Below are 72,089 nucleotides of genomic sequence, written 5' to 3' on the forward strand. Positions count from 1 at the left end.
CTTTATTTTTCTTTTTAGTATTAAGTGTAACAGTGATTTATATACTGATTTTGGATGTTTATATACATTCTAATGACAATAATTTATGGGTGTGCATGCAACTGATATACCCGTACCAAAATGAAAAATTCAATTTGAACCAAATTTTATTCTTTAATTATAGTGGAACGGAAGCAACTTGTACCATAAGCTTTTATGGCCAAAGACAACACCCAACTTTTTAACAACCTGCAATACAAGATTTGTGATTCCTGATTTAAAGATCATGCTAAAGTTATAACCCTGGTGTGTTGACTGTTGACCAATCTAATAATATCTTATAACTCAAAATCAAGAAAATATTTTCAGCCTTAAAATTAAAATAGAGGAAACAATAAATGAGTATTTTGATTTCTAACTTTGCTTTGAGCAAGACTGTTTTACTTGAAATAATGATAATAATAAAAATCAATTTTGGAAGTTGCAAAAAATGTAGACTTTTATAATCAACTGATTTTTATACCATTTTATGGCAAGAAATTGACTAAAGTAATATGATTGCAAGTGGCCATGACACACTAGAAGAGCTTCTTGAAGTGATAGCATGGGGTCAACTTGGAATTCATGATAGGCTGGTAAAAGGTCTAATATACCTTTTTTCCGAATTCACAAAATCATTTTATGTCAAAAGGTAACATAATTTTTTAGCAGTAAGGTAGTTAGAATTTTGAAAGGGCTGGAGTAGTTTTGTTTTGAGCCACATACAAATGCCCTAGCAGGCTCTTTAGATTACTATAACCAAAGGTAGTGCATCTTTCATGTCAAAGTGGTTATGTCTATTTTGCCTCTTTTAATGCACAATTTAATGCACAAAATGGATGGGTTTGATAACGTGTGTGGGTCAAAGCTCAAAACCCACGATTCTTTTATTTGAGTTCAACTTTGTAAAAAAAAAGTTTGTTCTTTTTAATAGATTAATTTTGTGATTGAACCTTTCTCAATGCATCCATACAAGTATGATGAGATGTCTTTATTCCTGCTTTCATTTATATTATATTACTATAAAAATTATTACTACTAACTGTTTATATTTGTATTTATCTTTGTGGCATGTCTTTGTGATTACTTTTAATGGGCCCAAACATATGCTTAATGAACTGTTCTTTATGTATCTTGGGGAATGTTTGTGAAAGGAAATAAGTAATGTAAGTGATGCTACTGATTTACTAATTTCAATGTCGAATGATTCTTTAACTTATGATCCAGATTTTGCTGCAAATATTTTTTCCGAACCTATTCATGCAGTGCTAAGTTGTGTGTCTCACTGGTGCATATAACTGGACACATCCCGAACATATGCCTCTCTCATATCCATACATGTGTGGACTTTTATCGAAACCGATCGGGCCGGGTTGGTTGGTCGACACATCAATGGTTTTCTTTTTAATAGAATTGTTGTTTCAATCAGGTCAAAATAAGGAAGTTTAACACACAAGAGAGTAGATTTAATGGTCCAAACGGGTTGAAAGTCTTTTAACAATAATAATTGGTTTTTGGTGATTGCAGGACATTGCTATGGCAGCCTCTGGGCCAATGAAGCAATCACAATTGGTTCTTCCGTTGCACTTGCATGCTTCTTGGATTTTCTTCTATTTTTACGCTTCTGTTCATTTTAATTATAAATTTCGCGAAATAAATGTTTCCATTAGTGCGGCTATGAAATAAATTTGTCATTTCTTCTCATGTTAAATTAACTTCAAGGGTTTTTTTTATTCTTTTCTAAGTGTAGTATGCCGCCATATTATCATTTTCTGGTTGTGTATAAAAAAAAGTTTCTTATTTAGAAAACCCGGATATGTATGAGTTCAAAAGTAGATGCATTTCATGTTACAAAATATCATGAGAGGATCGATGGTGAGAGTGTAAGATTGTAAAACAAATACTAAGCCCAAGAGTAATATTACCCGCCTCAAAGCGCGGGCTTTTATGTTACTTTTATTTTACTTATATTTTTCTCTTCTCTTCCCTCATTTTCTTTCTTTTAATGAAACTCGGGAACACCTATTTTATATTTTTTTTCTTTTTCTTTTCTTAAATAAAACTTGAGAACATAACATATTTTTTTCATTCCTGATTTGTACTTGTTACTTTTAAATGCCAGTATTATTTACGAAATTGTTAACATTTAACTAAATTGTTCTTGTAGGGTCGAACACGTGGCATGTGTGGCAATTTCCCATCGGTGTGAGCCATTATGATTTATTTGTCTATATTTTCTTTAGGTGTTAGAATTGTTGAATTATCAAGTGAATATCAACAACCAAAACACACCGATCGTTGAACAACTTTGTTCGACTCTTTTTCTATTAAGAAAAAAACTTACAGAAGATAGATAAAAAATAAGAATACATGGTATTTGGATCCTAATCCAATGCAAACTACCCTTTATTTGAATCCTAATCCAATGCAAGCTTCCTACTACCGACTCAACTAAAACTTAACTCTCAAGAGAATATATTTCACTTTAGCCCTTGAGTATTAGATCTCCTCTAAACCACCCCTTCGAGATCAACCGAACCGCCCTTTGATGTTGTAATTTTTATCACTCCCTCTCAACATCAACTTCCATCTTCACTTTCCTGCAAAACTCGATTAACTTTGGTCCTGACAAACTTTTAGTAAACATGTCTGCCACTTGATCTTGAGTATTAACATACTCCATGTTCACTTCTTTCTTCAACACTTTCTCTCTCACAAATGGTAATGAACCTCGATGTGTTTCGTTCTCGCGTGAAAGGTTGGATTCTCAGCCAACTTAATTGATGGCATATTATCACAAAACAAAATTACTTCATCATTTTTCAACTCCTGGTTCAAATCTTTTATTAATAACCTTAGCCACACCAATTCTTAAGTAGCCATAGCAGCCGCTCGGTATTCCGCCTCGGTAGTAGACAACGACACGGTCGGTTGTCTTTTGCTACACCAAACAATAGCACTACCGCCCAACATAAACAGATAACCGGTTGTGGACCTATGCGTATCTAAGTCCCCGACGTAGTCCACTTCGCAATAACCATCAAGTTCAAGTTTCGTGTGCTTCTTGAATTCAATACCATAATTTAGAGTAGACTTTATATACCTCTGAACTTGTCTTGCAACTTCCAAATGCGGTTTTCGCGGCTTCTGCATATACCGGCTTAAGACGCCTACAACAAATGCTAGATCCGGTCTCGTTAGTGTAAGATAAATTAAACTACCAATTATCTTCCGGTACATAGTAGCATCTCCAACTCTTTTCCTTTATCTGTACACAACTTTACTATTGTGTCCATAGGAATATTTGAAGGTTTACAATCAAGCATACCAAACTTGACTAGCAAGTCTTAACAGTAGCGTTTTTGATTAAGAACAAACCCGTCAACTTTGTAATCAATCTCCAAGCCTAGAAAATGGCTTAATCTACCGAGATCTTTCATACAAAACCGAGTACAGAGATTTTCTTTTAATTGTTTAATCGCTTCTTCGTCGTCTCCGGTTAAAATTAAGTCGTCGACATACACGAGGACGACTACCACCTTGGTTCCCATCGATTTGACAAACAAACTTGCATCAGCAGATGCCATGCCAAAACCATTATGAACTAGAAACTCGCTTATTTTCCCGAACCACGCCCTCGACGACTGCTTCAACCCGTATAAAGCTTTCTTTAGTTTACACACGTGGTTAGGATATTCTTTGCTCTCAAACCCCTTCGGTTGTTCCATGTGAATCACATGATCCAAGTCACCATATAAGAAAGCGTTACTAACATCCATTTGCCAAAGGTTCCATGACTTACTTGCTGCAATGGCTAAAATGACTCGTACTGTGCTCAACTTTGCTACCGGTCTAAACGTATCATCATAGTCGATTCCGACTTGTTGAGAAAAACCACGAGCTACCAACCTTGCCTTATACCGATCGATTGTTCCGTCGGCTTTTCGCTTCAACTTAAACACCCATTTATTTGTAACAGCCTTTACATCACTTGGTTTTGGTATGAGTTCCCAAGTTTCGTTTCGGTTTAGTACTCGAATTGCATCTTCCATGGCTTCGACCCATTTATCTTTTCCACTTGCTTCTTCATACGTTTCTGGTTCGACATCATCATCCACGACAATAGCTACGTTAGCAACATACTTTGGGTTGGGTCTTCTGTCTCTTCCCGTCCGTCTCGGTTCCTGTTTCGGGTCACCGGTTTGGTTTAACGTTTGGTGATGATGAACCCCGGTTCGCCATGGGCTTAGATTCTGTTCCGGATGTGCTTCGGCTTCCTTGATTTGGGATTCCTCTTCATTAAAATTGAGGAATACATTAGACGCTTTCGAGCTTATCGGTTAAGTGTTTAGAATCTGATAGAGCTTCTTTATCACTCGACCGCCATGATGAATTTTCATCAAACACGACGTGTCTCGACACGTAACATTTTCCGGTGTTCGGATCACAACACCGCCACCCCTTTTTCTCTTGATCATACCATACAAAAATACATCTTGAAGCTCTCTTCTCCATCTTCATTCTAAGTTGGTTTGGTATGAACACGTAACACGCACACCCAAACACCTTTAAATGGCTTATGTTCGGTTTAATTTTAAACAACTTCTCATAGGGTGAAACAAACTCTTGATTTTGAGGTGATAACCTATTAATCACATAGGCTGCCGTCTTCATGGCTTCGGCCCAAAAACGCCCAGGCACATTTTTGTCATGCATGATACTTCTGCACGTCTCGGCTAGGTGTCGGTTCTTTCTTTCCGATACACCGTTCTGTTCGGGTGTATTGGAGCAGGTGAGTTGCCTCTTGATCTTGTGATCCCTCAGATACTGACAAAAATCAGTAGCTAGGTATTCGCCTCCATTGTCTGACCGAAGGCACCTAATGGTTTGGCCCGTTACCGTCTCTGCCTCACTTTTGAACACTTTGAACTTCTCAAAAGCTTGAGATTTCTCTTTCATGATATCATCCAAACATAACGTGAATAATCATTAATAATTGTTATCATAAACCGCGTACCTGAGATTGATGGATGCTTAACGGGCCCAAATACATCGGAGTGGACCAGTTCCAACGGGTATGAGGCTTGAAAGTTTGATTCCTCGAATGGTTGCTGTTTTGCCTTTCCATACTGACACCCCGCACAAACGACTTCTTTGTTTACTTCTATTTGTGGTAGCCCAACAACTAATTTCCTTTTCATCATCAGCTCGAGTTTGTCGTACCCCACATGACCCAACCAGTTGTGCCAAAGATCAACATTCTGGGTTTGTTTTGTTCGCTCCACATAAGCAGTTTCGGCAGACAAAACATACACGGTGTCGTTTCTTTTACCTTGTAAAACTGGGACAGACTTCGTTTCAAATTTATCAAAAATTCAGACGTCATTCGGTCCAAACAAAACGTACTTCCCGGAGGCTGTAATTTGCGGAACCGAGAAAAGGTTCTTTCTCATTCCGGGAACATGAAAAACGTCTTCCATAACAAACTCCCTCTCGTTCGGTGCCTGCGGAAGTTTTACATCTCCCACGTGTGCTATATGATGCCTTGAATCATCAGCGATTACCACCACTTGACTACCCCTATATTTTTCCGGGTTTATGATTCAATTTTTATCTTCGGTCATATGGTTCGAGCAACCGGAGTCAACAATCTATTCACCGAATGAGTTTGCTTTAGTTTCGGTGGTGGCTGTTAACGCGTACTCATCTTGGACTAATGCGACATGAGCGTGGACATCCCAAGGCTCTTCTTCCTTTGCCTTAGCCACGTTTCCTTCATCTGTTGGTTGGCGGCAATACTTGGCTATAAAAGTTCGTTTTCTAGCTACTGGAGCTTCGTGTCGTTTCTTTTAGAGAACAATGACGCGAAGGTATCCCAAGCTTGTTTCGGGGTCGCTAGGTCACGGATATGAGCGAGCAGATTCTCTTCAATCGTTGTCTTGAGAAGGTACATGGCTCGACCGACCTTAACCCGCCACTTGTGAATAGCACCATTGGTGTCGATCCTTGGCTCAACAACATCTGCCCCGTTCATCACCTCTCACAAATCTTGTCCTTGCAAATAGGACATCATGCAGGTAGACCAAACATTATAGTTTTGATCATTCAGTTTCTTCATTCCATTAACTAACTGCAACTCTGCCATCTTGTTCGGTTATCTTCTGCGATCGGTACTCTCTTGACTTCGATTGGTATCAACCTGCGAACGAGATAGGTGTACTACGAGAACCGAGTCTTTGATCGACAAGGCTCTGATACCACTTGTTGAATTATCAAGCGAATATCAAGAACCACAACACACCGATGGTTGAACAACTTTGTTTGACTCTTTTTCTATTAAGAAGAAAACTAACAGAAGATAGATAAAAATATAAGAATACATGGAGGGTTTATATAATACCTTTTATTTGAATCCTAATCCAATGCAAACTTCCTACTGCCAACTCAACTAAAACTTAACCCTCAAGAGAATATATTTCACTTTAGCCCTTGAGTATTAGATCTCCTCCAAATCACCCCTTCAAGATCAACCAAACTGCCCTTTGATGTTGTAATTATTATCAAGAATACGCCTCATTGCCTCCACACATGGGTAAAACTAGATTCCAACAAATTAATTAATAATTTTGTTTAGGTAAACACCATTTCTTTTCTAAATCTTACACTGGATTGTTCTGTCATAGCAGAGAATAAAAATCTATTTTCTTAAATATCACAAACGTGTTTGGGCGTATCAGATGTTGATTGAAGGGGTGTTGGGTTAATCTTGATCGGTCAACAGGTTCAGGTCGGTTAGTTAGAACAGGTCGGCAGGGTTTTAATTTCAGTTTAATGTTTTTAGTATTTAATTACATATATGTTTGTTTGTGTGTTTGTTTAACAAGTTTTAGTTAGTGGGTTAGATAATGGACTTGTTATCCCAGTCTTTAGGATGAAGTTTAGGTGGGTTTAGGGTCACTTTGTTAGTGTTATTAAATAGTTGGTGTTTTATTCATTGTACATACGTGTATTCATTCAATCAATAGAAAGATTTATCAGCCGTTGTGATCAAAACCGGTGTTATTTGTATGTGCATAATGTCAATTGGGGCCTGAAACAACAACGAGAAGTCCAAAATTAAAAGTTGATTAACTAAGAGCAATATTGTCACAAAAACGTGGAACTTGATTTTATACTCAAGAACAGACAATTATAATAGAAAACTCAAGTAATTAAAATTGATAAAACTAGAATAAATGTATACAAACTACTCAAAACAAACTACATATAATAGTAGATAACTCTCATCGGAGTCATTACCGACAAATACAATGGACGAGAAGAACAACTTGATTGTGGAATTGTGCATTTATTGCAGCCTCTAGACTCTAGAGTGTCAGTTATATATAGCCGTCTAAATGAGTAGAATCAGAAACTTAATCAATGCAATCTTGAAATAAAGGAACGTTGGAGATGACCGTTAAGACCGTGTGGAATGTACCATTTTGGTGCCAAACGTTGTGTACAAAACGGTGGGGAAAGGGGGGGGGGGGGGGTAGAAAACAATGATTGTTGAGATATTTTACCACTACACCATTTTTTGCAAAATGTGTCATTGCTGACTGGGACGCTACGTGTCTCAAAATGACCCATGGTAGAGTGTTATGACTACACATGATCCAACCTTGAGATCTTCGGTCCTGGATGTAGGAGGCGCTTTTTAGCTAGCAACTGAGAAGAGAACCGAGATTCAAGAAGCAACACGAAGGCCCATAAACAGATGATGTTAGACAACCATAAGGCCCATTACTTAAGAGGCCCGACATGCAAATCTTAGAGAAAATTAATTAAGAAAAAAAAAAGATTATAAAATTGTAACAACAAATCTATGATTTGGTGAGGAAGCCAATGTTGTGAACACAGGTCGGTCAAGTCTAATTTCCGTAACATGCACGTAAGAGATGGCATATATTTGCCAAGAAGCCACAAGGAATGAACAAATTTGAAATCTGTCCTAATACATACCTATCAACAAGTCAAGTTCATCTCTAGTATCAGACATTTGTCACAACCAAAAATACACACACATATCTATATATACTGAAAGTTTAACCCATCTTTTATTCAACATCAAAACACCAATGAAGTCACTCTTTATTATTATTCTTTTTACATTTTTCATCTCAACAATTCACACTTTTGCTTCAAAACAAGAAGCTGATTCTATACTCAACTGGAAAACCAGCCTCACAAACCCATTATTATCCTCATGGTCATTTCAACCTACTTCCAACCGAATCACGACCACCGCACCATGCACCTGGTACGGTGTTCACTGCAACGATCACGGGCACGTGATCAAACTCAACCTGTCTAGTTCTAGATTAAACGGTACACTTCTAAAGTTCGCGTTTTCATCTTTCACTAGTCTAACACATCTAGACCTCAGAATAAACAATGTTTCCAGGCCCATCCTGGTTGAAATCAGGTACCTTTCTAAACTTGTGTTCCTTGATCTCTCGGGTAATCATTTCTCTGGAAAGATTCCGTGAGAGATGGGAACATTAATGGGCCTGCAGACCCTTTTGTTGAATGATAATAATCTAGGAGGTCATATTCCTGTTTCTTTTGGAAATCTAGGAAATTTAATGATGGTTAACATATCATTTAACTTTCTAACGGGCTCAATCCCATCTAGTTTAGGAAATCTTAGTAAACTCTGTGAGTTGTACTTGTTCCTGAACAATCTAACGGGCCCGATCCCACCATCATTAGGAAACTTGGGCTCGTTAAGGGTTTTATCTTTATACATGAACCAACTTTCGGGCCAGATTCCTAATGAACTAGGAAACGTGAAGGAATTGATTATTATGCAATTGGGCCATAATCTGCTCACGGGTCCCATCCCGGGTTCACTCAGGAACCTGAGCAGGTTAAAGATATTAGATGCTCATTATAACACTCTTTCGGGTGTTATCCCGAAAGAACTAGGAAAACTAGAGTTTTTGATTCAGTTAGCATTTAGTCACAACGAGCTAAGCGGTAAGATCTCGGTTTAGGTTGGGAATCTAACCAAACTAGAGAAGTTGTACCTTAATGATAACCGGTTTGACGGTTCTATTCCTGAAGAGTTGGGAAACTTGAAGTCTGTAGTTGAGATGTACTTGCTCATAAACGGGCTAACGGGCCCAATCCCTGATTCACTTGGTAAACTTACAAAGTTGGAGCACTTTATGCTTCATGATAATGAACTTTTAGGTTATATTCCTGAAACTGTAACCAAGTGTGAAAGATTAAGATACTTGACTTTGGGTAATAATTCGTTAACGGGCCCGGTCCCTGAATCAGTCTGCAAGTTGAGATCCTTGGAGATTCTTGACCTTGGGATTAACCAGTTTACAGGCCCAATTCCACAATGCGCGGGTCATTTCAGCCCGAAGCTCAAAGTGTTGGATTGGCGGTTGAATTGGTTCAATGGAAGCATTCCCGTAACATTCTTGAAGCAAAACGATTTAAGGAGCATAAACATGAACGGCAATCATTTCGAAGGTTTGATTCCTAGGAGTTTGATCAATTGCAGGAATCTTGAAGTTCTAGATCTGGGGAACAACATGCTAACCGGTGGATTCCCGCATTGGATCGACACAATTCCTGAATTGCAAGTTCTTGTCTTGCGTGGTAATAAACTCAACGGCCCATTACACGCATCCACCACGAAAAGCCCGTTTCCAAAGCTGCGGATTCTTGATCTGTCTAGCAACGAGCTTACGGGCCATTTGCCGGCAAACTACTTCAAGAACCTTAAAGCAATGATGAGCAGAAATAGCTCGGCATCAGGAGATCTATACATGGATATACACATCTTGTATGATGACACATTGGTTCTAGTGGTCAAAGGGTTAAGCTTGGAGCTACAAAGAATATTAGTTGTCTACACGACTTGAAGGGGTATGCACCCGCCTTAACATCAAGCGGGGCGGGTCAACCCACAAGATATAGACAAGAGGCTTGAAATCAGGATGTCATGAATACACAAAGCCAAAACCTATGCGCAAACGCATGAAACATCTGCGCGTGGCGCATATCACATACGCGCAAGCGCATGAAACATCTGTGAGAATAAAGAGAAGACCTTGCGCATCCCCGGGATAGGCGCATAAAGGCCGCGCGTAAGCGACACACAACAAATGAGACAATAGTCTAATCCAAATCAGGATAAGGACAACCATGATTGTACTCATCAGGCAACCTTCCAGAAGGTATCTTTTAAGGAATAAAGAATGTGCTGATGTTGACAGCTGCCAATGAAGAATGGACAACTCAGCAAAGCCCATGTGCCATCACGTGATGGCACATGGGTCAGGTGAAAGACCTTGGTCAGAGAATAATCAATGAAAAAGCACCAGGTGTCCTAAATACACGTGGCGCGAAGCAACAGGAGGAGGCCAAAAAGGCCCCAATTGGGTCTGAGCCAAATCATTGGAAACCCTAATACTATAAATACCACACCACCTCCACAGTTGGAGGCAGGCAAGAAAATATACTCTAAGTCCTTTACTCATTTTCACATCTTGATTATCTTCTCCTACAATACCTGATTCTCACACCGGAGGGTTACCCCAAAGAGGACCCCTCTGTCCCTTTCTGAGGGGTAAGCTCACGGTGCTGTTCGTTTTGTAGGTGGAAGAACTCGTATCTCGGAAAACCATCGGTGATATAGCACACTCGTACCCGAGGAACGTTGATCGTATACAAGTAAGTCGATACACGCTTCTTCATTGGCGCCATCACCTGTTACAACGGCAACAAAACTACTATTTCATCAATTTTTTTTCTTCACCATGGTTTCCGGTGTTCGAAACAATGATCAAGTTCTGGAGGATAATGAGCTTGAGGATGTTAATGAGGGACATCAGGTTCTGAGGGCGCCGCGTGACACTGCGCGCACCACCAGTAACCATCCCTTCAACACAACACCTCATAGTCAAACTGAAACTCCCCCAGACGATCTCACGTTCCAAAATCTGACTGGTGCAAAACAAAAAGGACCAATGGGCCCGGAAGTTGAAACCAATGACCCTAAAGAATGGCTCATAAACGAACAACGGCGTTTAATGGACAAATACAATGAGTTGGTAAAACACAAAAAGTTAGCCGATTTAACACAAAGGCTCGCATTTGATAAACAAACCATTCAGGGAACAACAAAAAAGACGCGCGCGCTGGAAGACGGTCATTCTGTTCACACCGAACAAGCTGATATTAGTGATGAGGAAGAGGTGCACAGCATGAAGAAGACGCGAGATACTCATTGCAGGAGGTTCACAGCTTCGCGCACACATGCACATAGCACCTGGAGCCAAAGCTGATATGGATTTATACACACCATACAACCCGTAAGCGAAAGAGCAAGTGGACGTAACCACACCATATAGGCCAGCCATCTTGGTAAAACATTCAAAATTCGCTGAGCGCATTGCGAAGGCTCCCATTCAACACAAAACCAAGATGCCAAGTGGTTTAGGCAAGTACGATGGTACAACAGATCCAGATGATTTCTTACAAGGTTTTTATAACACTGGAAACTTAGAAAGCTGGACGATGCCAACATGGTGTCACATGTTTGCTCGCTGCCTCACGGGCGCAGCGCGTGTCTGGTTCGAAAGCTTGCCGACAGGACAAATCGATGGGTTCGAAAAGCTATTGGAAAAGTTCCAGGCTCACTTTGTACAGCTGCGCAGACAGACGCGCGACCCCGATGACATCATGCACTGCGTACGCAGGAATGATGAAACCATTGAAGACTACATAACTCGTTTCAATCAGGAATCTCTTGCAATTGGAGGCATCACTGAACAACTCTTGCGCGTGGCCTTTATACAAGGTGCGCGCAGTGATCAACTCCGCAGAGCTCTCGTGAGCAGAGAAGGCATGCCAACCACTTGGGCTAAGCTTATGGAAGCATCGCGAGTCTTCGCGCGAAATGAAAAACAAATTGCCCAAGACAGAGCAAGAGATAAAGGGCATCAAACAGAAGCACCACGCAACAATGAAAAGAGGCGCAAACAAAACTCCGTATGGTCCAGGTTGCAACAAACCAATTATTCTCCTACAGAAAAGCAAGCGCAACAAAGTTCACCCCAACCCCAAAAAGACATTCTTAATCGCGGAGAAGGTGACAAGAAGGAAGGCGGCAGAGAGCCTAACAGACCTCTACCAAGAATATGGACTCCCATCACCAAAACGCCTTCGCAAGTGTTAAGCACAGAGAATGTCCAGTTTAAAAACCCCAGGCCATTACTCCATAAGAAACCACCGAACAGTGGCAAATATTGTGAGTTTCACAAATCCACAGGGCACAACACTGATGCATGCCATCATTTGAAGGATGCGATCGAAAAAGATGTGAAATCAGGCAAGTTGGCTCACCTGGTAAAAAATCCAAGACCAGAGAATGAACAACCAGACGGAGCCTCAGCCAGTAAAAAATTCAAAAGAATCTGTGTAGCTGAAGGAAGAAGGCAAGGGCAAAGATCGAGGAAGAGAAGCGCGCAAATCCAAGGGGATTGGCGCGAGCAACAAGTAATCTTTCCAAGAATCAGAGGAGGCCCGTCTATCAGCAGCCCTCTAGTCATCACTGCACACATCGCTCATTATGAGGTGTCAAGAGTCCTGGTGGACACCGGTAGTGAGTCAGACATCATGTATGAGCAATGTTTCAGGAAGTTGGATCCAGCAGACCAAGCAAGGCTTGAAGTTGTGAGTGCACCAATCTCGGGTGTCTCAAACGAAATTATTCACCCCTAAGTCAGATACAATTCGAACTAACTATGGGGGATGAGAAGCACAAGCGAGCTGAAATTGTCAACTTCCTGGTCTTGCCCACCACTTCATGCCATAGTATGATCTTGGGCAGAGGAACGATTGCCCAATTCAACGCCATACCGTCACCAGCGCATGGCGCGTTGGGGTTCCCAACACCAATAGGAGTAACATTTGTGTACCGAGATCATTTATGGGCAGTAATAAGTATACCTCGAGAGGGGAGAATGAAGCTTCCAGTGGTAAACAACGCGCCAGAGGAAAGGATTCTCAACCCAAAATTCCTAGAACAAACAATCACAATCGGAGCTACGATATCAGATGACACAAGAGTGAGAATGAAAAGATTGCTCACAACGTATATGTCAGTCTTCGCGTGGCAACATTCTGATATGACTGGGGTTCCGCGAGACCTGGCACAGCACTCTCTCAACACATTCAAGTCCGTGGAGCCAATTGCTCAAAATAAAAGAGTCATGGGAGACGAGAAGACAAAGACCATGAATGAGCAAGTAGAGGATCTACTGCGCGCGAATATCATTCGCCCAATACGATATCAAACATGGGTAGCCAATCCTGTGATGGTAAAGAAGAGCAATGGGTCATGGAGAATGTGCATTGATTTCAAGGACCTCAACAAGGCGTGTCCAAAAGATTGTTACCCCCTCCCAAACATTGACATGAAGGTAGACTCTGTGGTGCCGTTTAAGCTCAAATGTTTCCTGGATGCCTATAAGGGCTATCACCAAATTCAAATGGCACCACAGGATGAAGACAAGACTGCTTTCAGAACTGACAAGGGTGTTTTCTGTTACACAAAAATGCCCTTTGGTTTGAAGAATGCAGGAGCCACTTACCAAAGACTCATGGATACAATTTTCAACGAGCAGATTGGGAAAAACTTAGAAGTCTACGTGGATGATTTGGTGATTAAAAGCAGGGAGGAAAAACAAATGCTCAAAGACATCGAAGAAACCCTTCGGCGCCTAAAGGAAGTAAACATGAAGCTCAACCCGAGCAAATGCACATTCGGTGTTGAAGAAGGGAAATTTCTCGGCGTAATGGTCACCAAGGATGGTTTCAAGGTGAACCCAGAGAAGGTGGAGGCTATCCTCGGCATGCCCTCACCATCCACCATGAAGGAAGTTCAAAAGTTGAATGGTAGATTGGTATCAATTAACAGGTTCCTAGCAAACCATGCAAGCAAATCTACCCCATTCATTAACACACTGAGAAATTGCTTAAAGAAAAGCCAATTCAAGTGGACGCCTGAGGCCGAGCAAGCTTTCAGTGAGATAAAAGAATGTCTGATAAATCTGCCTGCGCTTACAGCTCCACTACCTGGTGAAACTTTAACGTTGTACCTGTCAGCAGGAGAGCGGGCCATTGGCGCAGTATTATTGGTGGATCGCAAGGGAATCCAAACACCAATTTATTATGTAAGTTGGGTGCTGACAGATCCTGAGACGCGCTACACCATCATAGAAAAGTTAGTTTTATCACTAACGCATGCGTCGCGCAAGCTTCACAGATATTTCAATGGTCATCCTATTGAAGTCCTGACTGATTACAACATCCAGCAAGTCTTGCGACGTCCCGCGCTCTCAGGAAGGATGACAAAATGGGCGCTGGAATTAGGGGAGCACACGATCACCTATAAGCCTCGTCCAGCAATCAAGGGACAAGTCTTAGCTGATTTCATCGCAGAAATCCCTGAAGGAAAAGTCGAAGAGGCTCAGCGCGAAGTAGACCCTCCGCAAGCCAATAATGAAGAAAACGTTTAGAGATTATTCACTGATGGAGCTTCAAACAACGAAGGGTCCGGCGCAGGCCTCAAACTGGTGGATCCAGAAAATCATGAGTATACTTACGCAATCAGGTTGGATTTCAAGAGCACCAACAATGAAGCTGAGTATGAAGCCCTGCTGGCTGGTTTGCGCATCGCGCACAAGTTCGGAGTTAAAAAGCTTGAGGCTCATGTAGATTCATACCTGGTAGAAGCACAAGTCAATGGCCTTTATGATGCCAAGGAGAACACCATGCCTCTGTATCTAGAGCAGGCGAAGAAACTCACCGAACAATTTGACTTTTTCAGAATCATACACATTCCGCGCAGTGAAAATAAGTCTGCCGACGCGCTAAGCAAGATGGCATCAACCAGCTTCGATCATTTTGGCAAAGATGTCAGGGTGGAAGTAATGAGCAACCCGTCAGTGGGAGCGAAGTCTGTTCTTGTAATTCATATAACACCTTCATCATGGATAACTCCAATAATGGAATTCTTGAATGAGGGAAAGGTACCAGACGATCGCGCACAGGCGAGGAAGATAAGACACAAGTCGCAGAACTACGAAATGCTCGATGGTACGTTATATCGACGCTCTTATTTTGGACCACTCATGAAATGCCTAGACGCTGAGGAAGCAAGCTATGTGATCAGAGAGATACACGAAGGAATCTGTGGAATACATGCTGGCCCGCGCATGGTGGTCGCCAAGGCAATGAACGCAGGTTACTATTGGCCAGGCATGTACTTGGACGCGTTAAAAGAGATCAAAAAATGCAAAGCGTGTCAGAGCTATGCGCCAAATACCATGCGGCCAAAGAACAACTTGATTCCGGTAACCTCTGCATGGCCTTTCCACAAGTGGGCAATCGATATTGTGGGTCCCTTACCACAAGCGCCAGGGCGAGTAAAGTTTTTGGTAGTGGCAGTAGACTATTTCACAAAATGGGTTGAAGCCAAGCCACTGGCAAAAATTACAGCCAAGGCAATGAAGCAATTTATTTGGAGTCACATCATATGCCGTTTTGGCCTCCCCATGGAAATCGTGAGCGACAATGGCAAACAATTCACTGACAGGAAGATATCCAGTTGGTTCAAGGAATTGCACATCAATCAGGTCTTCACTTCAGTATACCACCCTCAAGGGAATGATCAAGTGGAACGCGCGAACCAAAGCTTGCTGAACGGGCTGAAGAAAAGGTTGGAGGGAGAGTCCCATGCATGGGTCGAGGAGTTACCTAATGTCCTGTGGGCACACAGGACATTAAGCAAAACCAGCAATGGCGAGTCCCGGTTCAGCCTAACCTATGGAACGGAGGCTATGATTCCAGCAGAGATTGGATGCCCATCCTATCATGATGAGTAAGACGGATAACGAGCAAGAAAGGAGGTTGGATCTCAATTTGCTTGAGGGACGTAGAGAGGCGGCTATCATCAGTGAAGCCAAATACAAGAAAAAGCTAGAAAAATACTACAATCAGTGCGTGAAAGAATGCCACTTCAAGAAGAATGATTTTGTCCTTCGGAACAATAAAGCTAGTCGCGCAATACCCCCGGGAAAGATGTCTCCCAACTGGGAGGGACCTTATCAAGTCTCGGAAGAATTGGGAAAAGGCGCATACGCTTTAAAAGATTTAAATGGAAAGAAGATCCCGCGCACATGGAACGCAGCACAACTTAGAAAATGTTTCATGTAAAAGTTGTCAAGTTTGTAATCAAGGCTTTTTAAGCCATTATGAATAATGATACGCTCTATGCGTTCTATTACCTTTTGCATACATGTTTCACACTTCCCTTTATTAATTTTGAGCAATATGACAACATTGTATTGACATCAAACTAAAAATAAAACGAAGTAAAACATACATGCGCGAGCTTCAAGCTCAGACGCGTTAACGAGTTTTAACTCTAAAACGTCAGGGCCTTAGCCCAATAATATGAGTCTTAGCTCAAATTACTCATAGCTCCATCCTACGTATTGCGCAGCTGGACCATAAAAATACCTAAGCACAACTAAGGCAAAGCACATGCCAAAGCATAGTTGTTAAGGTCTCAGGTCGGGGCCGCGCATGGGATTATAATGGATATAAGCAGAGTAACACATAGTGACACGTAAAGGCTAAAAAAACTCACTCATAATTCCCTATAATAAATGCACGATAACGTCGCGCAAAAGAGGAATAATAAAGTGCCAAGGCACGTGTCAGCATATTCAGAATATCGCAAAAAAAAAAAACTTGAAATATGACAACTGTTAAGGATTAAGTAAAAATAATTTCCTTACAACCTTGTTCAAGTTTCAATGTGTAAGCATACCTTATATTCAACAAGCACACACATGCAATATAAAGAGATGAATTGGGAATGCACAAGATGCGAATAAGGGAAAAACAAAATATCATTCCGAAACATAGAAGTTTACAAATTTACAAATGATGAGGTAAAAACTACAAACACAAAAAAAAAAAACAAAAAAAAAAGAAAAAAACAAGAAGGGCTTTTCAAGTCTCTATGTTAATATCAGCCTCTTCATCCTCCTCATCATTATTTCCTCCCTCAGCATCTGGCGTAACTTGCTCCTCGTCATCTCCAAACGTACCATAATCAAGCTGTTCGTCTTGAATATTGTCGTCTTCTGTCATGATAGCGTCAGGAGTAGGTCCTTTGGCCACGCCAGAGCCGCTGGCAGAGGTAGCGTTGCCCGCGCCATCATCATTGCCACCAGTCCCTTCACATTCATCAAGTAATTTCTTTAAAGCGCCAAGATCGGGCTGGTCAGCAAGTTCGGCTATCTGCAAGTCACAAGGAACAGTATAAGTACCAAAGATTATGAAAATAAGTCAAGTAAACTCAGTAAGGTTAAAATACCTGCTCAAGGATGGGAATTGGAGTATTCAAGTACTTCTCCCCCACCTCAGCCATGTCAGCGCAGACAGCATCGAGCTGATAAGGGTAGTCGGATGGATTCTTCTTTAGCATGCCATATTCATAACCATCCTTAAACCCCTCAGCCCGACCCACCAAGCGCGACGCCGTATTACAGTCCATCACAAGGGTCTGAAACTCGTCTGAGTATTTCATGGCATAAGCGCAACGAGTCACACCCTGTGAAATCAGCCATTGACGGTCCTGCGCGAGGGAAGAAACAGACGTTTCAAGAGCAGGGATTTGAGAGTTTAATAACTTAACAGTTTCCTTGACTTGTTCTAGCTCTTCTTTGTCAGACGCTGCTGCCGCCAAGGCTTCATTCTTTTCCGATCGCGCAGCATCGAGCTCTTTCTTCAGGCGCGCAACCTCAGTCTCCAATAAAGATTTTTCAGTATTAACCTGCGCAATAGTTTGGTCACGCGTCTCCACTGCCAACTCCAGGTCACGCGCTTGACGCGCGTACTTGGCCGCATCTGCCTCTGCCATTTGCAGTTTCTCCCGCGCAGCTTGCAGCTCAAGCCCGCGCTTCACAAAAGCAGCGTTGGAACTTGCCCGGTTCTTGCTAAGTTATGCTTGGAGTTTCTCAGCTTTCTCTCGGGCATCAGAAAGATTCCAAGCAGAAATCTTAGCCTCTTGCTTGGCCTCCACAAGGGCATCATGTACCTTTATATAATCATTGCGAAGCTCTTGGGAGGCAGCAAAAAACGCAGACCCAGCAAAAAGGTGGTCATTAAGCAAATCCACGCGAGCGCGGTCCTCTTGAAACCTCCTTTCAGCTGGAGGAACAGAGTGAGCCCAAAAGTCTTCACATACGCCCAAGGATTGGAATGAGCTCTCTTCAGTGATACTCCAGCTCGGGCGGTATATGTGATCGGCTCCCTACAAACACAAAGCAACGCAAAGAAACGTTTTAGTTATCTAAACACTAACTTGGAAGTCTGCACAGCGGAGCAAAATAAACTTATACATGAGGAGAACCGGCAGAAAGATTAGCGCCAGCTGATGAGCTCCTGCCTGCCCCATGAGAAAAAGGCAGCGCCACGAAATCTCGTGGCGCTATAGGGCTTACGCGGCCACCATCAGAATTTTCAAAATTAACCTCCTCATCATCCTCTATAACAGGTCTCTTCTCCTGCGACTTGGAAGAATCAAAAATAGTCTCACGAGGAGGGCTGCGCGCAGGAGGAGGTGAGGGAGGTCTTGACGCTGTTAGAACAGCGCAAAAAATAGTCTCCTGCTCCTTAGTGATCCCAATGAGGGGAGATTCAGTACTTGTTGGAGCAGGAGCAGAACTAACGGCGCCATCGCTAGCAGTGCCACCAGCAGCTTGTGTGCCAGCTATAATTCCTATGAAAAAACCAACAAGGAGAAATGATTCATGACTTGAACCAAAGGAAAAAATCAGACAATCAAAACGCAATAAATACCTTGGCGCACCGCAGTCCGCGAATTAAGCATCGCCGTGAAGTCCATTTTCCCCCTTTTTGAGGGTAAAACAGAGGACTTCAAAACAACCTTCGGCATAGCCTTGGCACCTTGCTGCGCCTGAGGTTGAGCCACCAACGTTGCCGGCTCTACTAACATTTGATTGAACAAAGCTTCATTAATAACTCTATCGGAATCACGCTCATAAAACCACAAAATATAAACAAAGTATGCCTGTTGGAGAAGACGAAACAGCAGGCGCAGCACCGCTTCCCTTGTCCGCCGCGCGCAGAGATGAGGTGGCAGCACCATACCTCGTGTGGACTGGAGGAGTGCCCACACCTTGAGGCAAAGAAGACGAGGAAAACTTGGAAGTAAAACCCTTGGTTTTCTCAAGTCCCTTCACTTGAGTAGGAGGAAGATTCTGGGCAACAGATGCATCATCTTTTTTCTGTTTTTTACTGGCCCCTGCGCCAGTTTTGCCTTTAGCCTTGAGCTTGAGTTTTTGCGCTTCAGCTTCTTCCTCCTCCCCTTCCTCTTCCACAGGCTCCAACCCATAATTAGCGAGCGCATCTACAATACGCGCAACAGAAATGTTAAAACCAAATTTGGTATTCTAAGGGCCTAAACACAAATACAAGGGCTTACCAGGCGCATCGCTGTCAAAGCAAAATTCTAAGTCGACAGGGATGAACATATCATCGAACCGATCAGGGAAAGCAACTTCCCCAGCGTTCAGGGCGACAGAGCCACCTTCTGTATGCTCGTCATAGGCGGCGTGGATGTATTCCTTGCTTTCTGCATAAAACAAGACAAGTGATATCAGCAAAACGAATTATACTCGCGCAAAATTAATGCAATGAACATACAACCCACCTGAGCCATCAACATGGATGACAGGCTCAGTCTCGCTGTCAGTCCACCTCTTGCTCATACCAACCCCCACCAACGCTTCCTCGCAAATATTCTTGGCGGGGGATGGTTCAACAGTTAATTTTTTAACCCACGCGCCAGATGGATTCTTAAGAACGTCATCATCCGCGGGCGCGGAAGTAATCGCGCGCATGGTCATACGAATGGGAATAACACCAGCCTTGATATAAAAGAATTTTTCAGCCCAGTCATGAAGGCTTTTGAAGGTAACAGTGCAGCACTTAACCTTCTGACTGCGCGGTGTGAATGAGAACCAAGAATCTTGGATTTTCGGCTTATAAAAAAATTGAAAGCGCCGAGGGGTGGGCTCCTCGCGCTGAGCTTTGCACATGAACTCAAAATGAGTCATGCGCACTAATCCACAGGGATGGACTTGAGATATATGAATCCCGTAAAATTGGAGGAGCGCACCTATAAACCTCGTCATCGGAAGACGAAGATTACAGCGGGTGAAAAAGTGAGAATATAAAGAGATATAGCCGGCGGGAGGATCCGCCGCCGTCTGCCCGGCTGCCGGGAGCAGACAACCATACTCAGGGAGAAAACCCTGTGAAGCAATGAGACTATTAAGCTCAGGCTGTTTCAACTTGCAGGGGGATCTCGTCCCATCTTTTCGCCGTTTTATTCTTTCCCCCCTCCTCCGACGAAGCCTCGGCAACCCGAATACCCTTGCCGGTTTTCTTCAAAGTAGACATAACCACTGATTTTACACGGCCTTTACTAGGGGAAATTGTGGTGTCTGGGTTATCAGACATACAATTGCGAATCGAACAATATGGTTACTTTAAGCACGAAATCAGGGACGAAGACGAAAGCTCTTAATCGGAATGTAAATGATAAGCAAAAGCTCTGAAAATGACAGTGGAGATGAAGAAAAAACCGTTCAAAAGGTTTGGTTTTATAGGCCCAGGGGAGAGAAAGAGAAACAAGTAATAATCAGATCTACGTTCACGCGCCCCCACTCGCAGGCGTAGGCCAACATAAGCGCGACACGTGTTCCTGACACTGCATGAGGAGACGTGAAAGGCCACTGTAGCACCTCGAGCACACGAAAGGTCTGACACATAACGTCTCTATTTCTGATGCATGTCAACACCAACCAACCACGCGCATTGACGATTCGTTTTAACCAAAGGGATGGAATTTCGCGCAACGCGCGTACAAGAAAAGAAAAAGAAAAAACAAGCCCTATTGAAAAAGCAAACTATTAAGTCTAATATCTATCTTACCTCGCTCGCGCGAGACAAGACACACATTAGACTGGGGGGCTTGAAGGGGTATGCACCCGCCTTAACATCGAGCGGGGCGGGTCAACCCACAAGATATAGACAAGAGGCTTGAAATCAGGATGTCATGAAGATACAAAGCCAAAACCTATGCGCAAGCGCATGAAACATCTGCGCGTGGCGCATATCACATACGCGCAAGCGTGTGAAACATCTGTGAGAATAAAGAGAAGACTTTGCGCATCCCCGGGATAGGCGCATAAAGGCCGCGCGTAAGCGACACACAACAAATGAGACAATAGTCTAATCTAAATCAGGATAAGGACAACCATGATTGTACTCATCAGGCAACCTTCCAGAAGGTATCTTTTAAGGAATAAAGAATGTGCTGATGTTGACAGCTGCCAATGAAGGATGGACAACTCAGCAAAGCCCATGTGCCACCACGTGATGGCACATGGGTCAGGTGAAAGACCTTGGTCAGAGAATAATCAATGAAAAAGCACCAGGTGTCCTAAATACACGTGGCGCGAAGCAACAGGAGGAGGCCAAAAAGGCCCCAATTGGGTCTGAGCCAAATCATTGGAAACCCTAATACTATAAATACCACACCACCTCCACAGTTGGAGGCAGGCAAGAAAATATACTCTAAGTCCTTTACTCATTTTCACATCTTGATTATCTTCTCCTACAATACCTGATTCTCACACCGGAGGGTTACCCCAAAGAGGACCCCTCTGTCCCTTTCTGAGGGGTAAGCTCACGGTGCTGTTCGTTTTGTAGGTGGAAGAACTCGTATCTCGGAAAACCATCGGTGATATAGCACACTCGTACCCGAGGAACGTTGATCGTATACAAGTAAGTCGATATACGCTTCTTCACGACTATAGACCTTTCGGTTAATAAATTCCAAGGGGAGATTCCTGACACGATTGGAGAGCTGAGATCGCTTCGGTTTCTTAATCTATCACATAACAGTCTCACGGGTGAGATCCCGACACATATGAGAATAATTTATAGCCATATAAAAAAATCCCTTCAAAAAATAGTTTTAAAAAATTAAATAAAAAAATCATAACTCAAAATTTAATAAAAAAACAAAAAAAAAGTAAAAACACAAATTTAAATGTTTCCATCGTCTTCCTCGTTCTAGAAAAAAAACAATGTTAAGGGAAAAAAGATCATTGTGTCTTTTTGTTATCATTGTGTTTTCTGTTTATTTTCGTCAATGATTATGTATTTTTTACTTGACATTGTGTCTTTTTTTCTTGTATTGTGTTACATTGCTCAACACTGTGTTATATTTTGTTTAACATTGTGTTGTATTTTGTGATTTATTATGTCTTTTTTAGTTATAATTGTGTCTTCTGTTCATTTTCGTCATTGTGTCTTTTGTCTCTACATTGTGTCTTTTCGGTTTTTTTTTAACGAGAATGGCAATGGAAATTTTTTTGTTTTTTTAATTTTTTTTTCTTTTTTCTTTATATTTTGATTTATGATTTTTTATTAATTTTTTGGAATTTTTTTGAAGGGTTTTTTGTGTGGCCATAAATCCTTCTCACACTTCTCATTTTTGTCTCCCTTTCTATTTTAACCTTTCCCTACTATTAATCTTTACATGAAATGCCTTACATTATCATGCAAAGTTAGCTAATCATTGTAGTTAGACGTAGGGCTGTTCAAAAAGCTCGATGCTCGAAGCTCGGGCTTGTGGTTCGCTCTAAAAAAGCTTGAATAAAACTAGCTATAAAAAGTTGATTTGTAACATCCTGAGCTGATTTGGATCATTTTTGTAACCGAACCAAAATCGACCGTAGCTCGGCTCGAGTCATGGCTCGGCTCGTTGGCTCGATCTTAAGCTCGTTTAACTTCAAAATCAAGCTAGAGTCTAACTAAGTTGCCCCGTTTAATTTCGAGCCCAAGCTCGAAACCACCCTTGCTCAACTCGGACTCGGCTCGTGAACAGCCCTAGTTAGACGGGAGGCTTTTACACAGAAAAAAAATATGTTTAAGAGAAAAAGAATTAAATAAATCAATCATTTTCTCAATTTCAAAAAAGCTGTAAAATAAAAGAAAATCTTAAACCTAAACGCTAGTTTATTTATTTTAAATTACAAAATAAAACATTGACGAATACATGAATTTTGGAAGGTGGGGGGGTATGAGTCGGTCAAAATGGGTCGTTAAAAAAACACAAATGATGATAAAATAATAGTAAACCGTTAAATATGACTCCAAATCAACTAATTTAGGCATAGGAATAGAGAGAGGTCTCGGAATAGTATCAGACGGACTTTTACTTAACGTTGACGCTTTTCATTTTAGAAAACCAAATACTTTTTCATAACTCCTATTCCTTCTAACTTATGAATAACGAATAACAATTAATATAAACAAGAAGCTAACATAAACAAACAATTAACAGAAAAAAACAATAAGTTAACAACAAAAAAATATAAACAAATAACTAAAAAAAAAAGTTAAAAGTACTTTAAAGAGTTAAATCAATTAAAAAAAAGAAAAAGAAAAAAGCGATTTGCAACCTACAATAGACATGAAGTAGGCTGTAGGACCGGTAATTTAGGTCTTCAGTGGTGGTGTTATAGCAGGGAGCAGTGTAGTACCGAATAGAAGAGGCGATAATGAGAATTGAGAGATTTATTTGGCATTTGAAGAGCCTACCGATGAATTGGGCTTAGGCAAAGAGATTTGGGAGGGAAAATGTCTCATGTTAACCTGATCCGGTTGGTGGCCCAAAGCATGTTGTCTCAAGACAAGAAGCATGTCTAGGGGACAAAGAGCTAAAGAGAGATCGGAACGAAAGAAGAAAGGAAGGACCGTAGGAAATGTGTAATTAAAGTATACCCCCTGGGTATATTGTATAACCCTTTCTCCATATATAAGGGAAAGGAAGATCATGTGTCATTCATTCAACACATGTACAAAACATACTACTCCAATAATAATAATTACACATTGATCTCCATTCTTGTAAGTGTCGTTAGGAACACTACATCACCCAGTTGGGAAAGGTTCCAACATTTGCGCCATCCATGGGACCTCTTGATCACGGGTCTCACTTAAACCTTTTGAAAGAATGGCTGATCAAAACCCTTACGTAACTTCACTGTTGTTCCCTTCAAGTTCCGGGAAAAGCAGCTGTGACAATCGTCAATTTCAGGTTAACTCCGTTAACTCAACTCCGTCAATTCAAACTTAAGATCACTGAATCTATAACGCACACCTCATTACATTTAAACTAGGGTTTAAATGACGCTTAACACTTACTACATGTGTAGTCTTTCGGGAATTGCACCGAAACGCAAACGAGTTGACGCAAACGATTGGTGAATAAACGAAAAACGTCAAAACAATAATTATGTGATAATTAGGTGTTAGACTTATGTGTTATGTGATAATATTGGTTAAAACACTAACTCAAGATGTAAACAAGTTAGTTTAAGCTAGAAAACTAATACTTAGAAGTGGAGGGGCCAAGGTGTAACATATTATTATTTATAATATGTTAACCCTAACTCTTTCCTCCTCCCCACACAATCCGATCGCCCCCCCCCCCCCCCTTGGCTCCCTTGGCTGCCGTCGACATACACACACATACATACAATCAATTTCAAGCTTTTGATTGAAGATTAAGGTGCTAGGAAGGTATAAACGACTATCCTATGCATCCTTTATACTTAATCTTGACTTTTATTGGGTTAATTACAAACCCTAGATTCCGATTTTTACATGTTATTGTGTTCATATGAGTTTGTTTGATTTGATGATGTATTGATGATGAATTGATAACTAGAATTGATATTGCTACATGTTAATTGTTGTGTCTTTGATTTGAGTTCAAACAAAAACCCTAATCATGTATGTAATGTGTAATTGATGTGCATGGATAGTGATTATGGAGTCTAGAGTGTTATATGAATGAATTATGGTTCATAGATAGTTAATATGTTGAGTTTGAATGCAAACAGTTTCTGGACAGATTGTGTTATTGATGTTTAATTGACTGTAACGGGGTGTAAAGGTGAAAATTGGTTGAGATTATTGATACTACAGTAAACTAGGTTGAGTCTAGTTTCTAAAGAATATAAATTTGCAATTTTTGGACGTGTAAAAGTTAACTTTTATGATTTTACAAAAACGTTGTGCAAAGCTGAGTTGTTAGACCTGCTGTTAGGTTGTTTTGTAAATATTATATCTCATGAACTACGAGACCAATTGGGTTGGTTCCACTTCTGGAAGTTGACTTATTGAGTTAGGAACCTAACCCAAGTGGTCTTGCGTTTATTGGATTTTTCGTTTAACGGGAATTTCAAATAACATTCTGTTGCGCATGAATTTGACTGTTATGAGTTTGCTGTAATGTTTTGATCATTATGAGAAATCTATGTGGAATAAAAATAAAATAAAATATGTTCTGGAAACCTAACACATATATGCTTTTGTGAAGATTTTTGGTAAATTAATTGAGATGCTATGATAGGTGGAATAGTACAATCTTTCAAGTAGAATTTCTGTCTCGGTAAAACTAGCTGCTGAATTTTGTGAAAATGCATGAAACATGATACTTGCTATATAATTGTTATGTTTTGACCAAATTGCCCTTACGGGGAGTAATTGCTAGTGATGTACATTATAAATACATAACACGTAAATAATTGCTCACACATGTAACGTATCACAAATACACTTGTTCAAGTCACACACGATTCACAAGAGTAAACACGAAACATGTTGTGTGCATAGGTATTATGTGCCGGGTCTAGAGACTCGATAAATTTCCGACACATAGAAAAATCTCTTTGTTGTTTTAGAACGCTAGAGAGAGTTTTTCTGTGACGCGCAGCTTGGTGAATTATTTTGGGAATACTTCGCAAACAGTGAGTTTCACTTTCCCCTTTTTAAACTGTTTTCAAACGCTTTTCAATTGGGGGAGATAACATACTCCGAAAACGCATTTATGATTTTGTTAATATAGATTATATATCACTTGTAAAGACTAAGTGGCAAACGCAATAACTAAAGTCCTTCATTCACATCGAACCGTTTAATATTGGATAATAGCGAGTCATTGTTGAGTAGTACTACTGGGTTTGACAAACCCCATCCAACGCTAAACTCGACTGGTGGTCGAGTGGGTGTAATCTTGGCTAAACAAATACCATGATCGGGATAGACCTGGTGGCAAGGCAAATGATAAACAGTCAGCTTCGGTGTCGAACACTTAGTGATACTTGTTTGATAGGCTAGCTACCTATAGATATATAATTGACATAACACTATCTGATAACGCAAAACGCTGTAACGCAAAACGCTGAACGCAAACGCTAAACGCTTTATTTTATATAAACTTGTGAACTCACCAACCTTGTGTTGACACTTTTAGTATGTTATTCTCAGGTAGCCGAGGCGGGCGCGCGGTTTAGGATCATGCATTGCTTGAAACACTTTTAATAATGCAAACTTATTTTAAACTGTTATCATTGGGTTTTAAGTCGTCCTGCGTGACGCAACATTGGTTTCTATGGTTTTTACGCTTCCGCATTTAATTACTCGTAAACGTTTTCATGGTTTTGAAACTTTGTTTTATGGTTTGATTATAACTAATGAATCTGATCCTGTTAGTTCACACCCTCCGACGGTAAAACTCCGTTAGTGGATTTTGAGGGTGTGACAGCAGCATAGTCGACTAACCAGGGGAAACAAGCACGGCGCCAAAACAAGGAAAATCAGCAAGACGCTGATGGCCTAGTGTTGATTGAAGACGAAAAAGAGAAAGACGAGGCTGAAAAGAATAACCTTGAAGATGATGGGAACGAGAAGGAGGGGTGGAAAATGACCATTAAGTTAAAAAAAGCACACAAGGATGCTTTGAAAGCATTCCTTTATGAACAAGAGAAAATGGAGAGGCTAGCAGCTTTTTGAGCTTGAATCTCATTCAAGACTCTTAGGCCGGAAAAAGATGTGGACGGCCAGGACCCCATTGACAAGGATCCTAACTTGTTAGAATCTTTAGTGACCCTCCTTTCTGTGGCCAAGTGGAAGGAGAAGATTCCTCGTGACCTCCTGGAAACCACATATAGACCCAAAGACACCTCTGATGTTTCCAAGTTCATCAAACGCATAGCGGAAGCCACGTTACCCCCGAATCTACGCTATCCGACAACGGTAGACAAATATGACGGAACACAAGATCCCGAGGACCATTTACATGCTTTCAAGGGGGCAGGACTTGTAGGTGGGTGGTCCATGCCCGTTTGGTGTCTCATGTTTCCCCACACCCTGACGAGAGGAGCTCGGGTCTGGTTCGACAGCCTAGAGCCTAGAAGCATAGACGATTACGAGGAGCTGAGAGAAAAGTTCCTAAGGAACTTCATCCAACAGTGAAAAGCCATAAAGAATCCCAATGAGATTCTGCACATTCAAAGAAGGGACGAAGAAAAGGTGGAGCATTTCATGGAGCGATATGTGGCAGAGAGTATGAATATTAACGGGGTACCGGAGGTAATGAAGATAAGTGGGTTCATTAACGGGGTAAGGTTCTCCCAGCTCATGGAGAAGCTGGGGGAGGATTTTCCTACTACATTTGACCAACTCATGGACCGGGTTAGGGCCTTTATGAGGGGGAAAGACATAGGTTCTAAACTAAGAGAATGGGAGGGCAAGAAGGGAGTCCTTAAAACAGGAAGTGGCGGAAGACATAATGGTGGGCCCATGACTACTCGGGAAGTCTTCTTTTGAAGGGACATGGTTTGCTCCCTATCGGCCACCCTCACATCCCCATTCCCCTACTTCCCCTTATTATCCCCTACGATTACCCGTGCACTCCCGTCAGGATGCTTCACGATACAAACCCTCTGCCGGTGAGAGGTCAACTTCCAGGGACAGGAGAGGTGTTAGCAGCAGACAAAACTAAGTACGCCTCAAAACCTGCTAACCCCTTCAAACAGCTTTATAAGCCCAACCCTCAAGGATATTGCAATTATCACAAAAGCTAGGGGCATGCCACAGAAAATTGTGTCCAGTTGAAAAGGTTATGGGAGGCCACGCTAAAAGCGGGGAAACTACCATTACCTTCCAAGGAGTCATCCTCAAAGGTCAAAGAAGAGGACGAAGACAAACATTTAGTAGATATGATCAGAGGAAAGGAAGATGATAAAGAAGAAAGGGACAAGGCACCCAAGGTCGGCAGGATAGATGTATTCCCATCAAACCTGTCGTGGATGAACGCACCTCTCTTGTTTTCTGGTTTAAGTAATGAAGATACCAGAGAGATGCCTTCGAACATATCAGCTAGTGTAGCAGGGCATCGAATAGCATGAGTGCACGTTAACGGGGTGGGGGGAGCGGTGTGGAAGTCATGTACGAACATTTCTTCACTAGACTTCAAAGGGAGGTAAGAAGCTAGCTGAAAGAGGATTTGTGCCCATTAATAGGGTTCTCCGGAGAAGTTGTAAAGCCTCTGGGTTCCTAACTCTCCCCTTCAATCTAAAAGACGGGGAGAAAATCAGAACCGTACGTCTGCGATTCTCTATAGTGCGAGCCACTTCCAAGTACAACATCGTACTTGGAAGGCCTGGAATGAGGGCTCTTAGAGCTATAGCCTCCACGACACACAATTGCATAAAATTTACTACTCCAAGGGGGATAGCTACCATCTGTTCGTAGACTGAGATAGTAGCTAGTGTGGGGACAGGAGATAGACCTAAGAAGGGACAAAAGGGTAGAGGAATGGGTTCTTAATGGGGAGTATCCGAAGTAGACAGTATATATAGAGATCCAGCTGTCCGACAAAGGGAAGGTGGGGCTAAAAGAGTTGTTGCTAAGAAACACTGATGTATTTGCATGGAAATATGAAGACATGATGGGAATACCCAGGGACCAAGTACATCATAGTCTTAAGGAGTTCCATTGGATGGAACCCGTCAAGCAAAAGAAGAAGACCCTAGGACCCGAGAAAAGTCAAGCTATCCTGGAGGAAACTTGGCAACTGTTACAAGTTGAATAATACGGGAGGTGAGATATCCTCAATGGATATCAAACCCTGTAATGATAGCCAAGTCAGATCACAGCTGGCGTATGTGTATTGACTTCAAGGACTTGAACAAGGCGTGCCCTAAGGACTCTTACCTTTTACCGGATGTAGAAAAGAAAAATGAGTCTTTGGTTCAGTTTACCCTAAGGTGTTTCTAGATGCATATAAGGGGAATCATTAGGTGCAGATGAATCCCAAAAATGAAGAGAAGACGGCTTTTTTACTATCGAAGGGACCTTTGGTTACACAAAGATGCCTTTCGGACTAAAAAACACTAGGGCACCCACCAATGGTTCATGGATGAGTTGTTCGAGGACCAAAAGGGAAGGAATGTGGAAATTTATGTTGAAAATTTGGTGGTTAAAAGTGAAGATGAAGAAGGGATGCTGAATGACATCAAGGAGATGTTTCAAACTTTAAACAGGGCCAACCTGAAACTGAACCAGGGGAAGTGCTCCTTTGGGTTGATGAAGGAAAGTTCCTAGGGGTATTAGTAATGAAAGAGGTGATTAAGGCTAATCCAGAGAAAGTAGAGGCCTTATTTCAAATGAAGCCCCAAAAAAAACATCAAGGAGGTGCAGAGGCTAAACGGGAGACTGGTAGCCCTTAATCTATTCCTTTCCAAATAGCAGAGAGGACCCTCCCGTTCATGGTAGTATCAAGAAGAAGCACTAAGAAAAGCAAGTTCTGCTGTGATAAGGAAGCTAACAAAGCCTTTCAGGATTTAAAGGCACACCTGTGCGAGCTCCCCACCATTGTAACCCCCAACCCAAAGAGGTGCTCATTTTGTTTCTCTCTCATATAGATAAGACCATTAGTTCCGTCTTGATGGTCAAAAGGGGGGAAGACCAGATACCCATTTATTTCGTCAGTCGCACATTGAAGGGGCTAGAAGAAAGATAACTCCCGATGGAAAAATTGGTTTTTGCTTTGATCTATACTACCAGAAAGTTACGGCGATACTTCCAAGCGCATGTCTTACATGTCCTAACTGATAAGCCCCTGCAACAGATATTATCGAAACCAGAGGTATCAGGTAGGTTGGCCAAGTGGGCAATCAAGCTAGGAGACCATACCATCAAGTACAAGACTCGAATCGCCTTCAAGGGGCAAGTTATGGCTGATTTCTTAACAGAATCCATGACTAAAGAAGAGAACCGGGAAAAAGAGCCAGAAAAAGTAACTCCTCGGGGGACGAGTAATAGGAACCCCTTTGGAACTTGTACACCGACGGGGCCTCCAACGAAGAAGGAAGTGGAGCGGGGCTTATTTTGGTCAGTCCCGAAGGTATTGAGCTCACTTATGCAGTACCATTAGACTTCCCCAGCACCAGTAATGAGGCAGAGTATGAGGCGTTGTTAGCTGGGCTAAGAATGGCACAAAGGGTGAAAGCGAAAAGGATCAAAGCTCATGTTGATTCATTGTTAGCAACAAATCAAGTCAAAGGGGATTATGAGGCCAAAGATCCCAAGATGGTGTAGTACATACGAAAGACACAAGAACTATTGCAAAACTTCGAGAAATCAGAAGTGATGAACATTCGCAGGAGCCTCAACAAAAAAGCAGATTCCCTAAGCAAAGTGGCTGCCATGGCCTTCGACCACCTAGATAAGGAGGTAAAAGTAGAAATTCTCCAGCACCCGTCGATAATGGAAACCACGGCTACCAACATAGAGGTCTCAGAAGGCAATTGGATGACCCCTTTCCTCCTGTACCTATAGAAAGGGGTGGTTGCGGACGATAAGCACGAAGCACGAAGGTTAAAGATCCGAGCTTTACAATATGAAATCATTAATGGGGCTTTAAATTGAAGGTCCTATTGAGGATCTTCCCTCAGATGCATTGACTTGACAGAGGCTGAGTAGGTAGTTCGGGAGATACATGAAGGAATATGTGGGATGCACATGGGGGAAAGATGGTAGCAGCTCGGGCCATGAGAGTGGGGTATTATTGGCCAGCCATGTGCTTGAGCTCTTTGAAATAAATATAAAAATGTGACCATTGTCAGACACATGCTCCGGTTATGCGAAAGCCCAAGTCAAACTTGATCCCGGTAAGCTCTTCTTGGTCGTTCCCGAAATGGGGGATAAACATAGTGGGCCCTTTCCCTGAGGGGGCAGAAAAGGCCAGGGTTTTGGTAGTTGCAATAGACTATTTAACCAAGTGGGTGGATGCACTTGGTAAAATAGTATCGTTAGGAACACTACATCACCCAGTCAGGAAAGGTTCCAACAACATTCAACAAGACTTTGTGGATACTAAGTGCAAAAATAGCATTTGAAAAAGTCTTCATCACCTCCATACTCCAAAGTCTCTAGTTTTATGCTTTAATACTTATAAAGTGAAATGGAAAACTGAGATTGGCGATCCAGTGGTAAAGATAAAGTCTCTTAGTCACCTTAAGGTTCTGAGTTAGAATTCCAAGAATTAAAAGTAATCGTCGTTCAAAAGAAAGAACCTGGTTTTATAATTAAACCAGAAATAAGATAAAATATCATTAACCTTGTCTCACAACCTTAGGGGGCTGAACACTTGTATCCAGTTCCGAATACGAATAAGTGCCATGTGTGGCTATTTTAATATTTTATGTATCTTGATTGGTAATAAAGTAACTGTACTAAAGAAATATATCCAATAATAATATGTTAAGATTTTGTGTTTATAGATGTTTGTTTGGTTTAGTGTTTATAGATGTTTGTCTGTTTTAGGGTCGAACAATTGAAACAATAGTTGTATTACCGGAGATGAACTTACTAGACTTAAATCACACATGAAAGTCATATGTTGAGGCTGCTGGACTTTCTAGTTTGTATTCTGTGTTGTCGTGAACGTAGAACCGAAGTGGAGGACTATGAGTAGTATATGCACCTACAAACGTACTCAGTTAGCTGTCACATCATATGTTATCTTTAGTTGGAAAACCTGTGTACTAGTGCACGAGTCTCAATTTAGTTATAACGTATATGGAAATTACTTTATAGTTACATGAAACCTATACAAGTATTGTCTGACAGTATTACCTTTTGTAGTCAAATAAAAAACTAACACCAGAAACTTAAAAAACCCGAACTCTTCTGGCTGCCCAACCTGCAGTCCCATAGTTTTCTCTTGGTTTTCTTTCAGTGATCCTAACAACCCATCTGGGCCTTCCACAATAAAACATAAGCCATCCGATACCCGACCCGATTAACATCCCAAATCCATATCCCATAACAACAGATTCCCAAGAAAGCCCGTTAAGAAAACTCGAATCTTCCTCTTCTTCAAGTGTTGGAGTTGATGGCCCGTTATCATCTTCACAGCCCGTTATCAACGGAAATCCACATAATCCACCGTTCCCTTGATATGAATCATTTCCAAACGTATTAAACTGTCCACCTCGCGGTATGGGTCCATGAAGCCGATTATTAGAGAAATTTACAACCGCAAGGAATGTCAAACTTGCTAACTGTCCAGGAATCTCGCCGGTCAACTTATTAGAAGAAAGATCTAAAGATTCAAGATATGCGAGATTCCTCAAGTGTGTCGGGATCTCACCGATGAGACTATTATGTGATAGATTAAAAAACCAAAGCGACCTCAGCTCTCCAATCGTGTCGGGAATCTCCCCTTGGAAGTTATTAACCGGAAGGTCTATAGTTGTGTAGACGATTAATATCCTCTGTAGCTCCAAGCTCCACCCTTTGATCACTAGGCTTACTGTGTCATCATACATGAAATGTCTATCCATGTAGAAATCAGCCGAAGCCCTGAAACGTCTATCCATGTAAAGATCTTCTGATGCAGAGCTATTAATGCTCATCATTGCTTTAAAGTTCTTGATGTAATTTGCTGGCAAACGGCCTGTTAGTCCATTGCTAGATAGATCAAGAATCCGCAGCTTTGGAAAGGGCTTTTTGTGTTGGTTGTGTGCAATGGACCATTGAGTTTATTACCACGCAAGACTAGAACTTGCAACTCGGGAATTGTATCAATCCAGTGTGGGAATCCGCCGGTCAGCATATTGTTCCCAAAACCTAGAACTTCAAGTTTCCTGCAATTGATCAAAATCCTGGGAATCGAACCTTCTAGTCGATTCCCGTTCATGTTTATGTTCCTTAAATCATTATTCTTCTTCAAGAATGTTGCGGGAATGCTTCCATGGAACCGGTTCAACCGCAAGTCCAACACTTTGAGCGTCGGGCTGAAATGACTCACGCATTGTGGAATCAGGCCAACAAACTAGTTAGTCCCAAGGTCAAGACTCTCCAAGTATCTCAACTTGCAGATTGATTCAGGGAGCGAGCCAGATAGCGAATTATTACTCAAAGTCAAGTATCTTAATCTTTCACACTTGGTTACAGTTTCAGGAAAATAACCTGAAAGTTCATTGTCATGAAGCACAAACTGCTCCAAGTTTCTAAGCTTACCAACCGAATTTGGGATCGAACCCGTTAGCCCATTTTTGAGCAAGAGAAACTCAACTAGAGACTTCAGGTTTCCCAACTCTTCAGGAATAGAACCGTTAAACTGGTTATCATTAAGGTACAACTTCTCTAGTTTGGTTAGATTCCCAACTGAAACCGGGATCTGACTACTTAGCTCATTGTGAGCGAATGATAACTTAATCAGAACCTTTAGTTTTCCAAGTTCTTGTGGAATAACACCCAAAAGAAAGTTATTATGAACATCTAATATCTTTAACCTGCTCAGGTTCCCGAGTGAGCCCGGGATGGAACCCGTGAGCAGATTATGGCCCAACTGTATAATAATCAATTCATTCATGTTTCCTAGTTCGTTAGGAATCCATCCCGAAAGTTTGTTCATGTATAAAGATAAAACCCTTAACGAACCCAAGTTTCCTAACGATGGTGGGATCGAGCCTGTTAGATTGTTCAGGAACAAATGCAATTCAGAAAGTTTACTAAGGTTTCCTAGGCTAGACGGGATTGAGCCCGTTAGAAAGTTGAAAGAGATATTGACCATCATTAGATTGCCTAGATTTCCTAAAGAAACAGGAATACGACCTTCTAGATTGTTATTACGCAACAAAAGAGTTTGGAGACCCGTTAACATTCCTATCTCTTGTGGAATCGTTCCAGAGAAATGATTGCGCGACAGATCAAGGAACACGAGGTTAGAAAGGTACTGGATTTCAACTGGGATGGGCCCAGAAAAATTGTTTATTTTAAGGTCTAGATGTGTTAGACTAGTGAAAGATGAAAACGCGAACTTTTGAAGTGTACCGTTTAATCTAGAACTAGAAATGAGTTTGATTATGGTTCCTAGATCATTGCAATGAACACCGTACCAGGCGCATGGTGCGATGGTTGTGTTTCGGTTTCTAAGTGACCATGAGGATAATAATGGGTTGTGTTGGTTTATGAGGCTGGTTTTCCATTTGAGCAGAGAATCAGCTTCTGGTATTGAAGCAAGAGTGTGAATTGTTGAATATATATTTAGTGTAAAGAGAATAAGGAGTAACTTCATTGGTGTTTTGATGTTGAATAGAATATGGTTTAAAGCTAGTTCAGTAATATATATATATGCACACACACAGGTAACATATTTCAAATTTGTTCATTCCTTGTGGCTTCTTGGAAATTATGTATCAAGACATTATATGAAAATGAGACTTGACTTGCCTTCCATCCACAGTCAAGTCAATACAATGTGTCAAAAACGTGTTGGTGAAATTTGAGACGATAGATTCTTATGAATAGTATTTTTACTGTGGACAGAACCTTAAGTCTTAAAAAAAATTATTAATTAATGATGATAAATAAATAATATCTTGTATAAGACCGGACCCGAGCCAAAACAAATTTTTTTCTTCATATCATATGCTACACAGGTTATTCGTTGCCTAATTTGATTCGTTTTGGTGTAGCTGTCGGAACCTAACAAATGTGTGGAGTCATATGCTCACGCCTAAAGAATTTACAGACTAATAAAATATAATGGCTCAAATCGATAGAAAATCGCGAAAAATGTAGTTAAATTTGTCGAAAACCCATGACCTAGTAGTTTAATGATATGTGTTTGCTCCTTCAAATGTGAAATGATGGGTTCAAATCCTTACAAGTGCAAAAGCTTTTGAGGATTTCAAGTGAAATTTTTGCTTTTCATAAAAAAATGTCGAAAACAAAACGGAACCATTTAAAACTAAACCAAATTACATATATTTGAAATTCGGGTTTTGAAATCTGAATTTCATTCATACTATATAAACTGAATATCAAATACTGGTTTCGACCGAAATAAACAGTTTACCGAATTAGTTAACACTTGGTTAAACAAACAAAAAACCGAACCTAATAACACCAGCTAGTTATTATTCGGAATACCTAAGGATTTTTGGTATGGTGGTATCAGCGAGTTAGATAAAGCTCTACCTTTCTAAATCTGATGGTTCAAATCCCATGAGTGACAAAAAAAAAATTGTTCTTAAAAAATTAATTCATCTACTATTAAAGACTTATTTACATGAGCGCTTTTTCTTGTGAGATAAGTCAAATAGACTTATTTGGCATTCAAGAAGAATTGGAGCGCCTTTGGGTGCTTTTGTTGTCAAACCGATAGAAAATTGGCAAAAATGTAGTTAAGCTTGTCGAAAACCCATGACTTAGTGGTGCAATGGTATAGTGGTTTTCTTCTCTATACGTGAGATCGCGAGTTCAAATTCTTGCCAGTGAAAGGTTTGGAGGATTTTGAGTGAAAATTTTGTTTTTCAAAAAAATTGTCGAAAACTAAATGGAACCGTTAACCACTAAACCAAATTACATATTTGGTATTCGGTTTCGAAAATCCGAATTTGGTTCACACAATATAAACCGAATATCAAATATTGGTTTCGAACGAAATAATCTAGAAAACCGAACTAATTAACACCTAGTTGAACAAACAAAAAACCGAACCAAATGACACTAGCTAGTTATTATATAGAAAACGTAAGGGCTTTTGGTTTGTTGGTATCAATGAGTTAGATAAAGCTCTACGTATTTAAATGTGATGGTTCTAATCCCACCATAAGTGACAAAAAAAATGTTCTTAAAAAAGTGATTCATCTGTTAAAAGACTTGTTTACAATAAGCGTTTTTTTCTTGTGAATTGTGAGACAAGTCAAATAGACAATTTGGCATTCAAATAGACTATTTTGGCCATATGCTTTGTTATAGAGTAAAATTGAAATGATAGATGTCATGTTGCAACTCGTACTGAGCACCTATTGGGTGCGTATGTTGGTCGACTATTTCACTTTAACTGGTTAAATACACAAACCTGAAATAAAATAAAATAAAATATATTGCTAGTGGTGTTTTGAGGGGGTAGGTTTTGGGTGCGTCTGTTGGTTGACTATTTCACTTTAACCTTGTCACAACTTCTGGGGGTGAATGCCTCACTCAAGAATCCCTATGAATTAGTTAGGTTTTTTTAGCAACGGTGGGGGTGTGTTTCGGTTTTTGGGGATTTTTTTTGTTTGTTAGGGTCATGTGAGATTTAAAGATTAAAGAACATAAAATATGCACAATAAGATTAGATGGATGGTTTAAGATTGAGTTCTCAGTTTCTTACTTTTTTCTGAGTTCTTCAATGAACTCACACTCAAGGGTGCTTCATATAAAATACAAATACAAAAAGTTGTTTTCTTTTTTTTTTTATGATGGATTTGGTAATCCGTCAATAAATTTTCCAAAAGTACAAAATTTTTTATTTTTATCTTTTGGATTCTGTCTCAACAACTTTTTGGTGAAATATGTAGGTAATCTATTAGAATGACCTCCATCACAAAAACCCCAGTTTTCTAGCAGTGAAGGTCAAGCATATGTCATTCAGTTTTGACGAGAGCAAATTAAAGGTGCACAAAAAAATTGGTTTTGTACCTGACCCAGTGGAACCGACCCGGAATAGGTTCCGGTTCGTACCTATTGTACCTAATACTCGGTTTGGGTTTTATTACACCCGGAAAACCCTACCCGGGCCTAAATATTACCCAGTTCCTACCCGGTTCGGGTTCCACCCGGTTTCGGTTCGTACCCGGAATAACTGGTTCCACCGGGTTTTTCCGATTAAAGGCTGCTGCTCAAAATATAGCCGGTTCCAATGGTAATATAGCCGTTGGAACTGGTTTTTGAGGTCCTAAACTATATAAAGGGGGTCTTTGATCAATTGTTTTACTAAAAAAAAGCTTCTCGGTTTACACTCGTTTTGACACTCCCGACTCACCTACATACACCTTCAATTTTTTTCACTTCCACCACCACTTGTTATTATGGCAAGCAAAAACAATGGCAAAAGAAAGGCGGCATCTACATCCGTTTTGTTGACTCGATTCGTGTTGAAGATGACCCCAAACTTGTACGGGTCATCCCGCATAACCGCAACGAAGAAGTATGGTGAAATTGGGATTTGGTTGAGTTGATCAATGGGGACCTAAGGCTAGTTGCAAATTTTGTGGCACTTTCTTAGAGCATGATTCGAACTCAACTTTAAAAAAACACATCGAAAAGAAATTTGCAAGGTGTTGAAAGAAGTTCCCGCATCGAACCAAGTCGAATTGGGTCGAGATGTGACAATATTTCATTACAACATGAGCAGTTCACGATAGGATGGCGAAGTTCGTGATTCAACAAGGTTTGCCGTTTAACCACTTTGACAACCCTCAATTGGCGGCCATGATTCGGGAGACTCTTCAACCTCGCTACAGCCTTGTAAGTCGTGCCACCCTTAGACATCATTGTCTAAAGTTGTGGGAACGTGCAAAAAAGATTTAATTGAGTTTTTTGCAACTATACAAACAGGTGTCAATTTCACCAGCGATGTTTGGTCTGCACCACATGGGCTACCGGAATCGTACCTTTGTGTCGCCGCTCATTGGGTCGACTCGGTTTCTTGGCAAATGATGAAACGCACCATCGAGTTTGAAAACTTTTCGTATCCACATAGCACCGAAAAATTGTTTGAAATTGTGGATGTGGTAATAACGACTTTTAACTTGAGGAAAAAATTATTTTCAATGTCGTTTGATGACGCAACAAACATACAAAGGCGGTTGAAAATTTTTATATAAAATATACACCACCTTGCTGTGAAAAGTTTTTTCATGCTCGATGTGTTGCCCACATTATCAATTTGGTTGTTCAAGAAGGTCTTGCCAATGAAACCCGTGGAAGCCGGTTTGAAATACTTTAGACATATGTTACAAGATGTTTTCAAAAGTGGGAAAAGAAGACATCTTGAATACAAAAATTATTGCAAGTCGGTTGAAAGAAAATATTCAGGGCCGAATTGGGACGTTCCAACCCATTGGAACTCAACTTGCCATATGCTCTCGTGTGCTTTTTCCCAACAAGAAACATTACAAGTGTTTCATAAATGTCTTGTGGATCAGCTTGAAGCCGATATGTTTCCCGAAGGTGCTTGGGTAAATATCGGTTATTTCTTAAAGTATCTTGATGTTTTCATAACCGCAACAACTAAATTGTCGGGGTTTAATTATCCTGCTAGTTTTTGGGTGTTGCAAGAATTATACATCTCTTTTAATTCAAAGAGTTTGAGAACAAGAATGATCTTTTCAAGAATATTGTTAATGTAACATTCGTTACTTTTTAAATTGAAAAACCCGAGCCATTTCGAATTTTTCGGTTTTGGTTTATTATATATATAATAATATTATTTAATAATTTTTGTTGCACATATTTACGTGACATTTGTAAATTTTGATTCGTATTTAAATTTGAATTTGTATTCGTTAACCCGACCTGTTGGGTCGTTTCAATGTATTTTTATTACTTCTCATTAATAAATTATTTCCAACGACTGAAGTTCATCGTTCTTTCGTTTTATATTACTTTAGTTCAATTATTAAAACCCCGAGAGTTAATATTCTTTACTTAGTCGATTTCCGAACTACACGGGTTATTTCATAAATACCTAAATATAATATTACAAAGTTAATTTATAACATTTAAATTCATCTCAAAGTTTAAGGGTTGAAATGAGAATATAACTTAAAATCATATTTACAAGGTGAATCAAAGTTGAGGGACTGCTAGTGTAAATTTAGATTCAAAATAATAATATAATAATAATAATAACAAAACCTAGCCGCCACCCCCTCCCCTACCCCGATTTTCTGGCAAAACCTCCGGCCGGCGATGGAACTCTGGCGACCTTAAAAACAAGTCAAAACGCCAACTTTAATATCAATTATCAATCATAACTAGCATTTTACTGACGCGTTGCGCCAGGACAGGTCAGTAAAATGGGAGGTGGTAAACCCAAGCGTTGTCGGTCCAAAACAATGAGGCGGTAAGTCAACACGAATTCGATCGATTTCGATTACGTGTGTTATTGTATCAGAAGTAAAACAAAAAAATAAATAAAAGTTGAGGTGGACCAATGAGGTGGCGTCAGTCGATAAAACTGAATCATTGGTAAACCCGAACGCTCTCAATCCCAGGTATTGAGCCGGTCAGTCTATGCAAATTTGGTCAGTTTTCATCATATTCGTTACGGTGCCGGAACTAAAGAAAAATCGGCATTCAGTCAATTTCGTTACGTATGTGGTGTTATTGGAACTAACAAAACGCGGTGATTTTACACGAATTTGATTGGTTTCTGTCACGATCATACGACATAATAACTAAAACAAAACAATAAAAATTAAGATTACAACCAATAAGGTGGCGTAAAGTGGCCCATCGGGGCTTTGCGGCACCAAAGTTTCATATTGTTATATATAATAATAACATTCTCCACCAACATAAACCAATAATAAATCATATTAACGGGCAATAACAACATATAATGACGACATTTAATCTCCAACGGCCAGAAAACGAGTAAAAACCCATTAACGCTCAATTAAACTCCAACGGCACAAATTTTACTATAAATAGATTAGGATTCATCGTGTTAACTCGCTCATACTAATCAATTAAGCTAAAAATCCCTCAAAACTAATTTCCCGTCCAGACGTCTGATTCCAGCCAAGTCACGTTCAACATCAATCAAGTCCAATTCCAGGTAATTAATATAGGGCTTTTGTTTGTTTATATCGGTTTAACAAGGCCCCTAACTAAAATCGATCGTACATAGAACGAAGTTGGCTAATTGAAATATAGGGTTTACTATGAAGAAGATGAACTGCTAAACCTATTTATATATTTCTGTTTTCATTTCTATAATGAATGATGGCTTAGTGCAGCCGGTTAAGTGATGTTTATATGGGAATGGGTACCCGGGTTCGAAACTCCTGGTCAGTTTATATTTTTTTGGAATATTTTTCAGCTACTACTATTATATATATATATATATGTATATGTATATATATGTATGTATATATAAATGAAATGAAAAGCTAAAAAATGGGATTTATTTCTATTATGAAATATTTATTTCTATTCTGAAATGTTGATGTAGTATGTAGTAAGGATTAACTCAACTGAGTATTCAATCTTTTCTTGTCTAATGAAAGAACTGAGTTTTAGATGTATATAGAGGGAAAGCCGTGTGCAATTGAAAATGCAAGCACGGCTTGGGGAGGGATTTTTACTGATTTAACAAAGAAATTATCTACTCCATCCGACTAGTTCTGGGTATATATATATATATTTATACAGTTAATAAATCAATTAAAAATCATAATAAATTAAATAAAATCATTTTAAATTAAATAAAAATTTTTATAAAATAATTAAATTAAAACTCACCATTTCCCATATAAAAACCGACATCCAAACTCGTTAAACCATTAATTTTCGTTCGTTCGTTAAACTAATTCATTAAACTTTAATTATTTAAGTTTATTATGTTAAACCATTAAAAATTAGTTTTAAATTGTAAACTTTAATCCGTGCCTTGCAAATGTCATAATTATATTATTTACGTTAAGTTATTAATTAAATTATATTAAACCGTTAAATTTATGTTAAAACATAAACTATTATTAAAATAATTAAATGCCTTAAAATTAGTAAAGTTATAATAAAATCATATATTTTCCCATCAAATTATACAAATAATTAACTCTTGTTATTCCGTCAGCTAGCCTTTAAATTTTCGTATGTATTTTATTTATAGTTCGAGATGTTCGGTTGCTTCGATTTCGTTATTGTGCTTTCGGTTTATATTTCAAATTATCTTCGATTTCGAGGTGAGTTTCTCACACCCCCTTTTTAGTGGTTTTATATTTTTGGGGGTAGCATATGTATCTTATTACAAATTCAAAGTATTACGATTTCGCTTACAGACTACAATTCACTATAAGGACTTGTGTGTTACTTGATTACCTGCTCGGATTTACTTGCACGTTGTAGCCTCAAGAAGTATGATCATACTTGCACGTTGTAGCCTCGATTTACTTTGTTATTTCAATTTCATGGTATATAACCGATTTTCCATAAATATAATCGTTTAGTGGAAGTTGGAGACTATGAGCATGTTTATACACATCCTGAGCTTATTTTGGTTACACGAATGGTTTGGTCATATTGTTCTATTTCCGCTCAACGTTTTGTTCAGATCATTTTGTTATTCATAATCCCAATGTTTTACCAATTCGAGATCAATATTTTAATTCGATCTTGAAATTTCAATTTTTTGTTCCCAATGTTTTACCAATTCGAGATCATTATTTTAATTCGATCTCGAAATTTCGATTATTTTGTTCTCAATGTTTACCAATTTGAATCAATGTTTTACTCTGATCTCAAAGTTGTAATTATTTATTTCTATTAATCTCAAATATTGTGTTGATATTCTCTTTATTAAAAATTTTCACTTGTTTAACGAGTCATTACTGAATCTGAACTTACTTGATTCTTTTATTAAAGTTTCGTTATTATTCTCGGACCCAATGCTTATCGACTTACGTGTTTACATTTTGTAGCTCAATGCTACGTTTACTTAACATACAAATTCGATTTGACAAGTCGTTGGGATATGTGAATACTCGAGTTTCAATTTGTTTTCTGTGTTTATATTCGTTGAAATTTATAAAAGTTATTCTAGTACATAAATTGTTGAATTTCAACCCGTTTTCTTAATTTGTAAATTCAATTATTATTATAATTTGAAAAATTCGAAAGGTCATGGTGATACATGAATAGTCGAGTTTCAATTCGTTTTCTTTATTTTTGTATATTCATTATTTCTTATACTTTGAATTGAAAATACGAAAATTCATGGTGATACATGAATAGTCGAGTTTCAATTCGTTTTTTTTTTATTATAGTTTTAATTGAAAATTTGAAAAGTTATGATGGTACATAAACACTCGATTTTCAATTCAATTTCATTATTCATATTAGGTTTGTATTAATTCCATGTTTTTATTTCAAAATTTGATTTGAGAATTTACAAGATCAGTACTGATTCATGAGCACTTCGATTTCGATTCCAAATTTTGTTTCATTTGATTGTACTTATTTATTTATTTCCATATTTATAGATGGATTCCGATTTTAGGAATCTCTCATGTAACGTTTTTTGGTTTTGATATGAATTTCATATTTACGTCCAATGTCACGCGAATTGTTCACACTTCATGTCTTCTCGTCCTTCTCGACGCTGCCCTCGAAACACAAACCACAAAACGACAACCCAAACCATCAAACAATTGACCATCGCAAATCCCGACCATGGCAAACCAAGATTCATTACCAACCACAACAATATATTCAAACCTGTAAGACCCCGAATCCCGGGAATCCCATAGTTGGTATGCATACAAGAAACTTACAAAATACTTAAACTCAAAACAATTCATTTTATTTTGAAAACCAGTTCAGAGTATAAATCAGCGGAAAATCAAAATTATTAAAAACAAGTTCCCAAAGCCGGGAATTATGCCCAAAACCAAATTGAAATGTATTTAGTAAAAATTTAAAAGAACAATGTTCATTAAACTTCCGACTAAATATGTCTTCCACCATCCAAGTAGCCTCGTGCACGTCCAAGCGGTAATGCATCCTCCTCCTAACCTGAAACTCACACTAATATGCACACAAAGTCAGCTTGAGCTGAGTGAGTTCAAGTTTTAATAAATGACATCTATCATAATAATCATTCCAAGAGTTTTAAAATAAAACGGGATGCAACAGTTAGGCCATCATCAACAATAAGTAGTCATACTTATATATATATATATATATTTATATATATATATATATATATACATCCCTATAGATATCATCCAAGTAATAACATCAGGGTCGAGCACACGCACAACCCAAACACGTAACATCTCATCCAACGTATGCAAACACAAAGTAGGCATACGTAAACATCCTTAGTCGATAACGACTAATAAACATCGCCAATTATTGGACATACAATAATACATGTATAAACATACATACAAACATACAATAATATTATTCCAAGGCCTACCCTATACAAGTAAGCCCATACAAAATAATTTAAACAATTCATCCAGCAAAATCACTTAGGTGTGCATGCTAGCCCAAAAACTTAAAAAGAGTAAAAGGGGGCATCAAGAACTCACCTGACACAATGCATGAATTCACCACGAGCTAGAGAACCTCTAGGTATCCCCACAACTCAAACGCCTGTCGATTTACATACAATCATTACTAACGACACCGAAAGGACTCGTTTATCCTACAAGATGTTCTAACATGGTTCGAGTTACCTAAAGCCTCGACCTCATCAAACTCAATCATAACAGCCCCCGGGGCCATACATTTACCGACACGACCCATAGATACTTCCGGGAATAAAGAATTCCGAAATTACCCCCGGAAGCACTAGGTGATACTAACACACGCGTTTAAGAGTTTTTTAGGCAATTAACATCCAACTCAGCCCCGTGTGGACCCAATGTGATAAATTCACATCCAACAAGTCCACACGAAGCTACACGAGTCAAATGGGTCGGTAACTCGCAAGTACAACGCACCAACTATTCAATAAACGCAAATGCGCGTTGTACCCACCTGTTTGAGTAACCGACAACCAATTCAGCCCCAATACTTATAAAAATCATTTTCCAACAGCCCGTACATTAAACCGAAGCTATCCGAAATGAATTGCTCATCACATACTTCATCCCTCGCGTTAAACACAACAAATCACTATTCTAGACAACCGAAAACTAGTTTTCAATCTACAACTAGTTGACCAATCAAACGAACACCAATGGACATGATTTTAAAGTATGTGTAACGCCCGTAAATTTTCGGTTTAAGGATTTAAATCATGTAAAGTATGTATACTTCTCGGGAGTTATCTGGCATCTTTCATTGACCGACCATCTTCCCGGTACGTTAAGTTATCTAACTTTCCCTTCCAAGTTTCCATATCCCTTAAACTTTGAGGGCTAGTGTGTAACATATTGTTATATCATAAAAAAATAAAAATCCTAACCCTAACTCCTTTAGGCGCAGCCGATCGGACCAGAAACCCCCCCCCCCTTGCGAATTTCTTCTGTGCAGCCAAGTTTAAGCCATAAAACTTCAATTCAAGGTTAGTCTAACGTCCATGAAAGTCTTTTTCACCATTAAACACGTTAGGATTGAGTTTTGATGATAACAGTTTGCTGACAGATTCGTATATGTTTATTAAAGGGTCTGTAACGCGATGATAATCCATTTTTTTTGATTGATTCTTCTTTCCATGATGTTCTACTTTGAGTCTAGTTTCCAGAAAGTTATAATATGTAATTTTTGGACGAGATTTGAATGGTTTTTATGAATTTATAAGATCGAGTGTCAAAGCTGATGCGGGATGATGGATTCTGGTCTGTCTTCCCGACATCATAACTCGTTTTAAAAAAGTCCAAATTAGTTGGTTCCACTTCTGAAACTTAGTATTTTGAGTTAAGAATCAAACCCAATTGGAATCGTTTAATTTGGTTTGGTAATAAATTTTATAAAAATAAAACCATTTTGTTGCGCACTGAAATAGCTACACGTACCTTGCTATGTTGGAGGAATTTTTATAATTTTTGTGTCCAATAAAAAAATATAATAAAAATATTTTTATAAACCTAAGACATTTATTAAAGTCTTATAAAAATTTAATAATTTATTTTAAAGGTTATCCTATGTAATTAAATGCATCTTCGCATGCTAAAATCTACACGTTTTACTCGTTATTGATCGATAAGTTCGTTTTAGGCTTAACCGGTGGATGTTCAATTGTGTTCTTGTCGGGGCTGTTTGAAGTGAGTTTTTTCACCACAATCTTCCTAGGTATGTCCCGTATATCATACTTAAAGATCATGTTCATAGGTGTTCGTTAAGTTGATCAACTAATTGTAGTTTGATTGTTATGTTCGGTTGACTAGAATTGTAGTTTGGCGCGTTTAACGCGAGGGTTGAAGTGATTAACGACCAATTCAGCTCGAGGACACTTGTTTTAATGTACGGGCTGTTGAAAAATCATTTTTATAAGTTATGGGGCTGAATTGGTTGTCGGTTACTCCAACGGGTCGGTACAACGCGCAATTTCGTTTATTGAGTAGTTGGTGCATTGTACTTGCGAATTACCGACCCATTTGACTCGTGTAGTGTCTTGTGGACTTGTTGGCTGTGATTTTATCATGTTGGGCCCACACGGGGCTGAGTTGGATGTTAATGGCCTAATCGACTCTTAAACGCGCGTATTAGTATCAACTAGTGCTTTCTAGGGTAATTTGGGAATGCTTTATTCCCGGGAGTATCTAAGGTCGTTTTGGTAAATGTGAGGCCTCGGGGGTTGTTGTGGTTTAGTTTGATGAGGTCGAGGGCTTAGGTAACTCGAGTCATGTTAGAACGTCTCGTAGGATAATCGAGTCCTTTTGATGTCTATTGTAACGATTGTATGTAAACCGACAGGTGTTTGAGTTTTGGGATCACTTAGGGATTTCCTAGCTCAGGGTGAATATATGTCTTGTGTCAGGTGAGTTCATGATGCCCTTTTTAACTCTTTTTAAGTTTTGGGCTAGCATGCACACCTAAACGATTTTTCCTGATGAAACGTTTAAACTATTTTATATAGGCTTGCTAGTATATAGTTGGCCTTGGGATGTTATAGTATGTGTGTGTGTGTGTATAAATTATTGTATGGCCTATCTTTGTCGATGTTGTAGTCGTATCGACTACTGATGTTACGTATGCCTACTTTGTGTTTGCATGTGTTGATGAGATGTTACGTGTTTGGGTTGTACGTTTGCTCGACCCTGATGTTAAGTGTTTGGGTTGTACGTTTGCTCGACGCTGATGTTATTACTTGGACGTTATATATATATATATATATATATATATATATATATATATATATATATATATATATATATATATGGATGCACTTAAAAGGATGTTTATATGTATATGTATATACATATATATGTATGAGAATGATTATTTATCAATGATGATGGCTTAACTGATGTATTCTTTTTACTTTTAAACTTTTGGAATGACTATCATGATTATTATTTACTGATGTTATTTATTTAAAACTTGAACTCACTCAGCTCAAGCTGACTTTGTGTGCATGTTAGTGTGAGTTTCAGGTTAGGAAGAGGATGCCTTATCGTTTGGGCGTGCACGAAGCTACTTGGACGGTGAAGGGCATACGTGGATGGACGATTTTATTATTGAACATTTTATTTTAAAAAGTTTTATAAAATATAATTAAATTGGTTTTGGGCAATATTCCCGGGATTTTGGGAACTTATTTTATTATTTATGTTTTCCGCTCTGAATTGGTTATTTTAATGAAATGAATCATTTTTAAGTTTAAATATTTTTACAAGTGTTTTGAATGATTACCAACTGTGAGGTTCCCGGGGTTCGGGGCCTTACAGTATGTTATACTAGACATACCTAGGAAGATTTTGGTGCGAGAACCTTAGCCAAAACAGTCCCGGAATTGATAAATTGGACAGCCACTCGGTAAGCCTACAACACGTGATTTAACGATCAATAAGCGCGTTAATATGACCAATTAAGGTGTAAAAGACTTGTAGGGACGTGGTACTAACCTTGAATTATGGATTCACACCCGGAATCAAGCTGGAAAAAAGAAAATCGGGGGTGGGGGGGAGCTGCTGGTCGCTGATCGTAGAAAGGAAGGGGGGCTAGGGTTTGGTGTTATAACCTAAAATGTTACACTTTAGTCCTTAGAGTTGGAAGTATGCAGCAAGTTGTAAGAAAAGTAAATGGATTTAACGTACCGGAAGGATGAGAAGGTCGTCGAGGTATGACGGATAACTCCCGAGAATTGTACATACTTTACAAGATATAAATCATTAAACCAAAAGTGACGGGCGTTACAAAACCTCAAAGCTATACCTAAGTAAATCCAAACCCAACCTAACTCTTGGATACTCAAACCCAAACCCACCCAACCCAACCCAACAAAGATATTTACACAAGAAACCAGTCTTTGTATGACATATACGATTCCCCCACTACACCACCGCGATGTCGAAATGTTCCAAATGGTGTTAAGTTCGGCCAACTCATCAACTTTTGTCTCATAACTATACAACACCTTTTTCCCACGATCTGTTACCCAACCATTTATCCCCCACATTCGGCCTTACCTCATGCTAGTACTTCAAACTCGCTACTATTGCAGTAACTCGAGCACATCCGTTATAAGGCCTAACTTGTTTCCGCCACACAAAACCTTACCCCGCGTTCCTTGACCTCTTAAAAGTTTAGTTGATTTTCGACTTCAATACTGCGCCTTTTCAAACCTGTTATTAATTCGTGAAATTTCAAATCTTTATTATTTAAAAAAAAGATCATTAATAAGTATATATTATGTTATACGAAATATATTCAAGTAGTTTTTGCATCAAAAGAACTTTACGAAAATTCAATGGTTCAATTTTTATCATTATTATAATTACTACTACTATTATTACTACCAATACCTTATTATTATTATTATTATTATTATTATTATTATTATTACTACTAATACCATTACTATTATTATTATTACTATTAATATTATTATTCCAATAAAACTATTAAAATCAAATAAAATATTTCGCTTTAAACAATTCTGAAGCCGTGAGGCTATTATATTACCATCAACAAGTTATTTTATCTAGCGACCTCTATTTTCCTAAAAAGTCACCCAACCGGGAAAATCCTTTACATCGAAAGTTTTCCAAAGTTTTCTAACTAGCTAAGTAAATATGCAAAATTATTATCATAAATTTCCTATGAGTTTTAAACATCGCGTCCCTACAAACGATTTTTACAAACAATGTCGTCAACTAATTCTGTTCCCTGCTTTTGTTAACGCCAACGAGTTTCGGATTAGTAAACCATACCACCGCCCCACATTAACCTTCATACCGCAAAACCCATTTTGAGAAGACGGGCATCGCAAGTTACCTCTTTGTTTTCCTTTCCTTCATATGTTAGAGGTATTATTCTGTTTGGGCATTTTCATGAAGTTTCAGGTATCGAATTCCATTCAAAGGCTTTCTACGAAGTTAATATCGAGCTTGATTATTCGTTCACATTCATAGATACATTCTGAATCGATTTACCTTGTTATTTCAATTTCGTGGTATATAACCGATTTCCCATAAATATAATCGTTTAGTGAAAGTTGGAGACTATGAGCATGTTTATACACATGCTGTGTTTATTTTGGTTCACGAATGGTTTGATCATATTGTTCTATTTCCGCTCAACGTTTTATTCAGATCATTTTGTTAATCATAATCCCAATGTTTTACCAATTCGAGATCAATATTTTAATTCAATCTTGAAATATAGATTTTTTTTGTTCCCAATGTTTTACCAATTCGAGATCATTATTTTAATTCGATCTCGAAATTTCAATTATTTTGTTCTCAATGTTTTACCAATTTGAATCAATATTTTACTCTGATCTCGAAGTTGCAATTACTTACTTTTATTAATCTCAAATATTGCGTTGATATGCTCTTTATTGAAAAATTTCACTTGTTTAGCAAGTCATTACTGACTATGAGAACTTACTTTATTCTTTTATTAAAGTTTCTTTATTATTCTCAGGCCCAATGCTTATCGACTTACGTGTTTACATTTTTAGCTCAATGCTACGTTTACTTAACATGTTATTCTCAACTAGGGATGAGTTCGGTATCGTACCGGTACCAACCGGTACCGGTACCGAAAATACCGATCTCGAAAATCGCCAAATCTTGGTACCGATACCGGTACCGAAATATTCGGTTCAGTACGGGTATTGAAGGTAAAAATACGAGAAATACCGGTACCGTACCGATCTCGAAACTCAAAAATTTGATACCGATTCGGTATCGACGGTACCAAATTGGTACCGATTTCGGTACCGGTACCAAGTACCAAATGCTCATCCCTATTCTCAACTTTATTATTTCATGTTCATAATTTCAATTGATATCATCCGTTATTCTAATTATTTCATGCTATTCTCACTTATCCTTGACCTTAAGGATTGGTTTCTTTATTTTATTAAATTTTGATGTGTTTAGTTCAACGTTCTTGAATTCTAAAGTTTCCTTATAAGGTCTTATTATATTTTAAACCCACACAATGGGATGGATTATGTGGACCATCCGACAATAAAGGTAATTATGGATCAACACGTAATTATCCAAGTCCTCGCATGGAAGACATAATAAGTACTTTGTGTGCAATAACTCAAAACCTGGAACGATTTTGGAAGACGGGACAAATGAAATATGATAAGGACATGGTGGATACGTCGCTGGTACATCCTATATATAAGTGCCCATGCCATATTCCCATTTGTGGCGTCTTTCGGGTCATTCAAAGAGCGACGTTATTGATTTTATTTAACTTTGTATTTATTGTTAAAACTTTTAAACAACTCCTTGTATTAGTTGTTTTGTTTTAAAATTTTATTTTTATTTTTATTTCAGGACAAAAATTCTAAAAGTTGTAAATCCTGTAACATTCGTTACTTTTCAAACCCGAAAACTCAACCCATTTTAAATTTTCGGTATTGTTTATATATATATATATTATAATATTAATTTCAGTTCAGTTATTTATCCGTCATTGCGTATGTATTTGAATTCATTACACTGACCCGTTTGGTCATTTCGATATACTTTTGTTACTCGTTCATCATTAATATTATATTCACGACAATTTACGTCATCTTTCATTCGTTTTATAGTGTTTTCGATCAATTATTAAAACTATGAATTTCAACGTTTAAACAATTTGCAATCTAATCAAGTATAATTCGAAAACTATCTAAGTTTATAAATTTATTTCTTTTATATAATATCTTAAATATCAAGGTTCAATTGGTAACTTACACTTTTATTCCAATTTTAATCTAATATGAAAGAACAAGGACCTAAGTGTAACTTTTGATTTAAAATAATATATTTAATTAAAATCAATCCCAACCCCAAACACCACCCACCCGTCTTTCCGATCAGGCTTCCGGACATAGCTCCGGCGAGCCGCGACGGCTCTGAAGAGCTCCTAATCACCCTTAAAACATGCGCAATATATCAATTAAATCTCGTAACGGCTTTAGACCTTAACCACGACCCTTAATCATCGATGATAACGTGCTAAAACGGACTTTAATCTTGCGTTAGATTACCGTAAAACCCGACGGAAACGGTCTCTCTGCAATTAACTCTATTCAATCATTATACGCTTCATTATTAGTATATATATGGATTAAACCTAATCTAAACTCGTACAAATCATCAATTATACCAAAAACACTCGTATTTAATCCGTCCGGCCCATTCTTCTGCCATCCGCCGTTCGCCGTCATCCCGAAACATTAGCAGGTAAGTAATACATGATTTATGATTGTTTTTAGCCGTATATCCAAACCCCTAACATATAATGGGCATTCGTGGATCGAACTAACAGGATTGAATCTAGGTTTTAGATGTGGAAGAAGATGAAATTTTGTCTTTAATATATATAAAACCAATCCTACTCTTAAACCAAACATATGGGTTAGTCCAGCTGGTTGGTTCAAACCCGGGTCAGCTTGTTTTTCTTTTTTGTTTTATTTTAAAGTCATATTTCTTTTATGTTATTAACTATTTAAGATGTTAAAATTGTTAAAAATATTTTTAAATTAAATAAAACTATTTTAAATTAAATAATTTAATTATATTTATATTTTTGTCATCTTCACATAAAAACTAACGTTTTCATATTCGTTAACTGACGCGAAACCAATATTATTAATTCCGTTTTGTTAACTATAACTCGTTAATATTTCCGTTTCGTTAACTATAAAACCCATCTTTTTAATCCTTAAATACGCTAACGCTTTTGTTCCATGCAAGTTTAACTGTTAAAACTAGCTTATAATTCCATTACCTTGCATTAATTCATTAAGCTTTTAAATCGTTAATATTATTTCGTCGTTAAACTTTAATCTATTAACTTTAATTCATTTGCTTTAATTCGTTAAACTTAAATTCCATAGCTTTTGTTTTCGTTAAACTTTAATCCGTTAGAATTATAATTAGTTTTTAATTCGTTAGCCTAAATATTCTTCGAGAACATGATCACCATTCAAATGCATACTTTGTAAAAATGATAATATTAAAATCATGATCCCCATTAAAACACCATTAAGCTAATAATATTAAAATAATCCACACCTAAAAATAATAACATATATAATGCGCCATCTTTAAAACTAAACAATTAACCCGTATAATTCCGTTAGTTAGTCTTTAAATTCCCGTATTATTTTATTTATAGTTCGAGAAGTTCAATCGTTTCGGATTCTGTAACGCACTTTTGGTTGCTTCGGTTTCGTTATCATGCTTTCGGTTTTCATTGCAATGTTTATCTTCACTTTCGAGGTGAGTTTCTCACAACCTCTTTTTAAACGTTTTCATATTTTGGGGTAGCCATATGTATCTATTACAAATCCAAGTATTACGATTTCGATTACAAACTACAATTTACTATATGGACTTGTGTATTACTTGATTACTTGCTCAAATTTACTTGCACGTGGTAGCCTCAATAAGTATGATCGTACGCTCCCCTTTGCACTCAGATCCATTGTATCGAGTGGAAAAGGGCCTCATTATTCGAGTACGTTGGTTGTTACCAATTGGAAAGGACCTTACTTGCGCGATTAACCCGAGTATGTTGGTTGATACCAACTGGAAAAGACTTTACTTGCTCGTTTATCACTTGTCCATGAATTGTATGATTTTTACATATTATATCAAACTATGGAAATCTCACCAGCTATGTTCATAGCTGACTTTATTTTATGCATATGTTACAGGTGTAGAGATACGAGGATGAAAGTTAGAAGACACATAGCATGCTTATAGGATGTTCAAAGAAAACTTATCATTTTGTTTATTATTTATTACACTTTGTATTATTTGATAAACTTGTGTTACATGAAGATTTAAATGAAATAATGTTATTATGGTCACCTAATAGTGTCACGTGTGTTTGAGCAATCGGTACGTCACACTCAGGCGTTTCCGCTCTAGTCGGGGTGTTACACTTGTTTTGAACAATCTATACGTCACACTCAGGCGTTTCCGCTTTAGTCAGGGTGTTATAGATTGGTATCAGAGCCGTGACTATAAGATAGGAAATTAGACGTAGTGCCCTAGTTGTTTATAGCTTATTTGTTTGCTTAGGTTGCATGATTAGAAATTATGTGAACCTTACTTGCTTGTTCTCTATACATGCTATCACTTATTGTCGTTAATTCAATTACGCTTCATGTACACAAGCACTCACACAAGTCCAAGGCTTACGCCTAAAATAAAGATTTTCAAATCATTTTCAATCGATTTTTATTTCGGTTTTCCAATATTTCTTCGTTATAAAGACGGCTCTATGTGGCGGGTATGTAGTAACTGTAAGGGGGACGTGCTTGTTTTCCGAACTCTTGACACCAAGGTTATCGAAACCTAAGGATAAGCAATGCGCACAAATCCAATCAGACGCGGACCCGGTTGCTTACTTGGAGAGTTCGGAAAGGGCATGAAACCTATTAAGCCAAAGCATACCACACCAAACACCATACGAATCGCAACTTTATGCTTTCAAACGTGACCATGTTCTCTTTGTGAAAAGAATATGGTTACACTCCTTAGGATGTCACACAAGTCATGGTGGTTCATGTGGCGTGTGACACCGACCCTCAATGATTTACGACGTGTTTTAACTAAAAGTCTGACAAGTCTGGTGATACACGAATAACCAGCTTTTGGTTCGATTTAACTACGCATTTTGATTGTGTGTTTTAACTGAAAGTCTGTCAAGTCGTGGTGAAACATGAATACCCAACTTTCGGTTCGGTTTGGTTATGCATTTTTTTTATTTATATTGGAACATACAAGTTATGATAACTCATACAACGTGTGATTCCCAAAGCCTAATTATTTATATTGCGGTTTCGAAAAGTCATTGGGTTATGTGAATAGTCGAGTTTTAACTTGATTTCTATGTTTATATATTTATAGAAATTTCTAAAAGTTGTGCTATTACTTGAATTGTCGAATTTCAATCCATTTTATTTATTTATTATAATTTGTAAATTCGAAAGGTCATGGTGATACGTGAATTGTCGAATTTCAATTCATTTCCTTTATTCATATATTTATTTAGTGTTAGGTTTAAAATTGAAAATTCGAAAAGTCATGGTGATACATGAATAGTTGATTTTCAATTCGTTTTTTTTATTTGTAAATATTCATTATTTCGTATTATTTGAATTGAAAGCACGAAAAGTCATGGTGATGCATGAATTGTCGATTTTCAATTCGTTTTCTTTATATAATTCAGTTACTATTATGGTTTTAATTAAAAATTCGAAAAGTTATGGTGGTACACAAACACTCGATTTTCAATTCGATTTCACTACTTATATTAAGTTTGCATTAAATTCATATCTTATTTTAAAATTTGATATATATTTTTCATAAATTATCTAAAATTTTACGAGATTATTATTGAAATGCAAAAACGCACGCTTGCTCATGAGCATTTCAATTTCGATTTCAAATTTTGTTTCTTTCGATTTTTTCTTTACTTATTTTCATAATTTATAAAGATAGAATCTTCCATTTAAGGTTATTAAACAAATTTCATATTTACGACTCATGTCATATGAATCTTTCACGCTTCGCTACATGTCTTCTCGTTTTCCGCGACATTGCCCTCGAAACTCAACCCACAAAAAAAAGACAACCCAGATCATCAAGCAGTTGACCGGTCTGATCCCAACCATGATAACCCAAAAGTCATCAAAACACACACTAATCACAACAATACCTTCAACCCCAAAGTTATGCCCAAGTCAATCCAAACCCAACACAAATCTTAGTTACTTAAACCTAACCCAACGAAAGGACTTACACGAGGATCCACCCTATTGTGTATCACATGCGATTTCACCACTTCGCTACCACAATGTCGAAATGCTCCAAATTGTGACGTTCTCGGCCACCTCATCACCTTTGTCGAGAATCTATACATACTCAACACCACCCATTCATTTCCCACAACCTGTTACCTAACCATTTATCCCAACCATATGCATTACCATATGCTCCTGTTTCAAACTTTCTATCATTGGAGTACCCCGACATACTCGTTATAAGACCTAACTTGTTTCTACCATGCCGCGCCTTACCCCGTATCCCTTGAACACTAAAATTTATTCGTTTTCCGACGCCAATACTTGGTCTTTCAAACTCATCAACCATGCTTAATTTTTTTCAATCGTTTCATGCAAATCTTTCCACGTATATTTCTCTTATAAACTCCTTTTACGTAAAATTTCAAATCTCGATTATTCTAAATAGTCAATTAACATATATATATATATATATATATATATATATATGTATTCACAAAAAAAATATTTCGTTACACAAAATATAATCAAAACATTTTTTTAACCAAATGGGTAATTACCGATATTATTATTATTATTATTATTATTATTATTATTATTATTATTATTATTACTACTACTACTATTATTCTTATAAATATTACTATTAATATTCCTAATAATATTATTATTGTTATTTCAAAAAGATCTTTAAAATAAGATTATTCTTAAGTTAAATAAAATTTGTTATAAATTACTTTTCTATCACCTTTCACTCAATAAACCAACGTTTTCATCTCGTTAAGTTCGTGAGTCCCGTTAATATAATATTATCACTATAACAATTTTTATCCACAAGTATAACAGTTGACGATCCTCCATTGTTTTCATAAAACACAACCTGACAAAAAATCTTTTACACTAAAAGAATTTATAAAATTTCTCAAACTTTAGCACTTACTAAAGATTTATTTGCAAATTATTATTTTTCCTTGAGTTATAAAAATATCACGTTTCTACAATTGATTTTCAAACTTAAACGAATCTCAATAATAACTTCTTTTCCCTCCTTTGTCAACACCAACGAGTTTTGGTTAAATAAGCCATACCACCGTCCCCATAATAATTTTCATACTATAACCCACTTTCAAGAAGACAAGCATAGCAAGCTACCTTTTGTTTCCTTCCTTCATTCTTCACATAGATATATTGTTATATATATTAATCTGTTTAGACATTACCGAAATAATTTTTATACATCGATTTCTTTTGAAGATTGTTGAGTTTGATTATCATTAATTAGTGAACTATTTTCATTCATAGTTGCATTTTGAATCGTCTTACTTTGTTATTTCAATCTCGTGGTCTATAGCCAATTTCCCATAAATGTAATAGTTTAGTGGAAGTTGAGACTATGAGCACGTTATTATACATGTTGAGTTTGCTATTATTGCACAAATTGTTATGATTGCTTTAGTAGTCCTAGTTCCGCTCAATGTTTTATTCGAATCATCTTGCATCCTTGATTTCAATATTTTATCAATTCGACCAAGGTTTTATTCTGATTTTGAAGTTTCAATTACTTTTATTCTCGATGTTTTATCAATTTGAGACCAAAGTTGTACTTTGATCTCGAAGCTTACAATTATTTATTTCGTTATTCTTAACCTCAATGTTGTCCTTATTTTCGTTGATATTTTATTCGTAGTTTACATCTGTTTAAACAAGTCATTATTGACTCAAAGGACTTAAGCTATTCTAATATTCCGATATTTCGGTTATCTATTCTATTCTGGAACCCAATGCTTTACCGACTTTCGTAATTGTATTTATTGGCTTAATGCCACATTTATTAATTCTAATATTCTCGAATCCAATGTTTCATTTAATTACAATGATGTTCATGACCTTGATGTTTTCATTCATTATTATTTTAAGTTATGCTTATTTCGTTTAAACTTCAATAACATTGTTTACTTCATTTAAATTTCCATGATTTCATTTATTTAGACCTAATATTTTCGCTTATCCTTGACCTAAAAGATTGTTTATACATTTTGTTAATATCAATTAGTTCATTGTTCTTCATTTCCAAGTTTTTATACAAAAATTTATTGTTATATCTTAAAACCCACACAATAGGACTGACTATGTGGACCATCCGACGATAAAGGTAATTATGGGTCGACACGTAATTATCCAAGTCCTCGCAGAGAAGACATAACAAGTATGTTGTGTGAAATAACTCAAAAACTGGAATAATTTCGAAAGACGGGACAAATGCAGTATGATAAGGGCATGGTGGATACGTCATTGGTACATCCTATATATAAGTGTCCCTGCCATATTTACACTTGTGGCATCTTTCGGGTCATTCAAAGATCGACCTTATTGTTTTTATTTAATTATGTATTTGAAAAAAAAAATTGTTAAAACTTTAAAACAACTCCACGAGTTAGTTGTTTTCTTTTAAAATTTTATTTTTATTTTAATTTCGGGACGAAATTTCTAAAAGTTGTAAATCCTATAACATTCGTTACTTTTCAAACCCAAAAACCTGACCCATTTCGAATTTTTCGGTTTTGTTTTATTATATATATATAATAACACTATTTAATAATTTTTGTTGCACATATTTACGTGAAATTTGTAAATTTTAATTTGTATTTAAATTTGAATTTGTATTCGTTAACCCGACCCGTTGGGTCATTTCAATGTATTTTTATTACTTCTCATTAATAAATTATTTCCAACGATTGAAGTTCATCGTTCTTTCGTTTTATATTACTTTAGTTCAATTATTAAAACCCCGAGAGTTGATATTCTTTACTTAGTCGATTTCTGAACTACACGGGTTATTTCGTAAATACTTAAATATAATATTATAAAGTTAATTTATAACATTTAAATTCATTTCAAAGTTTAAGGGTTGAAATGAGAATATAACTTAAAATCATATTTAAAAGGTGAACCAAAGTTGAGGGACTGCTAGTGTAAATTTAGATTCGGAGTAATATATAATAATACTAATAACAAAACCTAGCCGCCACCCCTCCCCTACCCCAATTTTCCAGCGAAACCTCCGGCCGGCGATGGAACTCCTCCGGCAACCTTAAAAACATGTCAAAACGCCAACTTTAATATCAATTATCAGTCATGATAACATTCTCCACCAACGTAAACCAATTAATTTCCAACAGCCTGAAAACGAGTAAAAACCCATTAACGCTCAATTAAACTCCAACGGCACAAATTTTACTATAAATAGATTATGATTCATCGTGTTAACTCGCCCATACTAATCAATTAAGCTAAAACTCTCTCAAACTATCATAATTTCCCGTCCAGACGTCTGATTCCGACCAAGTCACGTTCAACATCAATCAAGTCCAATTCCAAGTAATTAATATAGTGCTTTTGTTCGTTTATATCAGTTTAACAAAGCCACTAACTAAAATCGATCGTACATGGAACAAAGTTGGCTAATTGAAATCTAGGGTTTACTATGAAGAAGATGAACTTCTAAACCTATTTATATATTTCTATTTTCATTTCTATAACGATGATTGCTTAGTGTAGCCGGTTGAGTGATGTTTATATGGGAATGGGGACCAAGGTTCGAAACCCCGGGTCAATATATATTTTTTTGGAATATTTTTTAGCTACTATTATATATATATATATATATATATATATATATATATATATATTTTGTTAATAAATCAATTAAAATCATAATAAATTAAATAAAATCATTTTAATAAATTAATATAACATAAATTAATTTAAAACTCAACATTTCCCATATAAAAACCGACTTTTAAAATCGTTAAACCGTTAATTTTCATTCGTTCCTCAAACTAATTCATTAAACTTTATTTAATTAAGTTTATTATGTTAAACCATTAAAAATTAGTTTTAAATCATACCCTTTAATCCGTGCCTTGCAAATGTCATAATTCTCTTATTTACGTTAAGTTATTAATTAAATTATATTAAACCGTTAAATTTCTGTTAAAACATAAAATATTATTAAAATAATTAAATGCCTTAAAATTAGTAAAGTTATAATAAAATCACATACTTTCCCATCAAATTATACAAATAACTAATTCTTGTTATGCCGTTAGCTAGCCTTTAAATTTTCGTATGTATTTTATTTATAGTTCGAGATGTTCGGTTGCTTCGATTTCGTTATTGTGCTTTCGGTTTATATTTCAAGTTATCTTTGATTACGATTTGAGTTTGTAACGTCGTTGTTTCTATAATAAATAAATAAATAATCCCGAGTTTATTTTAGCTAACGTGTCGGGTGACGTTGAATTAAAATAATTAAATATTTCAAGAGATTGGGTAAGGTTAAGTGAGGATTATTGGACTGGAGAGTGATTTGGGCCTAAAAGCCTTTGGGCTTAGCCTATTTAAATCCCTAAACCCTAATTCCTCATCATTTCATCATCATTCACCCAAATCATTGTCACATACCCATACACACACAAACACCCTCTTGTGCACCAACATTCCAAACCCAATCTCATTCATTCAAGTTATTCGAGTTTCATCAAATCCAAAAGGTAAACCTTACAATTATTTCAATATAATTCTTGTTAAGATTATTAGCTCGAAAACCAAGTCAAACTGACATAAACGGACTCAATATACACGGGATTCGATTGAATCTAATAACAGTAACAATAGCAAGAGAGTTTGGCCAAAATAAAACTAAATAATACAAATAATAGTATAAAATGCAAACGAAATTCCGGCGAGTTGGAAACCCGTTTCCGGTGAACAGTGGTCAGCCACGAAACCCGAGGTGCGACCCACTAAACAAGATCTAAACCATGTGAACCATAAATGGGCTGGTGAATCTCGTATCCGAACTGTCGGCTGGCTAGTTAACCCGCAAGACCGAACCATTAAGAACCCAGATCCAAACCCCATATGAACCTATCGAGCCATATTTGAAAACCCATTTCGCGCGAATCCCGGCACGCGAATCATCGGGAAGCGAAACTCCCAAGCGAAACCACATGCAAAACTGGGTATTTCGCATCCCATGCGAAACTGGGGATTTCGCATCCCATGTGCGAAGCTTGTATGCGAAATCCTCGGATGTGTGGCCGGAATTGGAAGGGGCGACGGTGGTGGAGCCGTGAAGTGAGAAAAAGGGGGCCAGCGATGGGGTGTGCCATGGGAAGGAACAGCAAGGAGAAGGAGGGAGTAGGGCTGCGGTGGTCGCGGCGTGGTTTCCGGAGTAGGAGGTAACGGTGGTGGTGGGTGATGTGAAGAATGGTGGATGAGGGTGAAGATAAGGGGGGAGGGTACGGGTGTTGTAGTAGGGTTAGGAGTGTTGATGGAAAGGCAAAGGAAATGGTTAGGGAATAAACAAAAACCCGAACTCGAGACCCGACTCGTTTAGAACCCGTAACCCGTCTCAAATAAAAGGATGTGATTAGAAGCTAAACCGATCAACTAACTCGCTAAGAAAAGAAACTCATTAACGGGAGTGAACTTACAAGGTATGTGTATGTATATATATAAGAAAATAATATATGGTTATGAGAATTAAACCAAGCAAAGATTCGAACCTAAACCCGAGCTCTCTTAAAGAAGTGTTGACTCTTAAACGCGTTGAGAATGTGCATTAATAATAAAGAAATAAGTATAATATAATATATAAATATATATATATATATGCATATAATAATAATAAAGATTGGTAAGAATGCAAACTAACAAAGACGGCTCGCTAATAAAATAAGTGAGTATGTTAAACTAATACGAACGAGTTAAGGAGGTTATACGTTCGAGTCAGTTGACTCAAAAGTTAACTCCGTTAACTTAATAAAATAAGTAAAGGAAACAAAAATAAAGATTAATATGTGTATATTATTAACAGTTAGTCGGGCACAGTTGAATAAAGGAATTACTATTAACGGTGAACGCAACAGGATCCAGGTGAGTTCTAGCCCCCTTTTTTTCTTTTAAATGTTTTTGGGGCTGTATGCATACTCGTATGTGAAAGAATAGGTGTATGTAATTTTAGGTAATGACATATATCTTGTAAGAACGAATATATATATTAATTTATTAATATATATTTGAATGTTTGATTGATAGCTGATAGAATATAAAGAGTTAGGGAACAACCCTACTAATGTTTGCGTAGAAGGTTATAGGAATATAAACGAGTATGAATGTTGTGTATAGAAGAATGCATATACGTTCATGCGTAGAGCCTTCGGGCCTCATGCATGCACAATAAAGTTAGGATGGCAAATCCCTCTAACTTTATATGGCTCGGTTATGAGCAAGGAAGGCTCAGTTATGAGCAAAGATAGAAGGCTCGGTTATGAGCAAAGATAGGAGGCTCAGTTATGAGCACGGATAGGAAGCTCGGTTAGGAGCAAGGAGGGCTCGGTTATGAGCACGGATAAGAGGCTCGGTTATGAGTAAGCATATAAGTATATAGTTATGAAATGATTGATAGACAGACATAGGGAAGTAATGAAGATTATAAATGTTATGCTATGTATAAAGGTATGAAAGATGTGATCTATTTATAAGTTTGTCATGAAAAGTAAAGAAACGTTAGAACTCACTCAGCGTATAGCTGACATTTAGTATGCATGCAGGTATTGCGATGACGTGGCAAGCTTGGGACGCGTACGAGGCTATCCATATTGAAGATTTGTTAGAGAAAGAAGTTGTTATGTAAAAAGTTTTAGTTTCTGCTGCAAATTGTTTATGCTTCCGTTGTATCAACCTGAGTTTATAAGTAAATCCAACACCGAATGTAAGGCTACCGGGATCGGGGCCTTACAGAGTTTCTCACACCCCCTTTTTAACTTTTTTATATTTTTGGGGGTAGCATATGTATCTTATTACAAATTCAAAGTATTACGATTTCGCTTACAAGCTACAATTCACTATATGGACTTACGTGTTACTTGATTACCTGCTCGAATTTGCTTGCACGTTGTAGCCTCAATAAGTATGATCATACGCTCCCCTTTGTACTCAGGTCCATTTGTATCTAGTGGTAAAGGGCCTCATTATCCGAGTATGTTGGTTGTTACCGACTGTAAAGGACCTTACTTGCGCAATTATCCGAGTACGTTGGTGGATACCAACTGGAAAGGACCTTACTTGCTCGTTTATCACTTGTCCATGAATTGTATGAATTTTTACGTATTATATCAAACTATATGAACTCACCAACTATTCATATATTTGACATTATTTTATACATATGCTACAGGTACTGTTAGTAGAAGATGGCACACGGAGAAGACACTAGACTTAGGTTATTTAAATCAATTGACAAACTGTTTAATTGTATCTATTTAATTTGTATTTCTTGTTACAAACTTGTGTACTTGACTTGTAAATTAATTAATGATAATATTGCAACTTAATAGTGTCACATGTGTTTTGAACAATCTGTTCGTCACACTCAGGCGTTTCCGCGTTAGTTGGGGTGTTACAGTTGAGCCAATGAAGGAAAAGTTCAAAAAAATATTTTGAAACATACCGTCAATGTTTACTTGTGTCGTCGCTTTAAACGCCTACTTGAATGTTGTCGAGGTTGAGGCGTTAATTGAGGAAATATTTGACAACATGGGTATGCATGAGATCGATCCGATGTTGTCGAATGAAGCAAAGGATTCTTTCAACAAATCCCTTCAAGAAATTTATGAATCATTGTTTCCAAGTTTATGGTCCAAGCTTAAAGTCGAATTTTGTGAGGCAAGCAACAACAAGTAGGCTATGTAAGGACAAGCTTATAAATACGATGAATGTTGTTCGTGAGTCGACGGCTAGGCGGCAAAGGGCAAACACACCAAAAGTAAAATTGGGTGATATAATGGAGCAAACTATGTTGAAAGGTGCATCGGTCGAGGATATTCGCAACCTTGATGTTTTGGCTTGGTGGAAAGGAAAGCAAAATGAATTTCCTATTCTTTCGGCCATGGCTCGTGACTTGCTAAGCATCCAAGCTTCAACGGTTGCTTCGGAATCGGTTTTTCACTTAGTGGAAGGATATTATCTATGCGAAGAACCAAACTCACTACGGAGTCCTTAAATATGTGCATTTGCCTAAAGGATCATTTAGATGCAGCGGATCGTATACAAGACAAGGCGAACTTTGAAGATGAAATACCACTTGAACGTCTAATTCATGATGAAGAGGTGGAAGATGGGCAATCTTCTAGGCTATCGGGTGAAGAAGACGAAGACAAAGACGTTTGAAGAATTTTAATTTGTATTTTTTCTATTCATTCTAGTCATGTAATATGTAACACAAATCACTCGATCAATGTAACCGGTTTTAAAAGTGTTATTAGTTTGTTTTAAATAACAACTGGTATTAAACTAACTCTTAAAGTCATAAATCATAAACACACACACACACATATATATATGCAAAACAACCACTTTATTACATTAATGTTATAGCGGAACGCGAACATTTTATTATAAAACGATTAACTACAAACATTATTAAACATAAAAATTAAAATAACAAACACTGTTCGTCGTTTTTATCCCGTTCTCTACGTCCATTAAGCTTTGTTACCGGCGGCGGGGGCTTGAGTTGCAGAGCCGGATGACTCTCCCGCTTCCGTTTTTTTGGCGTCCAAATGTTGTTTTCCCTTACAATACTTATTGGTATGATTACGGAGAGTGGAATTCGACCATGCTTTCAAAAACTTGCCACAGTATTTGCTGCATGCCATCTGTGTCATTCATAACACGCAGGTCGTAGTGAGCCCAAACCTCAGGGTATCTCGGGGGTGTCGATGACCATAACAACATCATCGTTGGTTGCCATTGGTTTAATCTAAATTGTGTTTTAGAGTTAGGGAAGCGGTTTAACAAGTTAGAGAAGTGTTTAACAAGTTAGGGAAGTGGTTTAACAAGTTCTAAACTTAACCTACCTATAATAAATAGTATGTGTGTGTTTTATATATTCAAAACCGGCTCCAACGGTCCAAAAACGGCTATATAGCCATTGGAACCAGTTCCCAATGGTCATATTCAGTTTAAAAATGGAAAACCCGATGGAACCAGTTTTCGGGTATAAACCGTACCCAGTTCCTACCCTACCCGGTTCCAATGGATTTTGATTATTTCCCATCGGGTCGGTCCGGTTCTTACCCAGTTCCTTACGAGAATCGGTTCCAATTTATACCTGGTTCCGAAAAAACCGGGTCCTACCCGGTTCCGGGTTTAAAAAAAAAACTCGATTCGTGCATGTCTAGAGCATATAGTTAGTTCAGTTGGTACATATGTTGGATACGCTAAGCTCGACGTATAAGAATAGAGCTACCAATTTATTATAGGCATGTTTTCGACTTAGGTAAACGGGTGTTAGGTTGGTGTGTAACAATCAAGTTTCCATCTCAATACAAAAGAAAGCCCCCCCACCCCCCACCCCCCTCGGTTTGGAGTGTAATAATTAAGTTATAAACGTGTTAAACGGGTAATAAACAAGTTCGCGGATCAACTTGCTTAATTAAACAAGTTGGCGGGTCAACTTGTTCAATTAAACAAGTTAGCAGGTCTGTTTAATTTTTTCTTTTTTTTTTTTTATTAAACGGATTATATATAGCAACCCAAAACTTAATTGCATTCGTCTAGTGTAGACTCGTTGATCTACCCCATGTAGTCCAGGCCAAGTGTCATTAACCAAATGTTCAAAGCACGGCCCACTCAAAGCGATCCTCAAGAAACAAAAGCACAAGAACATATCATGCATGCATCAGATATAACAATATATATAGAAATTACTTTATAGGTACAAACCTATACAAATATATTGTCTCACAGTATAACCTTTTATAGTCAAATAAAAAATTTGAAAAAGAACAAAGAAACAAAATCATGGGGTAGCAGATAATCATAGGCCACAAAACCTTTAGTTGACGCATTTGACACCATGACAAGCCGAAAAAAATATGATGAGAATCAGTGCAATGATGATTGCTAAAACTATCAGTTTAATCTTCATATTCTTGAACCACATTTTTCTTCTCAATTGTGTACCCTGTGTCCTAAAACCCTGCGCCTGAAACATTACAAAATAAAGAAAATCAGTCTCCGGTTGAGGGTATTTTGGTCATTTCACATGCATAAAACGGTGAGTCATAAGATAATAATCTTCTATATGTTTTATGTTAGTATTTTGATCATTTCACATTCACTTAACAAAAAAAGTTAACTTCCGTTCATTTCAGGGACCAATGGTGTTACATTCGTGCAAGCAATTGATCTAAAATTGTAATATGATCATACCACAGGGGCCATCCGTGTAATTTGAAATTTTGTATTTGTATACGGACTTACTTGAGAGTGAAGAGTCTCGGTTTTATCAACCAGAAGCTCGATCTTCTCTCCACGGTCAAGAACCTACAAACAATTATTTATAAATGAGTCGACACACGTTATGTCTTAAATCAGTTTTATATCTAGCGGGCGAGCATATGCATCACCTTCTCAATGTTCTCCATCATCACACCTTTGACTTCTGAAACCTGTGCTTTTACTTTTGATAGCTTGCTGACCTCTTCCGGATGGTCAACACAATATTGCATCTGTTCCTTAAGCTTAGGACTAGAAATAAAGAAAAATATAAGATTAAAAATTAAAGCTTGAAAAAATAGAAATTGAGAGTACCCGAATTCTTTATTCAGGCTATTGGCAACAGCTGTTGCAGCTTTCCCTCCAGCGTATTTCTTGTTAAAATCATCCTTAATTCTTTCAAGAAATGCCATTGGAATCTGCCGGCCAACGGATTCTATGGCGACCACGCAGTACGCTTCATAATACAATATTAACATTAACATTAATGGTTAGCTGCGTATAAAACCATGAAATATTAACATTATGTCAATGATACTTTTACTGTTTTACATAATGAACAAAATTTTAAATTCTTAATTCTACTAGTGGTGTTGGTGATAATGAAGATAATGATTGAGTGGTATAACTTTATGTTCATGATGATGAGAAATAGTGATCATTGCTACTTTAATTTGAGTGTGCATATTGCTATACTAATTATTGGCTTATCTTTTACCTTATTAACAGCAATATACTCTACATGGCATACTGCAATTGATTTTTCACATCTTGCAGAGATAGGTCAATTATGCATAACATCTAAATCAGATTCCATTGGTAGGTCAATCGGTCAACAACAATTCATAGATGTAGAAGAAAACTGATACGATCTCGATGATTATTATTGCAGATACACATCAAGAAACTATAATGAATTAGTTAAGTAATTATAAGATTGATTCATTATATTTCACAATCATCAAAATTACCCAAGTTAACATATCAAATTGCTCATATTGACAGTTTCTTCATAGTTACCGAAAACAAATGCATACAGAGCCCTAATTGAAGATCAGAGTCTCTCAACATCAGCACAAATTATAATATAAATACAAATTGTTATCAAGTTAATTAACAACAAAGAAAGCAAACTAGCAATGATCATCGTAGACTCTTAATTTCAAAATTAAATTTTGACACTAGAAAAAAATAAATACAATCACTAGATGACAATAGCAATAAATCATTAGATTCCTTACTCACGTAAATAGGCCTGTAATCAAACCGAACGGTCAGGGAACTGTGCGTGGACCATTTAGTGGGAAGTTCATTTATGTTTGTTAATAAACAATCAAACATTAACAAAGTTCTCTGCTCATTTAATTAAACGAACGAACATTCGTTCGTTCGTCCAGTTACGCTAGTTTATATACATTCATTTATGCCCGTCCACGAAAGAAATAAGTACAATCACTATTTAACAATCGTGATAAATCATTATATTCTTTACTCACGGAAATAGGCCTGAAACTGAACCGAACGCTCAACAAACTATTCAGTCAGAAGTTCGTTCGTTTATTTAATAAACGAGCAAACATGAACAAATTTTTTGTTCATTTAATTAAACGAATGAACATGAACACGTGTCTCGTTCGTTCATCTACGTTTATGAACGTTCATTTATTTCTTTACATTCGTGTATGTCCGTTTAACTCATTAATTAAATATGTACTTAATGAAATATATTTGTTCGTGTTCGTTTGCAGGCCTATACATGGAAACAATTCAAATCACATCAAAACAGTATTTACAAATTACGAACACACCGACAATCAAATTGAACAAAAATTAACAAAAACTAATTATCAGATCAAACTCACTGAATCCATCCTGAACGAGATAGTTAAACGTGTGGCCATCGCAAGTGTAGGTGAACTTATTATTAGTTGCCGGAAGCTTCTGGAGGCACTGAGCAGCAATAGTGGTGAAATTGCCGGTGAATTCGGTGTACTCGGCTAATATGACGGTTCCTCTGGCCACAAAACTGTAGATTAACGACTGTTGGCCCATTGTGATTCCACTGACACCGATTATTATTATTATTGTCGTAAGGAAGAGTGAATTGGGAGAAAATAATAATAATAATAAAGAGAATTGAATTTGGAGTCCTTTGCTTAAACTCAAAGTAAAGTAAAGTAAAGTAAAGTAAAGTAAAGGGGTTTTCTTTAGTTTTGTTGTTGACGTGGCGGTCGTAACAAAGTCGATGGAAATAACGGGAATGTCCAGCTGTCATTTGTTTCTCATGTTTTGATAATATTTATGTAACAATGTTTATTTGTTTTCCTCTGTTTATTTAAGGTTGTTTATTTTTGTTGACTTTCGATCTACGTTTGTTTATGTTTTTTTATTTATGAATGCTGATGTTACTTCATTTACGTTTAGTTAGAATATTAACAAATAAATAGATTGAGAAAAATTTTTGTTTAAATGTTCGTGTTAGATCGCTTGTTTGATTAAAATAAAGAGAATGAACACGAATAAGTTTTTTTTTTTTTAATTTGGCTGACTTGTTTGCAAGCTTATTTTTACTACATATGTATACACATTTTGTAAGTTAATCGTATAAAAGTTCCTATTTATATATAAACTTACTCTTTCTTCATATAACACCATGATCAAATAGGTGTTTAAATTAAAAGAAGGGTAAAGTTTGTTTCAAGTGAAACAGTTGTTTAAGATTAGTTGAAACGATGGTTTGAGTTGATGAATCACTTCGCGTTGCTTTTGACACGAATAAAACAAAATATTAGCATGTGTCAATCACAGCTTCTGTATGTATATACATACACCTAAGCTTTTGTGAAGACATATCTCCCTCACTATTCATCGACAAATTATATGTCCACATTCATGAATGTACGCTTATGTTCGTTTTTTTAAATTCTTCTATATTTGTTTATCTAAACTCGTTCATTTATTTCCATTTGCATATTAGTTAAAAATTTATCATTGGTCACTAATAACACTAATTCTATCAAGTGGTAGCAAAGTGTTGAATAAAGGTGTGAGATATCTCTACTTAAGTGGTGTGGGTTTGAGCCTCGTAGTTAACTTAAAAGTGTAGGTTTTAGAAGTAAAATTAAAAACTATTTGAGTTTGCCGCTCTAAAAAAATCTAAATTATATAAAATTCAATATCTAAGAAAGGAATGAGCTTAAATATTTTTCCACCAAGATGTAACGGGGGGCCCTTAAAGGTCACTTGTTCCTTGGTTGACATGTTAATTCACCACACAAAAAGTCCACTTGACCAACTAATCTGCTTTAGTCAACTAACTTTTATATTCATCACAATGTTCATTATTTTTATAAGAAGAAAACAAGTGTTGAATTTTATCTCCGCATCCTGTGATTTATACTTTTTTTTCAAGTATACCATTACTCTTATATTAATATTTTTCATAAAGTGTGATTGCCTTTTTAAACATATGATTTGACATGTATCAATTTCATCTATGATATATTAGGTGAAAGAATTGTTTAATATGGTAAGATGGGTAATCGGTCAAATTTAATAAAAGTGGTTCGTCTTGTTTGTTTGGGTGGTGAGATGTTTTCTTTACATATTTGTAGGTTTTTTATCTCGAATAACTAGTGTATGGTATATGTTTATAATAATTATTTTATCATAAAAACAATATTAAAATTAATATTATCGTAGTCTCAAATAGGCTAACTTATTGAGGGGAAAAGTTAAAATGTAAAAAGAGAGAAAAATTAGAACTGTGAGAAAGATTTGTGATCTAAAAAAATCATTTAAATTTTTTAAAAAAAAATTAAAAAATTATAACTTAAAATATAATTAAAATAATGAAAAAGGTAATAAAAAAATATGTATATATTTCTCCCGTCTTTCTCGTTCAAAATAATACACACACACACACAAAGGACACAATGACGAAAATAAACAAAAAACATAATGATAAATAAACAAAGAAATAATAGATCGTAAAATATAACACAATGCCGGAAATAATAGAACACAATGTTGAAGAATGTAACACAATGATCTTTTAGTCATAACATTGTGTCTTTTTTTTAAACGAGAAAGACCAGGGAAACATTTTAGTTTTTTTTTATTTTTTTTGTTTTTGATTTATATTTTGAGTTATGATTTTTTTAATTAATTTTTTATGGGTTTTTTGTATGGTCATAAATGTTTTTCATCATTCTCATTTTTATCCCCCTTTGTAGAATAATTTGACTCTTGTATTGCGTGTGTTTCTTTATAAATGGTATTAAGTTATAATTTATAAACATTAAAGTTTTGAACATAACTTAAACGAGCCAGATGAATGAGCCAACAAACGAGCTTAACTTGGCTTAAGTTTGACTCATTTACGAACCAAGCTAGCTTAGTTTATGATTATAAACGAGCCGATTTTGAGTAAAGTTCAAATGAACCACGAGCTTTTTAGATGGTGCAATGCAAAATGGATGCAACTAATAAACCAAAATAAAACACCATCAAGATTCTAAAGTATATATTGGTCATGGGAAACATGGATTATGGATAGAGGTGTATAAATAGGGTTTTTTTAAATACCTGGTTTTGGGTATGGAACTGAGTTCGAGTATGATTAGGTATTGGAAAATCGGGTGTTTGTAATACCCGAGTCGGGTTCGGGTCAAGGTATTGTCTCTAAAAATCATACCCTATGCATCGGGTTTGGTTCCAGTATAGAACTGGGTATTCTAAAATTGGGTATGAATACCGTATTTTCGGGTATTGAAAAAAAACCAATTTTTGGGTTTTTGGGCTTTTTCCGTGTATAGATTGGGTTTTTTAAGAGGTTGCACTTTTTAGGGGTATTTTTTGTTTAAGGTATTTTTCAGGTATAGATCGCGTATTTGATAAAACCGGTTTTGGGTATTGGAAAAATCCGGGGTTTCGAGTATGGAACCAGTTCCGGTTTTCGGGTATTACTGGGTACAAATCGGTCTGGTTCTGGGTACGGGTTTTGGTACTAAAATGCATACCCTATCCGTACGTACCCTACGGGTAGGGTCAGGTACAGGTATAGGTATATATACAGGTAAAGGTATAGATACAGGTAAAGGTATTAATAACCGAGTATAAAAAAACCGGTTCTGGGTTTATTCACGTCCGGTTCCTAATTCGGGTTTTTCTGTGCATCTCTAATTATGGATGCAGAGGCAACCCAAATTTGTTGATCTTGAGACTTGACTCTTGATGGCAGTTATTCTTTTAACCCAAGTGCAAGCCCAAACTATTATTTGAAGTAGTCTGGCTCTGGCCCAATTAACTTCGACCCGCTTATTCTACTAGCCTACTATTGTTTGATTTAAATAAAACTAGTGGTAATATCATATTTGTCATTTATCCGAATCCAACCAGATTCAAAGAACTTAAAATTTAATTCGAATTGTTTGATTTAATTAATCGAACTTCATATTGAATTTGAATTTGGTTTTAAAATTTTATAATATCAAAATTTAAATAATTCCATTCAATTATATAATATATTGTTCCCCCTGTTGCTAACTAACTTTTAGAAAGATCTAGGCCCTTTAAAGTCTTCAAGTTTTAATCACCGCCGTTTAAAGTCTCAAAATTACTTCTAGAAGCACACCCTCTATCCTCTACTTATGCAGTTGGCGTCAATTTGTGCTTATTTTTCTCGCATGAATCCAAAGCAAAGAGTATTAAAAAAAAAAAAAACTGCACAGCGGTTTCAGTGCAGTTAACCATCGTAATTATAAATTGATTTGCCACAATTATACTCTCCTCGCACTTCTCCTGAATTCTTCATCTATCTTCATTTACACATCTAATTTTGCTGAATCGCCTCGATTATGATCACCACTTTACCTTTTCAAGCATGGTAGTCACATCGCTGGTGTTTCACGATGGACAGAGTCAAGAACAAAACGAATGTTTATTGATTTGAAACTCGGAAAACACACACAATCAATCAGGTATTCATACCCACCCCGAAACCTGTTACACTTACGCATCAGTTATTCCGATTTGATTTGAATTACTTTCGGTGCAACTAATACATGTATGGTGCCCTAATAATTTTCAGTTTTCATAATTTGATCACAGAATCAAGCTACTGATGCAGAGAATGTTGACCAGAGCTTCAATTTTGGGTTACGTATTGGTTGGAATGAATTTTATGATCTGTGATCCATTTGATTTGAATTACATCTTTGTAACTCAATCTATCTTAAAACTAAGAGGGTTTAAAGAACCTGTTTTTTCTTGATTATGTAAGAATATTATATCTGTTATATTTATAGGCTTCATTTTTATAGGTTTCAAGAGCTAAGGAGTTGCATGAGATGCTTCCTATTACAGACCCGAAAGCTCAGCCATCGTGGGTAATTCAAATCTGCAACTTTTGCTTTGTTTAATCTCACTAATCAAGAAATTGTATAGAAAGGGCTTTTGATTTTGAAGATTTAATTGCACGAATGCTAGATTTGATCCTGAGATGTTTTGAGTAGGCCCATTGGCAACGTTCTGTATATTCAGGTTGCTTTGGCTTCTCTTCTTGCTTGGGATGTTGATCATTGGTTGAAAGTCACCCAAAGTGTTAATTCAAATGTTTTTGACCTCTTAAATGAAAAGTCACCTTAGGAGGATGTTCAAGCTCACCTCCTTTTCGTTCTGCATATCTTACATTGTACAAAATATCATCTACAAAGGGGTTGGCGACACACTACATTCTCTTCACTTAAAGGTCATTCATGTATGAATATATGTTTTTCATCAAATAATTTATTATATAAAGTCATGAAAAGTAAATTGATCCTTATCATCTTTATACAGAGAAGTTCATAAATGAGTTGCATTGCAGAATCTCAACTTGTAGGGAAATTAGTTACACACAATGCAAACAACGCCCACGATGCAAGAGATCATGTGCACAAGATGAAAGAAAAGAACTAGGCATTGAATTCTTACAGTGATGATCTTTGAGCATTATGAGATTTTAATTGAACTTGATGTGGCCATGCATCCCTCAAGTGCATCGATGTTTAGAAACTTTGGTAGGACTTTCAGCTTGTGTCGAATGATGAGTTTTCTAATACCATAGGGTTGGTTTTGAACGTTATTTTGCATTAAGTTGCTGTATATTGAAGGTAAAGATACAGATTCAAGTTTGTATATTGTTTTAACCCAATTTGTGTTTGTAAATTTAAAATTCTGGTTGGATGTTTGA

At 37.4% G+C, this 72,089-nt stretch overlaps 2 protein-coding genes and 2 pseudogenes across 3 annotated transcripts; 2 read left to right on the forward strand and 2 right to left on the reverse strand.

The window, feature by feature from the left end:
- Positions 1-8,138: 8,138 nt before the first annotated feature.
- Positions 8,139-22,180, forward strand: LOC143583211 (uncharacterized; annotated as a pseudogene).
- A 7,899-nt stretch (positions 22,181-30,079) lies between these two features.
- On the forward strand, positions 30,080-30,651 carry LOC143583212 (uncharacterized). The gene is made up of 2 exons (XM_077065581.1): positions 30,080-30,392; positions 30,479-30,651. The coding sequence occupies exons 1-2, from the start codon at positions 30,080-30,082 to the stop codon at positions 30,649-30,651; spliced, it is 486 nt and encodes a 161-aa protein (XP_076921696.1).
- A 1,558-nt stretch (positions 30,652-32,209) lies between these two features.
- LOC143583213 (uncharacterized) lies at positions 32,210-34,639 on the reverse strand (annotated as a pseudogene).
- Positions 34,640-64,261: 29,622 nt separating this feature from the next.
- LOC143583215 (vesicle-associated membrane protein 721-like) lies at positions 64,262-66,907 on the reverse strand. 2 transcript variants are annotated; one of them, XM_077065585.1, is made up of 5 exons: positions 66,718-66,907; positions 65,171-65,312; positions 64,987-65,107; positions 64,841-64,903; positions 64,262-64,562 (listed from the first exon to the last, which is right to left on the reverse strand). In XM_077065585.1, exons 1-5 carry the CDS (start codon positions 66,905-66,907, stop codon positions 64,413-64,415), a joined length of 666 nt encoding a protein of 221 aa, XP_076921700.1. In that variant the 3' UTR covers positions 64,262-64,412. The 2 variants fall into 2 exon arrangements, with proteins under 2 accessions (XP_076921700.1, XP_076921699.1); XM_077065584.1 differs by having other exon boundaries at positions 64,987-65,312.
- Between the last annotated feature and the right edge of the window lie 5,182 nt (positions 66,908-72,089).

The sequence above is a fragment of the Bidens hawaiensis genome, unplaced genomic scaffold (genome assembly GCF_021521415.1).
Source record: "Bidens hawaiensis isolate Kalapana, Puna unplaced genomic scaffold, B.hawaiensis_p1.1 tig00032168_1, whole genome shotgun sequence".
Lineage (NCBI taxonomy): Eukaryota > Viridiplantae > Streptophyta > Magnoliopsida > Asterales > Asteraceae > Bidens > Bidens hawaiensis.

Coding starts and splice junctions, on each gene's coding strand:
- LOC143583212 (XM_077065581.1), top strand. CDS start 30,080: ATGGAAAAATTGGTTTTTGCTTTGATCTATACTACCAGAAAGTTACGG. Junction 30,393..30,478: donor TAGGAACCCCTTTGGAACTT/GTACACCGACGG, acceptor TCACTTATGCAG/TACCATTAGACTTCCCCAGC.
- LOC143583215 (XM_077065584.1), bottom strand. CDS start 66,907: ATGGGCCAACAGTCGTTAATCTACAGTTTTGTGGCCAGAGGAACCGTC. Junction 65,313..66,717: donor TCTCGTTCAGGATGGATTCA/GTGAGTTTGATC, acceptor TGTATTATGAAG/CGTACTGCGTGGTCGCCATA. Junction 64,563..64,840: donor CCGAGACTCTTCACTCTCAA/GTAAGTCCGTAT, acceptor GTAATGTTTCAG/GCGCAGGGTTTTAGGACACA.